General features: G+C 32.0%; 3 protein-coding genes and 2 long non-coding RNA genes across 6 annotated transcripts; 3 read left to right on the plus strand and 2 right to left on the minus strand.

Annotated features, from left to right (window-relative positions):
* Positions 1-14,833: 14,833 nt before the first annotated feature.
* Positions 14,834-19,599, minus strand: LOC144844606 (uncharacterized). The gene is made up of 6 exons (XR_013612445.1): positions 19,309-19,599; positions 18,527-18,636; positions 17,994-18,064; positions 17,075-17,216; positions 16,189-16,223; positions 14,834-15,807 (listed from the first exon to the last, which is right to left on the minus strand). It is a non-coding gene; the product is annotated as an uncharacterized LOC144844606 (long non-coding RNA).
* LOC144844605 (uncharacterized) lies at positions 17,124-18,545 on the plus strand. Of its 2 annotated transcripts, XM_078701588.1 has the most exons (5): positions 17,124-17,447; positions 17,536-17,679; positions 17,767-17,974; positions 18,083-18,379; positions 18,469-18,545. In XM_078701588.1, the coding sequence occupies exons 1-5, from the start codon at positions 17,172-17,174 to the stop codon at positions 18,480-18,482; spliced, it is 939 nt and encodes a 312-aa protein (XP_078557714.1). In that variant the 5' UTR covers positions 17,124-17,171; the 3' UTR covers positions 18,483-18,545. The 2 variants fall into 2 exon arrangements, with proteins under 2 accessions (XP_078557714.1, XP_078557713.1); XM_078701587.1 differs by lacking the exon at positions 18,469-18,545 and having other exon boundaries at positions 18,083-18,449.
* Positions 19,600-19,684: 85 nt separating the features above from the next.
* LOC144845637 (uncharacterized) lies at positions 19,685-22,021 on the plus strand. The gene is made up of 6 exons (XM_078703071.1): positions 19,685-19,777; positions 19,879-20,208; positions 20,297-20,440; positions 20,528-20,735; positions 20,844-21,140; positions 21,230-22,021. Exons 1-6 carry the CDS (start codon positions 19,685-19,687, stop codon positions 21,241-21,243), a joined length of 1,086 nt encoding a protein of 361 aa, XP_078559197.1. The 3' UTR covers positions 21,244-22,021.
* A 352-nt stretch (positions 22,022-22,373) lies between these two features.
* On the minus strand, positions 22,374-24,332 carry LOC144845638 (uncharacterized). The gene has a single exon (XM_078703072.1). The coding sequence runs from the start codon at positions 24,330-24,332 to the stop codon at positions 22,374-22,376; it is 1,959 nt and encodes a 652-aa protein (XP_078559198.1).
* Positions 24,333-50,037: 25,705 nt separating this feature from the next.
* Positions 50,038-50,767, plus strand: LOC144844819 (uncharacterized). Its single transcript, XR_013612468.1, has 3 exons — positions 50,038-50,141; positions 50,334-50,386; positions 50,696-50,767. It is a non-coding gene; the product is annotated as an uncharacterized LOC144844819 (long non-coding RNA).
* Positions 50,768-72,089: the final 21,322 nt, after the last annotated feature.

The raw sequence follows: 72,089 nt of genomic DNA on the forward strand, positions 1-72,089 counted from the left end.
CGATATTAAGCTATTTTGTGCTCTTTGATGTTTTTGTGTGAAAAGTTTTATCGAATTGCTCAAAATGGTCTAAAACGGTTTCTAATGAGATTTAAAGCACTTTGATGTTTTTCTGTAACCAAGTTTTTTCGAAAATCACAAAATGGTCTAAAACGTCTCCAAATGCGATTTGAAGCTATTCTGCACACTTTGATGTTTTGTGTGAAAAATTTTTGTCGAAATGCTCAAAATGGTCAAAAACGTTTTTAAATACGATATTAAGCTATTTTGTGCTCTTTGATGTTTTTGTGTGAAAAGTTTTATCGAATTGCTCAAACTGGTCTAAAACGGTTTCTAATGAGATTTTAAGCACTTTGATGTTTTTCTGTAACCAAGTTTTTTCGAAAATCACAAAATAGTCTAAAACGTCTCCAAATGCGATTTGAAGCTATTCTAAGCACTTTGGTGTTTTTATGTTAACAAGTTTTTTCGAAAATAACAAAATGGTCTAAAATGTCTCCAAATGCGATTTGAAGCTATTCTTAGCACTTTGGTGTTTTTATGTTAACAAGTTTTTTCGAAAATCACAAAATGGTCTAAAACGTCTCCAAATGCGATTTGAAGCTATTCTGCACACTTTGATGTTTTGTGTGAAAAATTTTTGTCGAAATGCTCAAAATGGTCTAAAACGTTTTTAAATACGATATTAAGCTATTTTGTGCTCTTTGATGTTTTTGTGTGAAAAGTTTTATCGAATTGCTCAAAATGGTCTAAAACGGTTTATAATGAGATTTTAAGCACTTTGATGTTTTTGTGTAACCAAGTTTTTTCGAAAATCACAAAATGGTCTAAAACGTCTCCAAATGCGATTTGAAGCTATTCTAAGCACTTTGGTGTTTTTATGTTAACAAGTTCTTTCGAAAATCACAAAATGGTCTAAAACGTTTTTAAATACGATATTAAGCTATTTTGTGCTCTTTGATGTTTTTGTGTGAAAAGTTTTATCGAATTGCTCAAAATGGTCTAAAACGGTTTATAATGAGATTTTAAGCACTTTGATGTTTTTGTGTAACCAAGTTTTTTCGAAAATCACAAAATGGTCTAAAACGTCTCCAAATGCGATTTGAAGCTATTCTAAGCACTTTGGTGTTTTTATGATAACAAGTTTTTTCGAAAATCACAAAATGGTCTAAAACGTCTCCAAATGCGATTTGAAGCTATTCTAAGCACTTTGGTGTTTTTATGTTAACAAGTTTTTTTGAAAATCACAAAATGGTCTAAAACGTTTTTAAATACGATATTAAGCTATTTTGTGCTCTTTGATGTTTTTGTGTGAAAAGTTTTATCGAATTGCTCAAAATGGTCTAAAACGGTTTCTAATGAGATTTTAAGCACTTTGATGTTTTTCTGTAACCAAGTTTGTTCGAAAATCACAAAATGGTCTAAAACGTCTCCAAATGCGATTTGAAGCTATTCTAAGCACTTTGGTGTTTTTATGATAACAAGTTTTTTCGAAAATCACAAAATGGTCTAAAACGTCTCCAAATGCGATTTGAAGCTATTCTAAGCACTTTGGTGTTTTTATGTTAACAAGTTTTTTCGAAAATCACAAAATGGTCTAAAACGTCTCCAAATGCGATTTGAAGCTATTCTAAGCACTTTGGTGTTTTTATGTTAACAAGTTTTTTCGAAAATCACAAAATGGTATAAAACGTCTCCAAATGCGATTTGAAGCTATTCTGTACACTTTGATGGTTTTTGTGAAAAATTTTTGTCGAAATGCTCAAAATGGTCTAAAACGTTTTTAAATACGATATTAAGCTATTTTGTGCTCTTTGATGTTTTGTGTGAACATTTTTTGTCGAAATGCTCAAAATGGTCTAAAACGTTTTTAAATACGATATTAAGCTATTTTGTGCTCTTTGATGTTTTTGTGTGAAAAGTTTTATCGAATTGCTCAAAATGGTCTAAAACGGTTTCTAATGAGATTTTAAGCACTTTGATGTTTTTCTATAACCAAGTTTTTTCGAAAATCACAAAATGGTCTAAAACGTCTCCAAATGCGATTTGAAGCTATTCTAAGCACTTTGGTGTTTTTATGTTAACAAGTTTTTTCGAAAATAACAAAATGGTCTAAAATGTCTCCAAATGCGATTTGAAGCTATTCTTAGCACTTTGGTGTTTTTATGTTAACAAGTTTTTTCGAAAATCACAAAATGGTCTAAAACGTCTCCAAATGCGATTTGAAGCTATTCTGCACACTTTGATGTTTTGTGTGAAAATTTTTTGTCGAAATGCTCAAAATGGTCTAAAACGTTTTTAAATACGATATTAAGTTATTTTGTGCTCTTTGATGTTATTGTGTGAAAAGTTTTATCGAATTGCTCAAAATGGTCTAAAACGGTTTCTAATGAGATTTTAAGCACTTTGATGTTTTTCTGTAACCAAGTTTTTTCGAAAATCACAAAATGGTCTAAAACGTCTCCAAATGCGATTTGAAGCTATTCTAAGCACTTTGGTGTTTTTATGTTAACAAGTTTTATCGAAAATAACAAAATGGTCTAAAATGTCTCTTAATGCGATTTGAAGCTATTCTTAGCACTTTGGTGTTTTTATGTTAACAAGTTTTTTCGAAAATCACAAAATGGTCTAAAACCTCTCCAAATGCGATTTGAAGCTATTCTGCACACTTTGATGTTTTGTGTGAAAAATTTTTGTCGAAATGCTCAAAATGGTCTAAAACGTTTTTAAATACGATATTAAGCTATTTTGTGCTCTTTGATGTTTTTGTGTGAAAAGTTTTATCGAATTGCTCAAAATGGTCTAAAACGGTTTATAATGAGATTTTAAGCACTTTGATGTTTTTGTGTAACCAAGTTTTTTCGAAAATCACAAAATGGTCTAAAACGTCTCCAAATGCGATTTGAAGCTATTCTAAGCACTTTGATGTTTTTTGTGAAATATTTTTGTCGAAATGCTCAAAATGGTCTAAAACGTTTTTAAATACGATATTAAGCTATTTTGTGCTCTTTGATGTTTTTGTGTGAAAAGTTTTATCGAATTGCTCAAAATGGTCTAAAACGGTTTCTAATGAGATTTTAAGCACTTTGATGTTTTTCTGTAACCAAGTTTGTTCGAAAATCACAAAATGGTCTAAAACGTCTCCAAATGCGATTTGAAGCTATTCTAAGCACTTTGGTGTTTCTATGTTAACAAGTTTTTTCGAAAAAACAAAATGGTCTAAAATTTCTCAAAATGCGATTTGAAGCTATTCTTAGCACTTTGGTGTTTTTATGTTAACAAGTTTTTTCGAAAATCACAAAATGGTCTAAAACGTCTCCAAATGCGATTTGAAGCTATTCTGCACACTTTGATGTTTTGTGTGAACAATTTTTGTCGAAATGCTCAAAATGGTCTAAAACGTTTTTAAATACGATATAAAGCTATTTTGTGCTCTTTGATGTTTTTGTGTGAAAAGTTTTATCGAATTGCTCAAAATGGTCTAAAACGGTTTCTAATGAGATTTTAAGCACTTTGATGTTTTTCTGTAACCAAGTTTTTTCGAAAATCACAAAATGGTCTAAAACGTCTCCAAATGCGATTTGAAGCTATTCTAAGAACTTTGGTGTTTTTATGTTAACAAGTTTTTTCGAAAATAACAAAATGGTCTAAAATGTCTCCAAATGCGATTTGAAGCTATTCTTAGCACTTTGGTGTTTTTATGTTAACAAGTTTTTTCGAAAATCACAAAATGGTCTAAAACGTCTCCAAATGCGATTTGAAGCTATTCTGCACACTTTGATGTTTTGTGTGAAAAATTTTTGTCGAAATGCTCAAAATGGTCTAAAACGTTTTTAAATACGATATTAAGCTATTTTGTGCTCTTTGATGTTTTTGTGTGAAAAGTTTTATCGAATTGCTCAAAATGGTCTAAAACGGTTTATAATGAGATTTTAAGCACTTTGATGTTTTTGTGTAACCAAGTTTTTTCGAAAATCACAAAATGGTCTAAAACGTCTCCAAATGCGATTTGAAGCTATTCTAAGCACTTTGGTGTTTTTATGTTAACAAGTTCTTTCGAAAATCACAAAATGGTCTAAAACGTTTTTAAATACGATATTAAGCTATTTTGTGCTCTTTGATGTTTTTGTGTGAAAAGTTTTATCGAATTGCTCAAAATGGTCTAAAACGGTTTATAATGAGATTTTAAGCACTTTGATGTTTTTGTGTAACCAAGTTTTTTCGAAAATCAACAAATGGTCTAAAACGTCTCCAAATGCGATTTGAAGCTATTCTAAGAACTTTGGTGTTTTTATGTTAGCAAGTTTTTTCGAAAATCACAAAATGGTCTAAAACGTTTTTAAATACGATATTAAGCTATTTTGTGCTCTTTGATGTTTTTGTGTGAAATGTTTAACATGGTGATTTTCGAAAAAACTTGTCAACATAAAAACACCAAAGTGCTTAGAATAGCTTCAAATCGCATTTGGAGACGTTTTAGACCATTTTGTGATTTTCGAAAAAACTTGTTAACATAAAAACATCAAAGTGAACAGAATAGCTTTAAATCACATTTGGAGACGTTTTAGACCATTTTGTGATTTTCGAAAAAACTTGTTAACATAAAAACACCAAAGTGATGAGAATAGCATCAAATCGAATTTGGAGACGCTTTAGACCATTTTGTGATTTTCGAAAAAACTTGTTAACATAAAAACATCAAAGTGTGCAGAATAGCTTCAAATCGCATTTGGAGACGTTTTAGACCATTGTGTGATTTTCGAAAAAACTTGTCAACATAAAAACACCAAAGTGCTTAGAATAGCTTCAAATCGCATTTGGAGACGTTTTAGACCATTTTGTGATTTTCGAAAAAACTTGTCAACATAAAAACACCAAAGTGCTTAGAATAGCTTTAAATCGCATTTGGAGACGTTTTAGACCATTTTGTGATTTTCGAAAAAACTTGGTTACAGAAAAACATCAAAGTGCTTAAAATCTCATTAGAAACCGTTTTAGACCATTTTGAGCAATTTGATAAAACTTTTCACACAAAAACATCAAAGAGCACAAAATAGCTTAATATCGTATTTAAAAACGTTTTAGACCATTTTGAGCATTTCGACAAACAATTTTCACACAAAACATCAAAGTGTGCAGAATAGCTTCAAATCGCATTTGGAGACGTTTTAGACCATTTTGTGATTTTCGAAAAAACTTGTTAACATAAAAACACAAAAGTGCTTAGAATAGCTTCAAATCGCATTTGGAGACGTTTTAGACCATTTTGTGATTTTCGAAAAAACTTGGTTACAGAAAAACATCAAAGTGCTTAAAATCTCATTAGAAACCGTTTTAGACCATTTTGAGCAATTCGATAAAACTTTTCACACAAAAACATCAAAGAGCACAAAATAGCTTAATATCGTATTTAAAATCGTTTTAGACCATTTTGAGCATTTCGATAAAAAATTTTCACAAAAAACATCAAAGTGTACAGAATAGCTTCAAATCGCATTTGGAGACGTTTTAGACCATTTTGTGATTTTCGAAAAAAACTTGTTAACATAAAAACACCAAAGTGCTTAGAATAGCTTCAAATCGCATTTGGAGACGTTTTAAACCATTTTGTGATTTTCGAAAAAACTTGGTTACACAAAAACATCAAAGTGCTTAAAATCTCATTATAAACCGTTTTAGACCATTTTGAGCAATTCGATAAAACTTTTCACACAAAAACATCAAAGAGCACAAAATAGCTTAATGTCGTATTTAAAAACGTTTTAGACCATTTTGAGCATTTCGACAAAAATTTTTCACACAAAACATCAAAGTGTACAGAATAGCTTCAAATCGCATTTGGAAACGTTTTAGACCATTTTGTGATTTTCGAAAAAACTTGTTAACATAAAAACACCAAAGTGCTTAGAATAGCTTCAAATCGCATTTGGAGACGTTTTAGACCATTTTGTGATTTTCGAAAAAACTTGGTTACACAAAAACATCAAAGTGCTTAAAATCTCATTATAAACCGTTTTAGACCATTTTGAGCAATTCGATAAAACTTTTCACACAAAAACATCAAAGAGCACAAAATAGCTTATTATCGTATTTAAAAACGTTTTAGACCATTTTGTGATTTTCGAAAAAACTTGTTAACATAAAAACACCAAAGTGCTTAGAATAGCTTCAAATCTTATTTGGAGACGTTTTAGACTATTTTGTGATTTTCGAAAAAATTTGGTTACACAAAAACATCAAAGTGCTTAAAATCACATTATAAACCGTTTTAGACCATTTTGAGGATTTCGATAAAACTTTTCTCACAAAAACATCAAAGTGCACAAAATAGCTTAATATCGTATTTAAAAACGTTTTAGACCATTTTTAGCATTTCGACAAAAATTTTTCACACAAAACATCAAAGTGTACAGAATAGCTTCAAATCGCATTTGGAGACGTTTTAGACCATTGTGTGATTTTCGAAAAAACTTGTTAACATAAAAACACCAAAGTGCTAAGAATAATTGAAATCTCATTTAGAGACGTTATAGACCATTTTGTGATTTTCGAAAAAACTTGTCAACATAAAAACACCAAAGTGCTTAGAATAGCTTTAAATCGCATTTGGAGACGTTTTAGACCATTTTGTGATTTTCGAAAAAACTTGGGTTACACAAAAACATCAAAGTGCTTAAAATCTCTTTAGAAACCGTTTTAGACCATTTTGAAAATTGCGATAAAACTTTACACACAAAAACATGAAAGAGCACAAAATAGCTTAATATCGTATTTAAAAACGTTTTAGACCATTTTGAGCATTTCGACAAAAATTTTTCACACAAAACATTTAAGTGTACAGAATAGTTTCAAATCGCATTTGGAGACGTTATAGACCATTGTGTGATTTTCTAAAAAACTTGTTAACATAAAAACACCAAAGTGCTAAGAATAACTTCAAATCTCATTTAGAGACGTTATAGACCATTTTGTAATTTTCGAAAAAACTTGTTAACATAAAAACACCAAAGTGCTTAGAATGGCTTCAAATCGCATTTGGAGACGTTTTAGACAATTTTGTGATTTTCCAAAAAACTTGTTAACATAAAAACATCAAAGTGTACAGAATAGCTTCAAATCGCATTTGGAGACGTTTTAGACCATTTTATGATTTTCGAAAAAACTTGTTAACATAAAAACACCAAAGTGCTTAGAATAGCTTCAAATCGCATTTGGAGACGTTTTAGACCATTTTGTGATTTTCGAAAAAATTTGGTTACACAAAAACATCAAAGTGCTTAAAATCACATTAGAAACCGTTTTAGACCATTTTGAGGATTTTGATAAAACTTTTCTCACAAAAACATCAAAGAGCACAAAATAGCTTAATATCGTATTTAAAAACGTTTTAGACCATTTTGAGCATTTCGACAAAATATTTTCACACAAAACATCAAAGTATACAGAATAGCTTCAAATCGCATTTGGAGACGTTTTAGACCATTGTGTGATTTTCGAAAAAACTTGTTAACATAAAAACACCAAAGTGCTAAGAATAACTTCAAATCTCATTTAGAGACGTTATAGACCATTTTGTGATTTTCGAAAAAACTTGTCAACATAAAAACACCAAAGTGCTTAGAATAGCTTCTAATCGCATTTGGAGACGTTTTAGACCATTTTGTGATTTTCGAAAAAACTTGGTTACACAAAAACATCAAAGTGCTTAAAATCTTATTAGAAACCGTTTTAGACCATTTTGAAAAAATGTTTCACACAAAACATCAAAGTGTGCAGAATAGCTTCAAATCGCATTTGGAGACGTTTTAGACCATTTTGTGATTTTCGAAAAAACTTGGTTACACAAAAACATCAAAGTGCTTAAAATCTTATTAGAAACCGTTTTAGACCATTTTGAAAAAATTTTTCACACAAAACATCAAAGTGTGCAGAATAGCTTCAAATCGCATTTGGAGACGTTTTAGACCATTTTGTGATTTTCGAAAAAACTTGTTAACATAAAAACACCAAAGTGCTTAGAATAGCTTCAAATCGCATTTGGAGACGTTTTAGACCATTTGTGACCCGATCTGGCAAAACCCTACTTTTGTCGGAAATATTCATTTTGTATTTTTTTATATATTTGGATTATTTGAATCATAAGCTTTGTAGTGGTGTTTATTTCATAAAAATTTAGTAAATATTTAAAAAGTTATTACATTTTAAAAACTTACAAATCATTCAATTAGTTTACGAAAAAATCGCGTTTGAAGTTTGCAATGAAATTCTTTTTGATACGCGCTGAAAACTCACTCCGTAGCAACGCGGTATTTTGGTCTAAGGCACAATGACTTCATACCAGGAAGTGTGTGCGATATAATAGCAGCGTGCACATCATAGTCAATTTGACTGATTTCAGACGCCGTTTTAACCTATTTAGTCACTCGAATTAACTATTTTGCACTATTGAAAAGCAGCATTATAACGTCAAGCTTATTTTAACTGGTTTCGGAGGTGTTTACGATATCAAAAGCGAAAAACCAAGCAGGCCTAGGCCTAGCTAGGCCTATTCAGATTTTCGCCGTCATCGCCCACCTACTGTCACTGATGCCATGGGTGTTCATCAGGCCGTGTATGGCAGCGGTGCATCGACATTGGGGCTGGCGTTAGTAGTAAACTAGCCTAGACAAGTTTGGCGCCTTGCAGAGTCACAGCTTGCTAGCTACTAACATTGTATTGACGATTTAATACATTTGTTTTTTTTATAACGTGGAAGATTCGCTGTAATGTTTGGACTCGAATCCAATGAGTTTAAAAAACATTTAAGATGAAAGGACTGGACAATAAATTAAATAAATAATTAAGAGCCGATTGGATATATAAAATGTATAAAGAAAACTATTTATTGACAATAAAGCTAGGCCCAGTAGTAGTAGGCCTACAACCATAATAAAATTAAGGCCTAGGCCTAGGCCTAGCCCAAAAAAATATAGAAAATACAATTGAATTGATGACGTGAATTGTTTTTGACTTGTCTATTTTACTATGGAATAAACAAATACAGGCTACAGCTATTGCAGAACACGCCGAACACTTTGAATATTAAAATCGTTTTTATTCCAATTAATACGACATGCTGTGTGTAAAATGAAAATAACCTCACAAAAATGTAAACAACTTTTTATTTCCGCGCGTAGAGCGTATAACATCTAGCGCGTTGACCAATAACGTTTGTTATTACGATGATGCGCCATAGCAACACACGCAGTTCGCTGTTCCAGAAACTTCGAAGAACCGAATTTTCTGAAATTATGTCATAGTAAATCAACGTTTTCATTGGTTCCTTCTTTAAACTCCGCCCTAAAACTTCCATATTTGGAATGTCAAATGGATGAGCTTTATTTTGATGTGTGACCTTTCAACATTGTGCAGCGAACTGGCGATAAAAATGTCGTCAAACTCGGCAACATTCAACTGAATTTGAATACATGTTTTTAAAACTCTCTTTTTTCATAATTTTAATTAAATTTCGGGAGTTTAAATCAGGTAGACGTATTCTTAAATAGTGAAATATTTCGAAAATGCAAAAACATGTAATCTGCCAGGGTAGTCGATTTGGACGTATTTTGACTGATTACGTGAATTTTGAATTGCCGACAAAGAGAGGGTTTTGCGAGATCGGGTCACATTTTGTGATTTTCGAAAAAACTTGGTTACACAAAAACATCAAAGTGCTTAAAATCTCATTAGAAACCGTTTTAGACCATTTTGAGCAATTCGATAAAACTTTTCACACAAAAACATCAAAGAGCACAAAATAGCTTAATATCGTATTTAAAATCGTTTTAGACCATTTTGAGCATTTCGATAAAAAATTTTCACAAAAAACATCAAAGTGTACAGAATAGCTTCAAATCGCATTTGGAGACGTTTTAGACCATTTTGTGATTTTCGAAAAAAACTTGTTAACATAAAAACACCAAAGTGCTTAGAATAGCTTCAAATCGCATTTGGAGACGTTTTAAACCATTTTGTGATTTTCGAAAAAACTTGGTTACACAAAAACATCAAAGTGCTTAAAATCTCATTATAAACCGTTTTAGACCATTTTGAGCAATTCGATAAAACTTTTCACACAAAAACATCAAAGAGCACAAAATAGCTTAATGTCGTTGTCACACAGCCGCAATTACGGCTCTTTCGGACATGTAATTGCTGGTAACCAACGGTGAACAACGGTAAATAGCCACAACTGTACACATATAAATGTAAAAAGTAAAATTTAATAATAATCTTCGACAACCAATTCTTTCTTTTATAATTCAAACCCCCAAAAAAAAACCCACAAAAAAAACCCAACCAATTCTCAAACAATGATACAGTATTCTATTCCCCACACACTTTATGCAATTCCCCAAATTTCCCAATCCTTCCAAACAAAATATCAACAATCTTCTTATTTTTAAATAAATGCCCGAAACCCCCCCTTTCAAATACAATAATATCACAAGATGGATAATTAAACAATAATAAATGTCCACAATATCGTTCCTTCTTGCCTTCTCTCCTACGCTGACACAAAACAAATTAGAAAGATAAAAGTTAAAACGATTCTGCAAATAAACAACTCCCACGCCTCTGCTCCCGTTCTGCTTGTATTATCAATTATAATTCTTCCTATTTTCTGACATATAAATAAATCAAATATAAAGTTAAAATGTTTCTTGATGTCGTTCTGCCCTGCAATCCGCTCCCCGACCAATTATTTCTTTCTCCTTTTCCACGTAAAATAATATCAGTATCAATCCAGTTACTCTTCAATATTTCCAAACAATTCTTTCCATGCAACAACTTCTGCTGTTTCCAACAGTTATTTCTTCCGTCAATTTACATACACAATTTCAATTAATCCTCAGTAATCTCAACAATTAACAGTTCTACATTTAAGTACAGCCTTATAGTATTACTTCCAACTCACAATTTATTAACTTCATGTATATCACTTTATTTCCTTTCTGCTTCAGCTCTATATCACCATAATTATCTCCAACTCACAATTTATTAACTTCATGTATATCTCTTTATTTCCTTTCTGCTTCAGCTCTATTTCACCATAATTCAATTACTTCTTCTCCTGCACGTCTTAGTTTCTCATATCAATATTCACCTATCCCTTTCTGGCTTAACATAACATAGCCCTCCTTCTCTGTCTCCTCTCAATTTCCATCTACCTCAAAATTCCCTCAATTTTCCACATATCACCACCTTATCCTTCTCCACCAATCAGCAACTCACACACTAACTTAACTCTTATACCTCTCCTCCAATCAGCAAACACCACACAATCCTTCTCTGCAACACAAAAACTCTGCTCCACTGGCTTCACACAATAGCTTCCTAAAACAAAAGAAAGGTTCAAATAGTGAAAACAAAAGGAAAAGTAAGAATGACTTGCAAAATATATACACAACTTTATGTCACTTGTGACATTTACTCCCCTCTAAAAGAATAATGTATCAACATTTTCTCCATACCGTGACGGGTCCTATTTACACTCGACTTAAATAATCAGCTCCTACATTTTCACTGCCTTTAATCGCCTCTATTCGGAACTTGTACGGTTGTAGAGCCAGGGCCCATCTCATAATTCGCCCATTGGACAATTTCGCTCTGTGCATAAACACAAGCGGCTGGTGATCAGTTTCCAACGTGAAGTTTCGTCCATATAAATAAGACTCAAATTTTCGTACACTCCATACAATGGCTAAGCATTCTTTTTCCATCACTGAATATGCTTTTTCTCGAGGAAGCAGTTTCTTGCTAGCGTACGCCACGGGAAACTTCACGTCACCATACTGCTGCATTAGAACCGCTCCCACTCCATATTCGGACGCATCTGTTCTCAAGATAAAATCTTTGTTTAAATTAGGAAGGCATAAAATTGGAGTACTGTTTAATTTTTCCTTAAGTTTAACAAACGCACTTTCCTGGGCCTTCTCCCAACATATTCGGTTAGGTTCCCGATTCTTCGTTTTGTCGGTTAATGGACAAGCAATCACAGAGTAATTAGGAATGAACTTTCTATAGTAGTTGGTCATCCCAAGGAATGACCGGAGTTGTTTCTTTGTTTCTGGTTGTTTGGCTGACAAGATGCTTTGTATCTTCTCCACTCGAGGTTGAACATTTCCTTTCCCTACCACATGGCCAAGAAACTCGATTGTTTCATAACCAATGAAACATTTGCTTGGTCGAGCAGTTAGATTGGCCCTGCGGAGACGTCCAAACAATTCAGACAAACATTTCATATGTTGATCCCAAGAAGCTGTGTGAATTAGAATGTCATCAATATAATTAAGTGTATTATCCATTCCTTTGAGTAATTTTCTCATGATACGACTGAAAGTAGCTGGTGCATTGACTAAGCCGAACGGCATGACATTAAATTGAAACAAACCATCTGGTGTTAGAAAGGCTGTTAAAGGTTTTGACGCTTCATCCATGGGAACTTGCCAATACCCTTTACTTAAATCTATCTTAGTAAAATAATGATCATGGGCCAACTTTGTGAACAGTTCCTCTTGGTCCGGAATCGGTTCGGCGTCAAAAACTGTAACCTGATTAAGTTTTCGAAAGTCCACGCAGAATCGATTTGACCCATCCGGTTTCTTTACCAATACTATTGGAGAGGCAAACGGTGTCCCTGAAGGCTCCACTACACCCAGATTTAACATCATATTTACCTCATCCTTAATGGTACCTCGCAACGCATGTGGAAGTGGATAGGGCTTGGAACGGATTGTATCATCAGTTTCCAGCTTGATTTCATGCTGCCCAAGTGTAGTCTTACCCGGTAAATCCGTCAGTACATCTTTGTAGTTTCCGATAAGTCGGTGCACCTCATGCTTTAGTGTATCATCCAGGCTTTCGTTGATGTGGATGTCGGCTGTTGTTTCTTTTGCTAGTAGAGGGTGGAGCTGTAAAAGATTCTCATTCGATAGATGATAATTTTGGTTATTTGTAAATGTTTCATTAGGTTCGCATTCAATAACAGCGGTGCTAGCTAATTCAAGGATACCAGAAGGCTCGGATACCCCTAAGGCAGCACTAATGTCTGCGGTTCGCTCATAATACTTTTTCAAGAGATTGGCGTGAAATATTTTGAATTTCCCGTTAATGTCAATTTGGTAGTCTAGATACCCAAATTTCTTTACAACCTTAAAAGGACCTTTCCATTGAAGCAATAGTTTGTTTTTGTCTGTGGGTAATAAAAGTAGTACCTTATCCCCAACCTCAAATTCCCGGGACTTACTCTTTTTGTCATAATATTGTTTGTACCTGACCTTAGATTTTTGTAGATTCTTCTGAGCCATCTGACAGGTTTCATGTAGTCGTTCCCGTAAATCCATAACGTACTGGTAGGTGGTTTTTGTTTCTGGTGTTTCGATTTCTTCGGTCCACAATTCCCTTAGGATGGACATGGGTCCTCGTACGGTACGGCCATATAACAGTTCAAAAGGAGAAAACCCTAAACTTTCCTGTGAAGATTCCCTAACCGCAAAAAGTAGTGGGTCAATGTAACGATCCCAATCAGTAGGCCTTTCTGCACACATACGTTTCAGCATTTGTTTGAGTGTTCCATTGAACCGTTCGACCAAACCATTACAAGCTGGGTGATATGGAGATGTCATTACCTGACGTATAGACAACAACTTACTAACTTGCCTCATGACTTCAGATGTAAATTGTGATCCCCTATCGGTAAGCATTTCTTTCGGGATACCAAGTCTAGAGAAAACACCAACCAAGGCCTCAGCAACCCGTTCAGCTTCAATATTTGGTAGAGGCACTGCCTCTGGATAACGAGTAGCAAAATCTATTATTGTGAGTATATAACGATTACGACCTTTAGACATGGGGAAAATGGGACCAACTATATCAACGGCAATCACGGCAGTTTCAAACGCGATATCCGAGACACAAAGTGTTTACAACGCGCTTTTGATTGATACGCCTGGCGCGAGCCTTGAGCAGCTATTTATAGCCCACCAACATCGAGCGAAATGTTTACATTAGCTAGCTATAAACAGAAAGTGTATTATACGAAGTAAATACAGTCTTACAATGACCAATTAATAAAGTTTTCCTCGAATCTTACAGTGTTTGCTTTATTATTGTATTTTGTATTAGGGAAAATGGTCTAGGATTAAAAAATATTATTAAAAAAGCGAAATTTTAACGATGTTTGCGATAGTTTCAAAAGCCGAAAATATACATAAATAGCGCCCTCACGGCGAAAGTTTATCGTCGCGGTAAGTTCAAGCTTTTGATCGTCTGATAGCAAATCTCTGCAATTTTTTCGAGCAACACCGTTAATTCCAAGTGAAAGCGGAGACTTTATTCTTTATTTAGCTCAAAATTCAGGCTGACGTCTACTTTCAAATTGATTTGAGCTAAATTTGAAATTGACTTATTTCTGTTCAAAATTCCAGTGATTTTATAGGTAAAAATAGGCCTAGAGCAAAGTTAATTATATATTATTTTAAAGAATTGTGTATTGGTTTTGCATTGACTGTATGTGGTATGTTACTGTTATTTATTGTCTTGTGAAATGGAGTACCATACATATGCATTGAGTAATTTATGTCGTGTATGTGGTGTCAAGTTAACACGAAATCAGCGAAAATTTGAAGTAACTAAACTAAAAGATAGCGTCCTGACATTTTTAAATATCGATTTAACTCATGAAAACAAAGATGTACATCCACCATTCATTTGCAAGAACTGTCAATTTTCAAGCTATAACAAGAAGGTTAGCACAACTCAAAGGTACATCTGGAGACAACACACACAACAATCATGTTTCACATGTTATTTATTATCAGAACAGTCAAAACCAGGTAAAAGACTAAAACAAATAAAACTCAACACATTATTTTCTGAAACAGAATGCGACATTATTCCATCAAAATTTACAATCAATGACAAAATCAATTCTGAACCTTTCATTTGCCAAATATGCAACTCGATTTTGTCTTTCAACAGTCTTGAGTCAAACTGTTCACATCACTATTGTTCTAGTTGTCTGTATAATTTGTTTAGTACCCTCCATGTTAACGTATGTTCATGTCTTGTGTGCGCAAAGCCAATGCACATGCTGGAATTTAAACCCGCCTCCCAAATTGTAATAGAGTCTCTAAAATCGCTAGAATTACAATGCTCGTGCAATAAGTTCATAAAATACTCTGAACATCAGAGACATATTTGTGAACACCAGACAACTAAAGAAGTGGTGTATCATAATGTTTCAAAAGCTGTATCGGTGTTAGAGAAATCACTAGAAGATAGTCATGTCTCCCAAACAATACAAACGTTTGCAGAAAAAGTTGTTTACAATCAACTTAAGAAAAGTAAGGAAATGCTGATTGCAACAAATGGTCGGGTGAGTACTTTAAAACAAATTCTGTAATTATCATATTGCATGTTATAAAAAGTAGATTAATATTATTATGACAGAATTGTTAGCATAAAACATATAAATACAATTCTTATCTACAGCCAGCAAAGATTGCTATCATACCAAACACCAAAGTCCCAAGTGATAAGGCCAGTTCTCGAACTGTTTCAAGACGAGCAAATAGCATAAGCAGCATCATAAAATCAGTTGGCAATAGTGAGGCTGGTGATTTCCATCAGAAAGTGTACTCAGCCAAACATATGAGTCAAGCGGTCTTAAAAGCAGCCAACATAGCATCAACTTCGTCTATAGATATAGATAAGGCTCTGGCAATGGTGTCAGACTGCCACCTGGCATGGAACCAGCTACGAAAGCTAAGAAGGTAAACAAACAATTATGTGATTAAATAAAACCATGCATGAATACAAGCATTTTAGACACAGTCAAGTATGTCTAGTAATAAAGTGAGACTACATTATTAATCCTTTTTATGTACTAGATATGTGGAGAAAGGGAAAATACCATCAGAGAAAAGGATGCGGCAGCGGCAAAATGATCTCATTGGGGATTATTTTGAATCCACAATGGAAATGCTATGTTTTAGGTCTGAGACGTCCTCAGACGGGATAGAATTAAGATCAACGCCTACTGTCAGAATGAAGAACATTAAAAAAGTTGTATTTTCATATCTTGATGAACACTCAAGGTACGCTGAAGTTAAATTTAAATATGTGCTTACAAAGTGTAGAACTTACTTTTTAGGACTTTACTTTTGTTCATATGGATTTTGCTATGGAAATAAAAGTTAAAAGAAATTAATTATAAACTGAATTAATATTTACTATTTTTTTATTTTTTTACAGACTGAACAACCTATCTCCCAATAATAACGAGATTTGGATAAAGTTTGGCGGGGATAAGGGAGGTGGAAGTACCAAATTTGAGGTACAGATTTGTAGCCTCGCCAAACCAAATTCAATTAACAACATCATCGTCATACTAATATTTGATGCCCCTGACATGATGTTTAATATTAACCGGACTCTTCCGGAAGTGGCCCACCAAGTTGTTGCTTTGAACGGGGAAAAATGGCGGTAAGAATACAACTAGTATATCAACTTAACAATTATGTGGATGCGTATATAAGTAATAAAATAAAAATATATGTATAATTTCTTTCAGCAATTACACACTGAGAGTTTTCTGTTTTGGGGACTATGAGTATTTAACAAAACTCTATGGATTAAATGGACCAAATGGTAAACTATTAAATTATTTTATCATCATTTAATTTATACAAAATCTTTCTAAGCCAATTTTATTTATACTGTATTACTGCATATTTTAGCATTTTTAAACATTGTGAAAAAATTTGAATACTTTTAGCTCGATACTGCTGTCTCTTTTGTGAAAAACCAAAAGCAGAAATGCAATTAAAGGCACCACCCGCCAAACAGCGCTCATTGGCTTCAATCAGAGCCAACTACAGAATGTTTATGGAAGATGGCGGAATTGAAAGCCGATCTAAGGATGTTTCCATGAGCGTTGTTAATAATCCCTTAGTATCAATTGAGGTAAATCATGTAAGTACATCAGTTTTGTTTTTAATTATCTTTATATTAGAGAAACAAATGTACTTACTTCATTATATGGCACTGTTGGTATTAAAATTTATATCTTTTAGGTGTCTGTTCCTAGCCTGCACTTGTCATTGGGCATATTCAAGAAGCTCTTTGATATGCTAGAGACGGAGGCGCACAGCATAGATTGCCTCATATATTCCCTAAGGAAAAATGGAGAACTTGATGACACTTCTGAATCAAAGTTTGATAAAATAATTCAACATCAGATCCAAACACAAATTGATATCAAAGAAAAGATTGAAGAAAAGAAATTAAAGTTGACTGAGATGGAGGATGCAATGCCATTAATCTATCTTAAAGGAAGTGTTGATGGTAGCATAATTACCAATGTGGGAAAGATAGTCAAATTGAGAGAAGAGATTGAGTCACTGGTAAGTTACTCAAACAATAAATGACATAGATGCGTCTTGCCAGACACATACTGTAAAGACAAAACTTGTATTATATTTTATTTTACAGACAAAATGCATGGAAAATGGGCTTCCATTTGGAACGGGTCCAATTGTCACATCACTGGAACGTGTGCTACAAAAAAATCGCATCCAACGGCAAGCCTATCATGGTAAATCATTTATTGGTAACCATGTTCATAAATGTTGTCAGGTAAATTAACTATTCTTTTAATTGATATTGTTTCAACTGTTAATTATTAAAATTGTAGTTTTTAAAATGTATATTTGTTTTTAATAGGACCATGTTAGGAATGAACTAGTGAATGCTCCACTACATGAAATGAAAATTCAAGAAGCTGAGATTCCTATCGGAAAAATTCAGCTAATTGACAAAAGAGTAAAAGAATTGGTCACCAAGTACGATGCACTCCTTTCAAAATTTTCTAGGGTTCACAACAACTTGAATCATTCAAAACCTGTCACAGATGTTGATATTCAAGAAAATGGTAATGTAATTATGCTTACCTTTCAAGGTATTCCGTAGACATGCCATTGTTTCTTTTCCTACAACACACTGTAACTGTTTCTTTTCTCTTCTACAAAAAAAAATTCAGATGAAGCCATAAAAGACTTTATGGAGGAATATCGAAAAACCAACAAAAGTATATCTCCAAAATTACATATGCTCGAGGAACATGTCATTCCCCAATTAAAGGCTTGGAGATTTGGTCTGGGACTGGTTAGCGAGCAAGGTGGGGAGTCTATTCACGCCGCGCTTAATAAAAGGAAAAGAACAGTTGCTGGGATGCATGACAGACTTGGACAGTTAACATCCATGATGCGGTCACATGCAATTACCACTCAGCCATGCATAATAGAAGAAATAGTTGAACCCAAAAGAAGAAAAATTGGTAACAATTTACACTTTATTGATTACACTATTTGTGCATTTTAGCTCCCTGCTCACCAAAAATTAAATAAACCTGTTTATATTTTTCAGAAAAAGAAGAATAAAGTACACGACAAAGAATACGAAATAAAAGAAAATATAGGCTTACTGATAAATCTGACGGAGTGCCATCTTCTTCTTTATTATGTATTCTCTTATGAACCACACTTGCATCAATAAAGTAGTCGTACTTGTTTGTGTTGGTGGTATTTTTGGAACCTGTAATACAATTTTTGAATTATAAATATTTATCATCAATATTTAAAAAAATGGTGGACTAGCGATTGAAATACATGATGAAATATTATATTATTATTAGGACTATACTGTCAAAATTAAAATCAAAATTTTATTTTTTATTCTACAAATGCAATGCTGTTGCTGCCATAGTTTAGTAATATTCAAGCCATAGGAAGATAGACTATGATATTTTCACATTTTCTACTGTAGAATAACTTAGGCCCTCATGAAAGCTAGTTAGTAAGTATACCTATTCTCCTAGGCCTACCTATGTCTTGATGGTACCATATTAAAAAATTAGGCCTAGCCTAGTCTAGATAGAGCTGTTACTAAGCCTGGCCCTGCTGATTTCCCCTCTTAACGACATATACTTGGGCTAGGCCTACTAAGAGTATATTATTCTAGGCCAATATTTATTTTTCGTGGCTTAAACCTAGTACGTAGTGACAAACCTTTGTTAGGCCTAGGCCTTTAGCAGCACACCCACGTGTGCAAAACAGGCAAATGGGCCCCGACTTTCTGTGCATATAATTATTAAACTGGATTAGACGTCAGCGAGATTTTTTAAATATTGTTTATCAAGTTTTTGAATTTTCACATCGACTAGGCGCCGATGTTTATGTAAATTGCAAACAAAAAATATAACCTCACCATTACCCTGTAATTAAACTGCTATTTTTTACTGTTTTTTGTCGCAAAATAGACGTAAGATTTCAATACTCATATCTCGGGAAGTCTTGAGAAACGGAGTGACCGCTGGCTTCGAATATCAATTACATGCCTTCTTCTTCGAATATAACATGAATATTCATTAAATTTTCAATTATAACACTGTCTATTGGTCAGTTTATTCCCTCTCTTTTACCAGGGTATTAAAAATAGTCTTCCGGGTATTTAAACTAGCGCCCTCTATAACATAAAATAAGAAAAAGCGAGCATCGAAACTATAGAGGGCTCACCACTTTTTGTCTCGCAGGCACCACCCGCCAAACAGCGCTCATTGGCTTCAATCAGAGCCAACTACAGAATGTTTATGGAAGATGGCGGAATTGAAAGCCGATCTAAGGATGTTTCCATGAGCGTTGTTAATAATCCCTTAGTATCAATTGAGGTAGATCATGTAAGTACATCAGTTTTGTTTTTAATTATCTTTATATTAGAGAAACAAATGTACTTACTTCATTATATGGCACGGTTGGTATTAAAATTTATATCTTTTAGGTGTCTGTTCCTAGCCTGCACTTGTCATTGGGCATATTCAAGAAGCTCTTTGATATGCTAGAGACGGAGGCGCACAGCATAGATTGCCTCATATATTCACTAAGGAAAAATGGAGAACTTGATGACACTTCTGAATCAAAGTTTGATAAAATAATTCAACATCAGATCCAAACACAAATTGATATCAAAGAAAAGATTGAAGAAAAGAAATTAAAGTTGACTGAGATGGAGGATGCAATGCCATTAATCTATCTTAAAGGAAGTGTTGATGGTAGCATAATTACCAATGTGGGAAAGATAGTCAAATTGAGAGAAGAGATTGAGTCACTGGTAAGTTACTCAAACAATAAATGACATAGATGCGTCTTGCCAGACACATACTGTAAAGACAAAACTTGTATTATATTTTATTTTACAGACAAAATGCATGGAAAATGGGCTTCCATTTGGAACGGGTCCAATTGTCACATCACTGGAACGTGTGCTACAAAAAAATCGCATCCAACGGCAAGCCTATCATGGTAAATCATTTATTGGTAACCATGTTCATAAATGTTGTCAGGTAAATTAACTATTCTTTTAATTGATATTGTTTCAACTGTTAATTATTAAAATTGTAGTTTTTAAAATGTATATTTGTTTTTAATAGGACCATGTTAGGAATGAACTAGTGAATGCTCCACTACATGAAATGAAAATTCAAGAAGCTGAGATTCCTATCGGAAAAATTCAGCTAATTGACAAAAGAGTAAAAGAATTGGTCACCAAGTACGATGCACTCCTTTCAAAATTTTCTAGGGTTCACAACAACTTGAATCATTCAAAACCTGTCACAGATGTTGATATTCAAGAAAATGGTAATGTAATTATGCTTACCTTACAAGGTATTCCGTAGACATGCCATTGTTTCTTTTCCTACAACACACTGTAACTGTTTCTTTTCTCTTCTACAAAAAAAAATTCAGATGAAGCCATAAAAGACTTTATGGAGGAATATCGAAAAACCAACAAAAGTATATCTCCAAAATTACATATGCTCGAGGAACATGTCATTCCCCAATTAAAGGCTTGGAGATTTGGTCTGGGACTGGTTAGCGAGCAAGGTGGGGAGTCTATTCACGCCGCGCTTAATAAAAGGAAAAGAACAGTTGCTGGGATGCATGACAGACTTGGACAGTTAACATCCATGATGCGGTCACATGCAATTACCACTCAGCCATGCATAATAGAAGAAATAGTTGAACCCAAAAGAAGAAAAATTGGTAACAATTTACACTTTATTGATTACACTATTTGTGCATTTTAGCTCCCTGCTCACCAAAAATTAAATAAACCTGTTTATATTTTTCAGAAAAAGAAGAATAAAGTACACGACAAAGAATACGAAATAAAAGAAAATATAGGCTTACTGATAAATCTGACGGAGTGCCATCTTCTTCTTTATTATGTATTCTCTTATGAACCACACTTGCATCAATAAAGTAGTCGTACTTGTTTGTGTTGGTGGTATTTTTGGAACCTGTAATACAATTTTTGAATTATAAATATTTATCATCAATATTTAAAAAAATGGTGGACTAGCGATTGAAATACATGATGAAATATTATATTATTATTAGGACTATACTGTCAAAATTAAAATCAAAATTTTATTTTTTATTCTACAAATGCAATGCTGTTGCTGCCATAGTTTAGTAATATTCAAGCCATAGGAAGATAGACTATGATATTTTCACATTTTCTACTGTAGAATAACTTAGGCCCTCATGAAAGCTAGTTAGTAAGTATACCTATTCTCCTAGGCCTACCTATGTCTTGATGGTACCATATTAAAAAATTAGGCCTAGCCTAGTCTAGATAGAGCTGTTACTAAGCCTGGCCCTGCTGATTTCCCCTCTTAACGACATATACTTGGGCTAGGCCTACTAAGAGTATATTATTCTAGGCCAATATTTATTTTTCGTGGCTTAAACCTAGTACGTAGTGACAAACCTTTGTTAGGCCTAGGCCTTTAGCAGCACACCCACGTGTGCAAAACAGGCAAATGGGCCCCGACTTTCTGTGTATATAATTATTAAACTGGATTAGACGTCAGCGAGATTTTTTAAATATTGTTTATCAAGTTTTTGAATTTTCACATCGACTAGGCGCCGATGTTTATGTAAATTGCAAAAAAAAAATATAACCTTACCATTACCCTGTAATTAAACTGCTATTTTTTACTGTTTTTTGTCGCAAAATAGACGTAAGATTTCAATACTCATATCTCGGGAAGTCTTGAGAAACGGAGTGACCGCTGGCTTCGAATATCAATTACATGCCTTCTTCTTCGAATATAACATGAATATTCATTAAATTTTCAATTATAACACTGTCTATTGGTCAGTTTATTCCCTCTCTTTTACCAGGGTATTAAAAATAGTCTTCCGGGTATTTAAACTAGCGCCCTCTATAACATAAAATAAGAAAAAGCGAGCATCGAAACTATAGAGGGCTCACCACTTTTTGTCTCGCTGGAAACTGCCGTGAATCCGTTCAAACGGCACCTCGATCAAAGGCATGCTTCCTAGAGGCACTTTCGTAACTCTACCTTTTTGTACAGTTCTCTGACAAATGTCACAGGATCGACAATATCGAGTAATATCTGCAGTTACCCCAGGCCACCAAAATGTTGTCAACACTTTATCTGTCGTCTTTTTTACCCCTTGGTGTCCTCCTAATAAGGTTTCATGGGCTTGGCGCATTACCTGGCGTCGATAGTCAGCTGGCACTACTAGTTGGGTAAACTTATCCCCGTGTTCAATATTAGGAGAGGAAAATTGCCTATATAATAGGTCTTTATGATAAATAAACCTAGCCTCGGCTTGTTTGTTACTCACAGTTGTAGTTTGTTTCTCTGCAAGATCCTTGAATTTTGCAAGGCTGATATCTTGTTGCTGGGCGGTTTTCATAATTCCCGCTGTGATGATTTGCTTGTGTATTTCTGTAGTTTTAAGTGTTCTGAATGGTTTATCCATAGTGTTAGCTTGAGACCGGGTAACAACAGAACATCCTTGAAGATTTCGCTCTGTCCATGTGGGATCTGGATTTCCTGGTGCTCGTACTCCTGCAATATTACCTAATATCAAGTCATAAATAGGGTTATTCATACATAGTGCATACGTCTTTCCTGAAAAAAATGGAGTATTAACATGTATTAATGCAACCGGTAAGTTGCGGACCGTGCCATCAATCAGCACACAGGTTTTCTCCTTACCAGTAAGTTGTTCGGCTGATACAAGATCTTTCTTCACAACCACCCCACTACAGCCACTGTCACGAAGAACAGAGACGCAGCGTGACCCAACACAACCTGTATAAACGGGCATTTTACTAATTGAATTATTTAGAGCCGCTGTCATAATTGGAAGACAGTGCCCACATTGAAGAGTGACCTTATCACCATCATTATTGATACAACATTGATTTAAAGACTCTGACATTTTCGTAACCATACTGGCCCCCACATCGGGAATTTCTTCTTTGGCTTTACATTCGTGTTGGTTTGTACATTTCTGGCAATCAGACTCTGTTTGTGGTGAAGTAGACAACCCAGCGCAACTGTTGGCGTCCTGTCTACAATTTCTGGCAATATGTCCTGTTTTTAAGCATCGGTAACATTTTGGAGGAGAGTTTGGCTTATGCATAGTTGAGGCTCTGCAATTTCTAGCTAGGTGACCTACACGATGACATATAAAACAAGTTGGACTACGGAAACTAGAAGGGCTTTGTGATGAGGATGTACTGGGAACATTATTAGAGGAGAGTTGAGGAGAATTTGGCTCTTTTTGTTTAAACTCTATTGGTTTACCAAATAATCCCCCACGAGCTTCCAAATATTGCTCCGCAATTTCAGCCATCGCTTGTATCGTTTTCGGTTGACGTTCCCTTAGGAACAGAGCTAGGTCCTTCCCACACCCATCGGTAAACTGCTCTCGCAGCAATAAATCTTTTAACCCCTGAAAGGTTTTTTCCCCCTCTGCTAGGTCAATCCACCTATCAAGATAATTGCTTATCCTCGCAGCAACTTGCGGGCCGCTTTCTCCGTATTCGGGCTTAGCTGTTCGTAACTTATGTCGAAATCCATCGGCGGTTAACTGAAACCGTTTTAGAAGAGCCAATTTCAACAGTTTGTAATCGTTAGCTTCAGCTGACGACAACCTGGAATAAACCTCGAGAGCCTTCCCAGTTAGTAGGGCACTTAAGTTAACCGGCCACTCAATTTCTTTCCACTCCTGACTAGTCGCATACCGTTCAAACCTTTTCAGATAGGCATCTAGGTCATCTGTTCGATCATGGAAAGGGGGTAATTTAGGTTTACTGGCCTTAACCCGTGACTCAGGATTGGGTAATACTCTACCACCCGGCCGTGCCCGATTCTTTTCTTGTTCTAATTGGATTTCTAACCTTCGCATTTCTATAAGATAGGCCTGATTCTCAGCTTCTTTCGCCCTTTCGTTTTCTCTCTCTTTTTCTTCACTCGCTCTTTTTCTCTCTGCTTCGTCCCTCTCTAGTACCTCTCTTCTCTCTCTCTCTTCCTTCTCTAGTGCCTCTCTTCTCTCTCTCTCTTCCTTCTCTAGTGCCTCTCTTCTCTCTCTCTCTTCCTTCTCTAGTGCCTCTCTTCTCTCTCTCTCTTCCTTCTCTAGTGCCTCTCTTCTCTCTCTCTCTTCCCTGTCTCTGTTTCGCTCCATTTCTTCTCTCTCCCTGTCCCTGTTTCGCTGTTTTTCTTCTCTCTCCCTGTTTCTCTCTTCTCTCTCTAGTGCTCTCTCTTCTCTCTCTCGTGCTCTCTCTTCTCTCTCTCTGGCAGCTTCCTCTCTCTTTTCCACAAACTCGCTTAATTCCACTCCATCTAACCCCAACGCTTTTCCTGCGTCAACAATTTTAGTGAGATCCATTTCTTAAGAAAAAAAAAATATATATATATATAAGTATCCAATATAAGTATACAGTATGCCAATAATATGGCAAATAGACAATCCAAGAATCACGTACAATTGTTTCATCTACCAATGTTCACGCTAGGTTACAAAGTTTCCCGGACGAGCCCCCATAAATGTCACACAGCCGCAATTACGGCTCTTTCGGACATGTAATTGCTGGTAACCAACGGTGAACAACGGTAAATAGCCACAACTGTACACATATAAATGTAAAAAGTAAAATTTAATAATAATCTTCGACAACCAATTCTTTCTTTTATAATTCAAACCCCCAAAAAAAAACCCACAAAAAAAACCCAACCAATTCTCAAACAATGATACAGTATTCTATTCCCCACACACTTTATGCAATTCCCCAAATTTCCCAATCCTTCCAAACAAAATATCAACAATCTTCTTATTTTTAAATAAATCCCCGAAACCCCCCCTTTCAAATACAATAATATCACAAAATGGATAATTAAACAATAATAAATGTCCACAATATCGTTCCTTCTTGCCTTCTCTCCTACGCTGACACAAAACAAATTAGAAAGATAAAAGTTAAAACGATTCTGCAAATAAACAACTCCCACGCCTCAATTATAATTCTTCCTATTTTCTGACATATAAATAAATCAAATATAAAGTTAAAATGTTTCTTGATGTCGTTCTGTCCTGCAATCCGCTCCCCGACCAATTATTTCTTTCTCCTTTTCCACGTAAAATAATATCAGTATCAATCCAGTTACTCTTCAATATTTCCAAACAATTCTTTCCATGCAACAACTTCTGCTGTTTCCAACAGTTATTTCTTCCGTCAATTTACATACACAATTTCAATTAATCCTCAGTAATCTCAACAATTAACAGTTCTACATTTAAGTACAGCCTTATAGTATTACTTCCAACTCACAATTTATTAACTTCATGTATATCACTTTACTTCCTTTCTGCTTCAGCTCTATATCACCATAATTATCTCCAACTCACAATTTATTAACTTCATGTATATCTCTTTATTTCCTTTCTGCTTCAGCTCTATTTCACCATAATTCAATTACTTCTTCTCCTGCACGTCTTAGTTTCTCATATCAATATTCACTTATCCCTTTCTGGCTTAACATAACATAGCCCTCCTTCTCTGTCTCCTCTCAATTTCCATCTACCTCAAAATTCCCTCAATTTTCCACATATCACCACCTTATCCTTCTCCACCAATCAGCAACTCACACACTAACTTAACTCTTATACCTCTCCTCCAATCAGCAAACACCACACAATCCTTCTCTGCAACACAAAAACTCTGCTCCACTGGCTTCACACAATAGCTTCCTAAAACAAAAGAAAGGTTCAAATAGTGAAAACAAAAGGAAAAGTAAGAATGACTTGCAAAATATATACACAACTTTATGTCACTTGTGACAGTCGTATTTAAAAACGTTTTAGACCATTTTGAGCATTTCGACAAAACTTGTTAACATAAAAACATCAAAGTGTACAGAATAGCTTCAAATCGCATTTGGAGACGTTTTAGACCATTTTATGATTTTCGAAAAAACTTGTTAACATAAAAACACCAAAGTGCTTAGAATAGCTTCAAATCGCATTTGGAGACGTTTTAGACCATTTTGTGATTTTCGAAAAAACTTGGTTACACAAAAACATCAAAGTGCTTAAAATCTCATTATAAACCGTTTTAGACCATTTTGAGCAATTCGATAAAACTTTTCAAACAAAAACATCAAAGAGCACAAAATAGCTTAATATCGTATTTAAAAACGTTTTAGACCATTTTGTGATTTTCGAAAAAACTTGTTAACATAAAAACACCAAAGTGCTTAGAATAGCTTCAAATCTTATTTGGAGACGTTTTAGACTATTTTGTGATTTTCGAAAAAATTTGGTTACACAAAAACATCAAAGTGCTTAAAATCACATTAGAAACCGTTTTAGACCATTTTGAGGATTTTGATAAAACTTTTCTCACAAAAACATCAAAGAGCACAAAATAGCTTAATATCGTATTTAAAAACGTTTTAGACCATTTTGAGCATTTCGACAAAAAATTTTCACACAAAACATCAAAGTATACAGAATAGCTTCAAATCGCATTTGGAGACGTTTTAGACCATTGTGTGATTTTCGAAAAAACTTGTTAACATAAAAACACCAAAGTGCTAAGAATAACTTCAAATCTCATTTAGAGACGTTATAGACCATTTTGTGATTTTCGAAAAAACTTGTCAACATAAAAACACCAAAATGCTTAGAATAGCTTCAAATCGCATTTGGAGACGTTTTAGACCATTTTGTGATTTTCGAAAAAACTTGGTTACACAAAAACATCAAAGTGCTTAAAATCTTATTAGAAACCGTTTTAGACCATTTTGAAAAAAATTTTCACACAAAACATCAAAGTGTGCAGAATAGCTTCAAATCGCATTTGGAGACGTTTTAGACCATTTTGTGATTTTCGAAAAAACTTGGTTACACAAAAACATCAAAGTGCTTAAAATCTTATTAGAAACCGTTTTAGACCATTTTGAAAAAAATTTTCACACAAAACATCAAAGTGTGCAGAATAGCTTCAAATCGCATTTGGAGACGTTTTAGACCATTTTGTGATTTTCGAAAAAACTTGTTAACATAAAAACACCAAAGTGCTTAGAATAGCTTCAAATCGCATTTGGAGACGTTTTAGACCATTTTGTGATTTTCGAAAAAACTTGGTTACACAAAAACATCAAAGTGCTTAAAATCTCATTATAAACCGTTTTAGACCATTTTGAGCAATTCGATAAAACTTTTCACACAAAAACATCAAAGAGCACAAAATAGCTTAATATCGTATTTAAAAACGTTTTAGACCATTTTGTGATTTTCGAAAAAACTTGTTAACATAAAAACACCAAAGTGCTTAGAATAGCTTCAAATCTTATTTGGAGACGTTTTAGACTATTTTGTGATTTTCGAAAAAATTTGGTTACACAAAAACATCAAAGTGCTTAAAATCACATTATAAACCGTTTTAGACCATTTTGAGGATTTCGATAAAACTTTTCTCACAAAAACATCAAAGTGCACAAAATAGCTTAATATCGTATTTAAAAACGTTTTAGACCATTTTTAGCATTTCGACAAAAATTTTTCACACAAAACATCAAAGTGTACAGAATAGCTTCAAATCGCATTTGGAGACGTTTTAGACCATTGTGTGATTTTCGAAAAAACTTGTTAACATAAAAACACCAAAGTGCTAAGAATAATTGAAATCTCATTTAGAGGCGTTATAGACCATTTTGTGATTTTCGAAAAAACTTGTCAACATAAAAACACCAAAGTGCTTAGAATAGCTTTAAATCGCATTTGGAGACGTTTTAGACCATTTTGTGATTTTCGAAAAAACTTGGTTACACAAAAACATCAAAGTGCTTAAAAACTCATTAAAAACCGTTTTAGACCATTTTGAAAATTTCGATAAAACTTTACACACAAAAACATCAAAGAGCACAAAATAGCTTAATATCGTATTTAAAAACGTTTTAGACCATTTTGAGCATTTCGACAAAAATTTTTCACACAAAACACCAAAGTGCTAAGAATAACTTCAAATCTCATTTAGAGACGTTATAGACCATTTTGTGAATTTCGAAAAAACTTGTCAACATAAAAACACCAACGTGCTTAGAATAGCTTCAAATCGCATTTGGAGACGTTTTAGACCATTTTGTGATTTTCGAAAAAACTTGTCAACATAAAAACACCAAAGTGCTTAGAATAGCTTTAAATCGCATTTGGAGACGTTTTAGACCATTTTGTGATTTCGAAAAAACTTGTCAACATAAAAACACCAAAGTGCTTAGAATAGCTTTAAATCGCATTTGGAGACGTTTTAGACCATTTTGTGATTTTCGAAAAAACTTGGTTACAGAAAAACATCAAAGTGCTTAAAATCTCATTACAAACCGTTTTAGACCATTTTGAGCATTTCGACAAAAATTTTTCACACAAAACATCAAAGTGTGCAGAATAGCTTCAAATCGCATTTGGAGACGTTTTAGACCATTTTGTGATTTTCGAAAAAACTTGTTAACATAAAAACATCAAAGTGTACAGAATAGCTTCAAATCGCATTTGGAGACGTTTTAGACCATTTTGTGATTTTCGAAAAAATTTGGTTACACAAAAACATCAAAGTGCTTAAAATCACATTAGAAACCGTTTTAGACCATTTTGAGCATTTCGATAAAACTTTTCACACAAAAAAATAAAGAGCACAAAATAGCTTAATATCGTATTTAAAAACGTTTTAGACCATTTTGAGAATTTCGACAAAAATGTTTCACACAAAACATCAAAGTGTGCAGAATAGCTTCAAATCGCATTTGGAGGCGTTTTAGACCATTGTGTGATTTTCGAAAAAACTTGTTAACATAAAAACACCAAAGTGCTAAGAATAACTTCAAATCTCATTTAGAGACGTTATAGACTATTTTGTGATTTTCGAAAAAACTTGTCAACATAAAAACACCAAAGTGCTTAGAATAGCTTTAAATCGCATTTGGAAACGTTTTAGACCATTTTGTGATTTTCGAAAAAACTTGGTTACACAAAAACATCAAAGTGCTTAAAAACTCATTAAAAACCGTTTTAGACCATTTTGAAAATTTCGATAAAACTTTACACACAAAAACATCAAAGAGCACAAAATAGCTTAATATCGTATTTAAAAACGTTTTAGACCATTTTGAGCATTTCGACAAAAATTTTTCACACAAAACATCAAAGTGTACAGAATAGCTTCAAATCGCATTTGGAGACGTTTTAGACCATTGTGTGATTTTCGAAAAAACTTGTTAACATAAAAACACCAAAGTGCTAAGAATAACTTCAAATCTCATTTAGAGACGTTATAGACCATTTTGTGATTTTCGAAAAAACTTGTCAACATAAAAACACAAAAGTGCTTAGAATAGCTTCAAATCGCATTTGGAAACGTTTTAGACCATTTTGTGATTTTCGAAAAAACTTGGTTACACAAAAACATCAAAATGCTTAAAATCTTATTAGAAACCGTTTTAGACCATTTTGAGCATTTCAATAAAACTTTTCACACATAAACATCAAAGAGCACAAAATAGCTTAATATCGTATTTAAAAACGTTTTAGACCATTTTCAGCATTTCGACAAAAATTTTTCACACAAAACATCAAAGTGTGAAGAATAGCTTCAAATCGCATTTGGAGACGTTTTAGACCATTTTGTGATTTTCGAAAAAACTTGTTAACATAAAAACACCAAAGTGCTTAGAATAGCTTCAAATCGCATTTGGAGACGTTTTAGACCATTTTGTGATTTTCGAAAAAACTTGTCAACATAAAAGCACCAAAGTGCTTAGAATAGCTTTAAATCGCATTTGGAGACGTTTTAGACCATTTTGTGATTTTCGAAAAAACTTGTTAACATAAAAACACAAAAGTGTTTAGAATAGCTTCAAATCTTATTTGGAGACGTTTTAGACCATTTTGTGCATTTCGATGAAACTTGGTTACACAAAAACATCAAACTGCTTGTAAAAATCACATTATAAACCGTTTTAGTCCATTTTGAGCATTTCGATAACACTTTTCACACAAAAACATCAAAGAGCACAAAATAGCATAATATCGTATTTAAAAACGTTTTAGAGCATTTTGAGCATTTCGTCAAAAAATTTTCACACAAAACATCAAAGTGCTAAGAATAACTTCAAATCTCATTTAGAGACGTTATAGACCATTTTGTGATTTTCGAAAAAACTTGTCAACATAAAAACACAAAAGTGCTTAGAATAGCTTCAAATCGCATTTGGAGACGTTTTAGACCATTTTGTGATTTTCGAAAAAACTTGGTTACACAAAAACATCAAAGTACTTAAAATTTTATTAGAAACCGTTTTAGACCATTTTGAGCATTTCGATAAAACTTTTCACACAAAAAAATAAAGAGCACAAAATAGCTTAATATCGTATTTAAAAACGTTTTAGACCATTTTGAGAATTTCGACAAAAATGTTTCACACAAAACATCAAAGTGTGCAGAATAGCTTCAAATCGCATTTGGAGACGTTTTAGACCATTTTGTGATTTTCGAAAAAACTTGGTTACACAAAAACATCAAAGTACTTAAAATTTTATTAGAAACCGTTTTAGACCATTTTGAGCATTTCGATAAAACTTTTCACACAAAAAAATAAAGAGCACAAAATAGCTTAATATCGTATTTAAAAACGTTTTAGACCATTTTGAGAATTTCGACAAAAATGTTTCACACAAAACATCAAAGTGTGCAGAATAGCTTCAAATCGCATTTGGAGGCGTTTTAGACCATTGTGTGATTTTCGAAAAAACTTGTTAACATAAAAACACCAAAGTGCTAAGAATAACTTCAAATCTCATTTAGAGACGTTATAGACCATTTTGTGATTTTCGAAAAAACTTGTCAACATAAAAACACAAAAGTGCTTAGAATAGCTTCAAATCGCATTTGGAAATGTTTTAGACCATTTTGTGATTTTCGAAAAAACTTGGTTACACAAAAACATCAAAGTGCTTAAAATCTTATTAGAAACCGTTTTAGACCATTTTGAGCATTTCGATAAAACTTTTCACACGAAAAAATAAAGAGCACAAAATAGCTTAATATCGTATTTAAAAACGTTTTAGACCATTTTGAGAATTTCGACAAAAATGTTTCACACAAAACATCAAAGTGTGCAGAATAGCTTCAAATCGCATTTGGAGACGTTATAGACCATTTTGTGATTTTCGAAAAAACTTGTCAACATAAAAACACCAAAGTGCTTAGAATAGCTTCAAATCGCATTTGGAAACGTTTTAGACCATTTTGTGATTTTCGAAAAAACTTGGTTACACAAAAACATCAAAATGCTTAAAATCTAATTAGAAACCGTTTTAGACCATTTTGAGCATTTCAATAAAACTTTTCACACAAAAACATCAAAGAGCACAAAATAGCTTAATATCGTATTTAAAAACGTTTTAGACCATTTTCAGCATTTCGACAAAAATTTTTCACACAAAACATCAAAGTGTGAAGAATAGCTTCAAATCGCATTTGGAGACGTTTTAGACCATTTTGTGATTTTCGAAAAAACTTGTTAACATAAAAACACCAAAGTGCTTAGAATAGCTTCAAATCGCATTTGGAGACGTTTTAGACCATTTTGTGATTTTCGAAAAAACTTGTCAACATAAAAGCACCAAAGTGCTTAGAATAGCTTTAAATCGCATTTGGAGACGTTTTAGACCATTTTGTGATTTTCGAAAAAACTTGTCAACATAAAAACACCAAAGTGCTTAGAATAGCTTTAAATCGCATTTGGAGACGTTTTAGACCATTTTGTGATTTTCGAAAAAACTTGGTTACAGAAAAACATCAAAGTGCTTAAAATCTCATTAGAAACGGTTTTAGACCATTTTGAGCAATTCGATAATACTTTTCACACAAAAACATCAAAGAGCACAAAATAGCTTAATATCGTATTTAAAAACGTTTTAGACCATTTTGAGCATTTCGACAAAAATTTTTCACACAAAACATTAAAGTGTGCAGAATAGCTTCAAATCGCATTTGGAGACGTTTTAGACCATTTTGTGATTTTCGAAAAAACTTGTTAACATAAAAACACAAAAGTGCTTAGAATAGCTTTAAATCGCATTTGGAGACGTTTTAGACAATTTTGTGATTTTCGAAAAAACTTGTTAACATAAAAACACCAAAGTGTTTAGAATAGCTTCAAATCTTATTTGGAGACGTTTTAGACCACTTTGTGCATTTCGATGAAACTTGGTTACACAAAAACATCAAAGTGCTTGTAAAAATCACATTATAAACCGTTTTAGACCATTTTGAGAATTTCGATAACACTTTTCACACAAAAACATCAAAGAGCACAAAATAGCATAATATCGTATTTAAAAACGTTTTAGAGTATTTTGAGCATTTCGTCAAAAATTTTTCACACAAAACATCAAAGTGTACAGAATACCTTCAAATCGCATTTGGAGACGTTTTAGACCATTTTGTGATTTTCGAAAAAACTTGTTAACATAAAAACACCAAAGTGCTAAGAATAACTTCAAATCTCATTTAGAGACGTTATAGACCATTTTGTGATTTTCGAAAAAACTTGTCAACATAAAAACACAAAAGTGCTTAGAATAGCTTCAAATCGCATTTGGAGACGTTTTAGACCATTTTGTGATTTTCGAAAAAACTTGGTTACACAAAAACATCAAAGTGCTTAAAATCTTATTAGAAACCGTTTTAGACCATTTTGAGCATTTCGATAAAACTTTTCACACAAAAAAATAAAGAGCACAAAATAGCTTAATATCGTATTTAAAAACGTTTTAGACCATTTTGAGAATTTCGACAAAAATGTTTCACACAAAACATCAAAGTCTGCAGAATAGCTTCAAATCCCATTTGGAGACGTTTTAGACCAAGTTTATAATGAGATTTTAAGCACTTTGATGTTTTTGTGTAACCAAGTTTTTTCGAAAATCACAAAATGGTCTAAAACGTCTCCAAATGCGATTTGAAACTATTCTAAGCACTTTGGTGTTTTTATGTTAACAAGTTTTTTCGAAAATCACAAAATGGTCTAAAACGTCTCTAAATGCGATTTGAAGCTATTCTGTACACTTTGATGTTTTGTGTGAAAATTTTTTGTCGAAATGCTCAAAACGGTCTAAAACGTTTTTAAATACGATATTAAGCTATTTTGTGCTCTTTGATGTTTTTGTGTGAAAAGTTTTATCGAATTGCTCAAAATGGTCTAAAACGGTTTCTAATGAGATTTTAAGCACTTTGATGTTTTTGTGTAACCAAGTTTTTTCGAAAATCACAAAATGGTCTAAAACGTCTCCAAATGCGTTTTGAAGCTATTCTAACACTTTGGTGTTTTTATGTTAACAAGTTTTTTCGAAAATCACAAATAGGTCTATAACGTCTCTAAATGAGATTTGAAGTTATTCTTAGCACTTTGGTGTTTTGTGTGAACAATTTTTGTCGAAATGCTCAAAATGGTCTAAAACGTTTTTAAATACGATATTAAGCTATTTTGTGCTCTTTGATGTTTTTGTGTGAAAAGTTTTATCGAAATCCTCAAAATGGTCTAAAACGGTTTATAATGTGATTTTAAGCACTTTGATGTTTTTCTGTAACCAAGTTTTTTCGAAAATCACAAAATGGTCTAAAACGTCTCCAAATTCGATTTGAAGCTATTCTAAGCACTTTGGTATTTTTATATTAACAAGTTTTTTCGAAAATAACAAAATGGTCTAAAATGTCTCCAAATGCGATTTGAAGCTATTCTTAGCACTTTGGTGTTTTTATGTTAACAAGTTTTGTCGAAAATCACAAAATGGTCTAAAACGTCTCCAAATGCGATTTGAAGCTATTCTGTACACTTTGATGTTTTGTGTGAAAATTTTTTGTCGAAATGCTCAAAATGGTCTAAAACGTTTTTAAATACGATATTAAGCTCTTTTGTGCTCTTTGATGTTTTTGTGTGAAAAGTTTTATCGAAATCCTCAAAATGGTCTAAAACGGTTTATAATGTGATTTTAAGCACTTTGATGTTTTTGTGTAACCAAGTTTTTTCGAAAATCACAAAATGGTCTAAAACGTCTCCAAATGCGATTTGAAGCTATTCTAAGCACTTTGGTGTTTTTATGTTAACAAGTTTTTTCGAAAATCACAAAATGGTCTAAAACGTTTTTAAATACGATATTAAGCTATTTTGTGCTCTTTGATGTTTTTGTGTGAAAAGTTTTATCGAATTGCTCAAAATGGTCTAAAACGGTTTCTAATGAGATTTTAAGCACTTTGATGTTTTTCTGTAAACAAGTTTTTTCGAAAATCACAAAATGGTCTAAAACGTCTCCAAATGCGATTTGAAGCTATTCTAAGCACTTTGGTGTTTTTATGTTAACATGTTTTTTCGAAAATAACAAAATGGTCTAAAATGTCTCCAAATGCGATTTGAAGCTATTCTTAGCACTTTGGTGTTTTTATGTTAACATGTTTTTTCGAAAATCACAAAATGGTCTAAAACGTCTCCAAATGCGATTTGAAGCTATTCTGCACACTTTGATGTTTTGTGTGAAAAATTTTTGTCGAAATGCTCAAAATGGTCTAAAACGTTTTTAAATACGATATTAAGCTATTTTGTGCTCTTTGATGTTTTTGTGTGAAAAGTTTTATCGAATTGCTCAAAATGGTCTAAAACGGTTTATAATGAGATTTTAAGCACTTTTATGTTTTTGTGTAACCAAGTTTTTTCGAAAATCACAAAATGGTCTAAAACGTCTCCAAATGCGATTTGAAGCTATTCTAAGCACTTTGGTGTTTTTATGTTAACAAGTTTTTTCGAAAATCACAAAATGGTCTAAAACGTCTCCAAATGCGATTTGAAGCTATTCTGTACACTTTGATGGTTTTTGTGAAAAATTTTTGTCGAAATGCTCAAAATGGTCTAAAACGTTTTTAAATACGATATTAAGCTATTTTGTGCTCTTTGATGTTTTGTGTGAAAATTTTTTGTCGAAATGCTCAAAATGGTCTAAAACGTTTTTAAATACGATATTAAGCTATTTTGTGCTCTTTGATGTTTTTGTGTGAAAAGTTTTATCGAATTGCTCAAAATGGTCTAAAACGTCTCCAAATGCGATTTGAAGCTATTCTAAGCACTTTGGTGTTTTTATGTTAACAAGTTTTTTCGAAAATCACAAAATGGTCTAAAACGTCTCCAAATGCGATTTGAAGCTATTCTATGCACTTTGATGTTTTTTGTGAAATATTTTTGTCGAAATGCTCAAAATGGTCTAAAACGTTTTTAAATACGATATTAAGCTAATTTGTGCTCTTTGATGTTTTTGTGTGAAAAGTTTTATCGAATTGCTCAAAATGGTCTAAAACGGTTTCTAATGAGATTTTAAGCACTTTGATGTTTTTCTGTAACCAAGTTTGTTCGAAAATCACAAAATGGTCTAAAACGTCTCCAAATGCGATTTGAAGCTATTCTAAGCACTTTGGTGTTTTTATGTTAACAAGTTTTTTCGAAAATAACAAAATGGTCGAAAATGTCTCCAAATGCGATTTGAAGCTATTCTTAGCACTTTGGTGTTTTTATGTTAACAAGTTTTTTCGAAAATCACAAAATGGTCTAAAACGTCTCCAAATGCGATTTGAAGCTATTCTGCACACTTTGATGTTTTGTGTGAAAAATTTTTGTCGAAATGCTCAAAATGGTCTAAAACGTTTTTAAATACGATATTAAGCTATTTTGTGCTCTTTGATGTTTTTGTGTGAAAAGTTTTATCGAATTGCTCAAAATGGTCTAAAACGGTTTATAATGAGATTTTAAGCACTTTGATGTTTTTGTGTAAACAAGTTTTTTCGAAAATCACTAAATGGTCTAAAACGTCTCCAAATGCGATTTGAAGCTATTCTGTACACTTTGATGTTTTTTGTGAAAAATTTTTGTCGAAATGCTCAAAATGGTCTAAAACGTTTTTAAATACGATATTAAGCTATTTTGTGCTCTTTGATGTTTTTGTGTGAAAAGTTTTATCGAATTGCTCAAAATGGTCTAAAACGGTTTCTAATGAGATTTTAAGCAGTTTGGTGTTTTTATGTTAACAAGTTTTTTCGAAAATCACAAAATGGTCTAAAACGTCTCCAAATGCGATTTGAAGCTATTCTAAGCACTTTGGTGTTTTTATGTTAACAAGTTTTTTCGAAAATAACAAAATGGTCTAAAATGTCTCCAAATGCGATTTGAAGCTATTCTTAGCACTTTGATGTTTTTCTGTAACCAAGTTTTTTCGAAAATCACAAAATGGTCTAAAACGTCTCCAAATGCGATTTGAAGCTATTCTTAGCACTTTGGTGTTTTTATGTAACCAAGTTTTTTCGAAAATCACAAAATGGTCTAAAACGTCTCCAAATGCGATTTGAAGCTATTCTAAGCACTTTGGAGTTTTTATGTTAACAAGTTTTTTCGAAAATCACAAAATGGTCTAAAACGTTTTTAAATACGATATTAAGCTATTTTGTGCTCTTTGATGTTTTTGTGTGAAAAGTTTTATCGAATTGCTCAAAATGGTCTAAAACGGTTTCTAATTAGATTTTAAGCACTTTGATGTTTTTCTGTAACCAAGTTTTTTCGAAAATCACAAAATGGTCTAAAACGTCTCCAAATGCGATTTGAAGCTATTCTAAGCACTTTGGTGTTTTTATGTTAACATGTTTTTTCGAAAATAACAAAATGGTCTAAAATGTCTCCAAATGCGATTTGAAGCTATTCTTAGCACTTTGGTGTTTTTATGTTAACAAGTTTTTTCGAAAATCACAAAATGGTCTAAAACGCCTCCAAATGCGATTTGAAGCTATTCTGCACACTTTGATGTTTTGTGTGAAAAATTTTTGTCGAAATGCTCAAAATGGTCTAAAACGTTTTTAAATACGATATTAAGCTATTGTGTGCTCTTTGATGTTTTTGTGTGAAAAGTTTTATCGAATTGCTCAAAATGGTCTAAAACGGTTTATAATGAGATTTTAAGCACTTTGATGTTTTTGTGTAAACAAGTTTTTTCGAAAATCACTAAATGGTCTAAAACGTCTCCAAATGCGATTTGAAGCTATTCTGTACACTTTGATGTTTTTTGTGAAAAATTTTTGTCGAAATGCTCAAAATGGTCTAAACACAGCTGTTCCAGAAATATGAATTAAGTGTAGCGCCCCCAACGTTTCATAGCGTTTTATGGAGTAGTGATTCAGAAAACATATTGTATACAAACCACACGAGGAACCCGGAAGCAATCAAGCATAAAAGGACTGTATTTTAATAGCCAATAAAAACAAATAAAGACCGCGAAAGTCAGAAAAATAATGAATATTCATTAGAACAACCCTGGGTGAAGGTGAAAAACATGTTGTCGGCGTTTTATCACGTGGATTTTAAGAGGTAATGTAATTGAAAGTTAACCAAAATTGTACACCCAACGCCAGTTTTTTTCTCAAGTGATACATTTAAAAAGTAGGTATAAATGTTGTTTTCCATATCAGTTTAAAAATAATTTTTTCTGTTGAATTCTTTGATTTAGTTGGATACTTTAGTTATCCTTGAATGTTTTAAGAAGGTTCGTATTCATATAGCCTGGCTGGATTTTTTCCTATGCTAGCTTATAATAGGCTATGCCCAGGCCCCTTTGCGTGGTTAAAACCAGCTGTGTAAGACTAATGGCTGTTTATTTTTAACACGTAAACATGTCTATACGGGGGCCTGAGTGACAGTAGACCTGTTATAAAGCTGATTAATTACTTGTTCCTGGTCCTAATTAAAAATTAGGCCTAAGCTATTTTAATAATCATTCATATTGGGAGGGGAGTACAGAGTAGTCCAGGCTACAGGCCTAGCTAGGCCTATACTATATATAGGCTAGGCTACATCATCAGCAGGTTAAATGCCTAGCAGCCTACCTAGCATGTCTTAGTCAAAGATCTGTAATATATTAATAGAAAGAAGCTATAGAGTACTGTGACATTAGATATTTAATTATAAATGCATATTTCTTTCATATTTGTATTGTATATTATTTATTATTTTGATATGCAATCACAATATAAATCAGTAAATAACATCAATTTCCGTTATCAATCAATAATATATAAACCAAATTAAAATAAAATAACTTCCAAAAAATTCAATTCAATTACAATTCATATACCATTTATTTACAAAATCATTGTTCTAGCAATAACAACAAAAAATACTACTATGCATACAGTATACTGTACATATATGCAATACTGTAACAATTAACTGAGAAATAGCAAACTATTCCTATTTCCTCAAACTTTTCTGCACTTAGTTACCGGCCTAGTTACTTCATGCTGGATCTCAGGTGAAATAAACGTCAAATGTGACTTCATGATTTCCCGCAAAATTCTCTTCCGTGGTACTGCTGTCGAGGAATTTATTTTGTCTAAATACCTCGTCCATTTTTGTACATAGAGTTTCAAATCTCTTGGTTCATAGTAGTTCGCTATATAAAATATATAAAAGAAATATGGCATTTATTTTTATAGTATTGCATGTTTTAGACATAATTTTAAAGGTGTATAATGTAGGACTGACCAAGTCTTTGACCTCTTGTTCTTTTAGATTTATTCTGTGGCCAGTTTCTGCAATCTTACTATGCTGTTTTGTCACAAGTGACACTGAGAGTTAATTTCTTAAATGCTCAAGATTCTCTTCTAAAGACTGGATTTTAATCATTGTAGCATGTCGATGTGCTGCAGCTTCTGATTTTCTCAAAGTCTGCTAGATGATCACCTGAGATTTAACAATATTGGTCAACCAAATAAATTTCAATCTGCATCAAAAATGAGCATCAAAATTATTATATTTAAAAAATGTTCACTATTTCTTGTAGCAGATAATGATAATATATGGATAATTCATAGGAAAATAAGTTCCAGCCAAAGGTTTGCTTTATTATGCATATAAATAGGATAAACAATTTTGAAATTCTATGCTCAAAGGGACAATGTGTATTTAAAGAGCAACTTGACCAATTGAGTTAATATGTAATGTCAATGTAAAGTTGAAACAACATTTGAATTTACCAGTCAAGATGTCGGCATCCTGTCGCGTGTTGAATATTATAACATATTGACACCTGGAAAAATAGTTGATTGAGGAAATATTTAATAAAGAAAAAGAGGTATATTTATAAATTACTGTAACAATTGTTTGTTTTGACAGTTATTTTATACTAACATTGTTCTTTAATATGGAAGTACAAACACACATTTCATTGTTTGGAGTGTGTATTAAACTTTCTAAAGAGGTGGTTATGATTATTTACCTACCCTGTTTTATTCAATGTCTACCAGGTATGGCCTAACAACGCTGTGCGATATTGTTTTGCTTCTTTTTTTTTCACTGCCATGGTCTAAAAAACAATAGATGCAACTGTACTTCCCTTTAAAAATAAATCAATTTTTAAATCTAAAGTACTTCAGTTTTGTGTCCAAACAAATCCAAACAAGAGAGCTAATAGCCAAAATATTAAACCATTATTATACAAATGTATTAATATTAAGGCCTAGCCTAGGCTGTAGGACTGTCACTCAGTCACACCAGCTAGCCTAAAAATGCACCAGGAAAGCAATAATTATTATTATAAACACATGCCATTAATTATTTGGTAACAGTTATAATGATTAAATTTAGGATTAGGGTAATAAAAGGTTTAACTATTACGAATTTTCTATGTTTGGGCCTAGCGTCATTCTAGGCCCACATTACTGTCACGGTCATCGCGGGCGTCAACGCACGTTCTAAGCCTATCGCCAAACCGTTTTCTCGCCGATAACAATAACAATGTATAAAGGGGTTGCAAAATATGCGAGTTTTACTAAAAACTGAACCAGGCTATATTAACAAAACTTGTATTATTTTGTTTATATAATAATGATGGACTATATTCTAGTTCGTTCTTTTTCTAAAAAAATGAATTATATCCAAAAAATAAGTAAAGAATACAATGATATTTTCTACTTACGATTGTTTACTATTTCATTACACAGTTTATCTCGACTTCCTGGTTTATGTGCGGGAGAATATTTCAGTAAAATGGACAATATCGTCGTTTATTTATTAATTTATAGTAAAGAAACAATAAAATATTTATTTTTTAATTGAATATACACTTTTTTTAATCGTTTTGTTTTGTAAAAAATGTTTTTACTACATAAAAACTCACGATAGCGAAATTTAATTTGGCGTTCGCGAAATAATGGTTTGTAAACAAAAATTATATGTTCGCGCGACTCGGGGAGCCTCGTCTGCTAACACTGAGGGCGCTTGACTTTTTCTAATATCTTAACACTAGTTGAAACAGCTGTGTAAAACGTTTTTAAATACGATATTAAGCTATTTTGTGCTCTTTGATGTTTTTGTGTGAAAAGTTTTATCGAATTGCTCAAAATGGTCTAAAACGGTTTATAATGAGATTTTAAGCACTTTGATGTTTTTGTGTAACCAAGTTTTTTCGAAAATCACAAAATGGTCTAAAACGTCTCCAAATGCGATTTGAAGCTATTCTAAGCACTTTGATGTTTTTTGTGAAATATTTTTGTCGAAATGCTCAAAATGGTCTAAAACGTTTTTAAATACGATATTAAGCTATTTTGTGCTTTGTGATGTTTTTGTGTGAAAAGTTTTATCGAATTGCTCAAAATGGTCTAGAACGGTTTCTAATGAGATTTTAAGCACTTTGATGTTTTTCTGTAACCAAGTTTGTTCGAAAATCACAAAATGGTCTAAAACGTCTCCAAATGCGATTTGAAGCTATTCTAAGCACTTTGGTGTTTTTATGTTAACAAGTTTTTTCGAAAATCACAAAATGGTCTAAAACGTTTTTAAATACGATATTAAGCTATTTTGTGCTCTTTGATGTTTTTGTGTGAAAAGTTTTATCGAATTGCTCAAAATGGTCTAAAACGGTTTCTAATGAGATTTTAAGCACTTTGATGTTTTTATGTTAACAAGTTTTTTCGAAAATCACCCAAATGGTCTAAAGCGTCTCCAAATTCGATTTGATGCTATTCTAATCACTTTGGTGTTTTTATGTTAACAAGTTTTTTCGAAAATCACAAAATGGTCTAAAACGTCTCCAAATGCGATTTGAAGCTATTCTAACACTTTGGTGTTTTTATGTTAACAAGTTTTTTCGAAAATCACAAATAGGTCTATAACGTCTCTAAATGAGATTTGAAGTTATTCTTAGCCCTTTGGTGTTTTGTGTGAACAATTTTTGTCGAAATGCTCAAAATGGTCTAAAACGTTTTTAAATACGATATTAAGCTATTTTGTGCTCTTTGATGTTTTTGTGTGAAAAGTTTTATCGAATTGCTCAAAATGGTCTAAAACGGTTTCTAATGAGATTTTAAGCACTTTCATGTTTTTCTGTAACCAAGTTTTTTCGAAAATCACAAAAATGGTCTAAAATGTCTCCAAATGCGATTTGAAGCTATTCTAAGCACTTTGGTGTTTTTATGTTAACAAGTTTTTTCGAAAATAACAAAATGGTCTAAAATGTCTCCAAATGCGATTTGAAGCTATTCTTAGCACTTTGGTGTTTTTATGTTAACAAGTTTTTTCGAAAATCACAAAATGGTCTAAAACGTCTCCAAATGCGATTTGAAGCTATTCTGCACACTTTGATGTTTTGTCTGAAAATTTTTTGTCGAAATGCTCAAAATGGTCTAAAACGTTTTTAAATACGATATTAAGCTATTTTGTGCTCTTTGATGTTTTTGTGTGAAAAGTTTTATCGAAAAGCTCAAAATGGTCTAAAACGGTTTATAATGAGATTTTAAGCACTTTGATGTTTTTGTGTAACCAAGCTTTTTCGAAAATCACAAAATGGTCTAAAACGTCTCCAAATGCGATTTGAAGCTATTCTAAGCACTTTGGTGTTTTTATGTTAACAAGTTCTTTCGAAAATCACAAAATGGTCTAAAACGTTTTTAAATACGATATTAAGCTATTTTGTGCTCTTTGATGTTTTTGTGTGAAAAGTTTTATCGAATTGCTCAAAATGGTCTAAAACGGTTTCTAATGAGATTTTAAGCACTTTCATGTTTTTCTGTAACCAAGTTTTTTCGAAAATCACAAAATGGTCTAAAACGTCTCCAAATGCGATTTGAAGCTATTCTAAGCACTTTGGTGTTTTTATGATAACAAGTTTTTTCGAAAATAACAAAATGGTCTAAAATGTCTCCAAATGCGATTTGAAGCTATTCTTAGCACTTTGGTGTTTTTGTGTAACCAAGTTTTTTCGAAAATCACAAAATGGTCTAAAACGTCTCCAAATGCGATTTGAAGCTATTCTAAGCACTTTGGTGTTTTTATGTTAACAAGTTTTTTCGAAAATCACAAAATGGTCTAAAATGTCTCCAAATGCGATTTGAAGCTATTCTTAGCACTTTGGTGTTTTTATGTTAACAAGTTTTTTCGAAAATCACAAAATGGTCTAAAACGTCTCCAAATGCGATTTGAAGCTATTCTGCACACTTTGATGTTTTGTGTGAAAAATTGTTGTCGAAATGCTCAAAATGGTCTAAAACGTTTTTAAATACGATATTAAGCTATTTTGTGCTCTTTGATGTTTTTGTGTGAAAAGTTTTATCGAATTGCTCAAAATGGTCTAAAACGGTTCATAATGAGATTTTAAGCACTTTGATGTTTTTGTGTAACCAAGTTTTTTCGAAAATCACAAAATGGTCTAAAACGTCTCCAAATGCGATTTGAAGCTATTCTGCACACTTTGATGTTTTGTGTGAAAAATTTTTGTCGAAATGCTCAAAATGGTCTAAAACGTTTTTAAATACGATATTAAGCTATTTTGTGCTCTTTGATGTTTTTGTGTGAAAAGTTTTATCGAATTGCTCAAAATGGTCTAAAACGGTTCATAATGAGATTTTAAGCACTTTGATGTTTTTGTGTAACCAAGTTTTTTCGAAAATCACAAAATGGTCTAAAACGTCTCCAAATGCGATTTGAAGCTATTCTGCACACTTTGATGTTTTGTGTGAAAAATTTTTGTCGAAATGCTCAAAATGGTCTAAAACGTTTTTAAATACGATATTAAGTTATTTTGTGCTCTTTGATGTTTTTGTGTGAAAAGTTTTATCGAATTGCTCAAAATGGTCTAAAACGGTTTCTAATGAGATTTTAAGCACTTTGATGTTTTTATGTTAACAAGTTTTTTCGAAAATCACCCAAATGGTATAAAGCGTCTCCAAATTCGATTTGATGCTATTCTAATCACTTTGGTGTTTTTATGTTAACAAGTTTTTTCGAAAATCGCAAAATGGTTTAAAACGTCTCCAAATGCGATTTGAAGCTATTCTAACACTTTGGTGTTTTTGTGTTAACAAGTTTTTTCGAAAATCACAAATAGGTCTATAACGTCTCTAAATGAGATTTGAAGTTATTCTTAGCACTTTGGTGTTTTGTGTGAACAATTTTTGTCGAGATGCTCAAAATGGTCTAAAACGTTTTTAAATACGATATTAAGCTATTTTGTGCTCTTTGATGTTTTTGTGTGAAAAGTTTTATCGAAATCCTCAAAATGGTCTAAAACGGTTTCTAATGTGATTTTAAGCACTTTGATGTTTTTGTGTAACCAAGTTTTTTCGAAAATCACAAAATGGTCTAAAACGTCTCCAAATGCGATTTGAAGCTATTCTAAGCACTTTGGTGTTTTTATGTTAACAAGTTTTTTCGAAAATCACAAAATGGTCTAAAACGTTTTTAAATACGATATTAAGCTATTTTGTGCTCTTTGATGTTTTTGTGTGAAAAGTTTTATCGAATTGCTCAAAATGGTCTAAAACGGTTTATAATGAGATTTTAAGCACTTTGATGTTTTTGTGTAACCAAGTTTTTTCGAAAATCACAAAATGGTCTAAAATGTCTCCAAATGCGATTTGAAGCTATTCTAAGCACTTTGGTGTTTTTATGTTAACAAGTTTTTTCGAAAATCACAAAATGGTCTAAAACGTCTCCAAATGCGATTTGAAGCTATTCTGCACACATTGATGTTTTGTGTGAAAAATTTTTGTCGAAATGCTCAAAATGGTCTAAAACGTTTTTAAATACGATATTAAGCTATTTTGTGCTCTTTGATGTTTTTGTGTGAAAAGTTTTATCGAATTGCTCAAAATGGTCTAAAACGGTTTATAATGAGATTTTAAGCACTTTGATGTTTTTGTGTAACCAAGTTTTTTCGAAAATCACAAAATGGTCTAAAACGTCTCCAAATGCGATTTGAAGCTATTCTGCACACTTTGATGTTTTGTGTGAAAAATTTTTGTCGAAATGCTCAAAATGGTCTAAAACGTTTTTAAATACGATATTAAGTTATTTTGTGCTCTTTGATGTTTTTGTGTGAAAAGTTTTATCGAATTGCTCAAAATGGTCTAAAACGGTTTCTAATGAGATTTTAAGCACTTTGATGTTTTTATGTTAACAAGTTTTTTCGAAAATCACCAAAATGGTCTAAAGCGTCTCCAAATTCGATTTGATGCTATTCTAATCACTTTGGTGTTTTTATGTTAACAAGTTTTTTCGAAAATCACAAAATGGTCTAAAACGTCTCCAAATGCGATTTGAAGCTATTCTAAGCACTTTGGTGTTTTTATGTTAACAAGTTTTTTCGAAAATCACAAAATGGTCTAAAACGTTTTTAAATACGATATTAAGCTATTTTGTGCTCTTTGATGTTTTTGTGTGAAAAGTTTTATCGAATTGCTCAAAATGTTCAAAAACGGTTTCTAATGAGATTTTAAGCACTTTGATGTTTTTCTGTAACCAAGTTTTTTCGAAAATCACAAAATGGTCTAAAACGTCTCCAAATGCGATTTGAAGCTATTCTAAGCACTTTGGTGTTTTAATGTTAACAAGTTTTTTCGAAAATCACAAAATGGTCTAAAACGTCTCCAAATGCGATTTGAAGCTATTCTGCACACTTTGATGTTTTGTGTGAAAAATTTATGTCGAAATGCTCAAAATGGTCTAAAACGTTTTTAAATACGATATTAAGCTATTTTGTGCTCTTTGATGTTTTTGTGTGAAAAGTTTTATCGAATTGCTCAAAATGGTCTAAAACGGTTTATAATGAGATTTTAAGCACTTTGATGTTTTTGTGTAACCAAGTTTTTTCGAAAATCACAAAATGGTCTAAAACGTCTCCAAATGCGATTTGAAGCTATTCTAAGCACTTTGATGTTTTTTGTGAAATATTTTTGTCGAAATGCTCAAAATGGTCTAAAACGTTTTTAAATACGATATTAAGCTATTTTGTGCTTTGTGATGTTTTTGTGTGAAAAGTTTTATCGAATTGCTCAAAATGGTCTAGAACGGTTTCTAATGAGATTTTAAGCACTTTGATGTTTTTCTGTAACCAAGTTTGTTCGAAAATCACAAAATGGTCTAAAACGTCTCCAAATGCGATTTGAAGCTATTCTAAGCACTTTGGTGTTTTTATGTTAACAAGTTTTTTCGAAAATAACAAAATGGTCGAAAATGTCTCCAAATGCGATTTGAAGCTATTCTTAGCACTTTGGTGTTTTTATGTTAACAAGTTTTTTCGAAAATCACAAAATGGTCTAAAACGTCTCCAAATGCGATTTGAAGCTATTCTGCACACTTTGATGTTTTGTGTGAAAAATTTTTGTCGAAATGCTCAAAATGGTCTAAAACGTTTTTAAATACGATGTTAAGCTATTTTGTGCTCTTTGATGTTTTTGTGTGAAAAGTTTTATCGAATTGCTCAAAATGGTCTAAAACGGATTATAATGAGATTTTAAGCACTTTGATGTTTTTGTGTAAACAAGTTTTTTCGAAAATCACTAAATGGTCTAAAACGTCTCCAAATGCGATTTGAAGCTATTCTGTACACTTTGATGTTTTTGTGAAAAATTTTTGTCGAAATGCTCAAAATGGTCTAAAACGTTTTTAAATACGATATTAAGCTATTTTGTGCTCTTTGATGTTTTTGTGTGAAAAGTTTTAAAGAAAAGTCTAAAACGTCTCCAAATGCGATTTGAAGCTATTCTAAGCACTTTGGTGTTTTTATGTTAACAAGTTTTTTCGAAAATCACAAAATGGTCTAAAATGTCTCCAAATGCGATTTGAAGCTATTCTTAGCACTTTGGTGTTTTTATGTTAACAAGTTTTTTCGAAAATCACAAAATGGTCTAAAACGTCTCCAAATGCGATTTGAAGCTATTCTGCACACTTTGATGTTTTGTGTGAAAAATTGTTGTCGAAATGCTCAAAATGGTCTAAAACGTTTTTAAATACGATATTAAGCTATTTTGTGCTCTTTGATGTTTTTGTGTGAAAAGTTTTATCGAATTGCTCAAAATGGTCTAAAACGGTTCATAATGAGATTTTAAGCACTTTGATGTTTTTGTGTAACCAAGTTTTTTCGAAAATCACAAAATGGTCTAAAACGTCTCCAAATGCGATTTGAAGCTATTCTGCACACTTTGATGTTTTGTGTGAAAAATTTTTGTCGAAATGCTCAAAATGGTCTAAAACGTTTTTAAATACGATATTAAGCTATTTTGTGCTCTTTGATGTTTTTGTGTGAAAAGTTTTATCGAATTGCTCAAAATGGTCTAAAACGGTTCATAATGAGATTTTAAGCACTTTGATGTTTTTGTGTAACCAAGTTTTTTCGAAAATCACAAAATGGTCTAAAACGTCTCCAAATGCGATTTGAAGCTATTCTGCACACTTTGATGTTTTGTGTGAAAAATTTTTGTCGAAATGCTCAAAATGGTCTAAAACGTTTTTAAATACGATATTAAGTTATTTTGTGCTCTTTGATGTTTTTGTGTGAAAAGTTTTATCGAATTGCTCAAAATGGTCTAAAACGGTTTCTAATGAGATTTTAAGCACTTTGATGTTTTTATGTTAACAAGTTTTTTCGAAAATCACCCAAATGGTATAAAGCGTCTCCAAATTCGATTTGATGCTATTCTAATCACTTTGGTGTTTTTATGTTAACAAGTTTTTTCGAAAATCGCAAAATGGTTTAAAACGTCTCCAAATGCGATTTGAAGCTATTCTAACACTTTGGTGTTTTTGTGTTAACAAGTTTTTTCGAAAATCACAAATAGGTCTATAACGTCTCTAAATGAGATTTGAAGTTATTCTTAGCACTTTGGTGTTTTGTGTGAACAATTTTTGTCGAGATGCTCAAAATGGTCTAAAACGTTTTTAAATACGATATTAAGCTATTTTGTGCTCTTTGATGTTTTTGTGTGAAAAGTTTTATCGAAATCCTCAAAATGGTCTAAAACGGTTTCTAATGTGATTTTAAGGACTTTGATGTTTTTGGGTAACCAAGTTTTTTCGAAAATCACAAAATGGTCTAAAACGTCTCCAAATGCGATTTGAAGCTATTCTAAGTACTTTGGTGTTTTTATGTTAACAAGTTTTTTCGAAAATCACAAAATGGTCTAAAACGTCTCTAAATGCGATTTGAAGCTATTCTGTACACTTTGATGTTTTGTGTGAAAATTTTTTGTCGAAATGCTCAAAATGGTCTAAAACGTTTTTAAATACGATATTAAGTTATTTTGTGCTCTTTGATAATTTTTGTGTGAAAAGTTTTATCGAATTGCTCAAAATGGTCTAAAACGGTTTCTAATGAGATTTTAAGCACGTTGATGTTTTTATGTTAACAAGTTTTTTCGAAAATCACCGAAATGGTCTAAAGCGTCTCCAAATTCGATTTGATGCTATTCTAATCACTTTGGTGTTTTTATGTTAACAAGTTTTTTCGAAAATCGCAAAATGGTTTAAAACGTCTCCAAATGCGATTTGAAGCTATTCTAACACTTTGGTGTTTTTATGTTAACAAGTTTTTTCGAAAATCACAAATAGGTCTATAACGTCTCTAAATGAGATTTGAAGTTATTCTTAGCACTTTGGTGTTTTGTGTGAAAAATTTTTGTCGAAATGCTCAAAATGGTCTAAAACGTTTTTAAATACGATATTAAGCTATTTTGTGCTCTTTGATGTTTTTGTGTGAAAAGTTTTATCGAAATCCTCAAAATGGTCTAAAACGGTTTCTAATGTGATTTTAAGGACTTTGATGTTTTTGGGTAACCAAGTTTTTTCGAAAATCACAAAATGGTCTAAAACGTCTCCAAATGCGATTTGAAGCTATTCTAAGTACTTTGGTGTTTTTATGGTAACAAGTTTTTTCGAAAATCACAAAATGGTCTAAAACGTCTCTAAATGCGATTTGAAGCTATTCTGTACACTTTGATGTTTTGTGTGAAAAATTTTTGTCGAAATGCTCAAAATGGTCTAAAACGTTTTAAAATACGATATTAAGCTCTTTTGTGCTCTTTGATGTTTTTGTGTGAAAAGTTTTATCGAAATCCTCAAAATGGTCTAAAACGGTTTCTAATGAGATTTTAAGCAATTTGATGTTTTTGTGTAACCAAGTTTTTTCGAAAATCACAAAATGGTCTAAAACGTCTCCAAATGCGATTTGAAGCTATTCTAAGCACTTTGGTGTTTTTATGTTAACAAGTTTTTTCGAAAATCACAAAATGGTCTAAAACGTCTCCAAATGCGATTTGAAGCTATTCTGCACAGCTGTTTCAACTAGTGTTAGGATATTAGAAAAAGTCAAGCGCCCTCAGTGTTAGCAGACGAGGCTCCCCGAGTCGCGCGAACATATAATTTTTGTTTACAAACCATTATTTCGCGAACGCCAAATTAAATTTCGCTATCGTGAGTTTTTATGTAGTAAAAACATTTTTTACAAAACCAAACGATTAAAAAAAGTGTATGTTCAATTAAAAAATAAATATTTTATTGTTTCTTTACTATAAATTAATAAATAAACGACGATATTGTCCATTTTACTGAAATAATCTCCCGCACATAAACCAGGAAGTCGAGATAAACTGTGTAATGAAATAGTAAACAATCGTAAGTAGAAAATATCATTGTATTCTTTACTTATTTTTTGGATAGAATTCATTTTTTTAGAAAAAGAACGAACTAGAATATAGTCCATCATTATTATATAAACAAAATAATACAAGTTTTGTTAATATAGCCTGGTTCAGTTTTTAGTAAAACTCGCATATTTTGCAACCCCTTTATACATTGTTATTGTTATCGGCGAGAAAACTGTTTGGCGATAGGTTTAGAACGTGCGTTGACGCCCGCGATGACCGTGACAGTAATGTGGGCCTAGAATGAAGCTAGGCCCAAACATAGAAAATTCGTAATAGTTAAACCTTTTATTACCCTAATCCTAAATTTAATCATTATAACTGTTACCAAATAATTAATGGCATGTGTTTATAATAATAATTATTGCTTTCCTGGTGCATTTTTAGGCTAGCTGGTGTGACTGAGTGACAGTCCTACAGCCTAGGCTAGGCCTTAATATTAATACATTTGTATAATAATGGCTATATATTGGCTATTAGCTCTCTTGTTTGGATTTTTTTTGGACACAAAACTGAAGTACTGTAGATTTAAAAATTGATTTATTTTTAAAGGAAAGTACAGTTGCATCTATTGTTTTTTAGACCATGGCAGTGAAAAAAAAAGAAGCAAAACAATATCGCACAGCGTTGTTAGGCCATACCTGGTAGACATTGAATAAAACAGGGTAGGTAAATAATCATAACCACCCTCTTTAGAAAGTTTAATACACACTCCAACAATGAAATGTGTGTTTGTACTTCCATATTAAAGAACAATGTTAGTATAAAATAACTGTCAAAACAAACAATTGTTACAGTAATTTATAAATATACCTCTTTTCTTTATTAAATATTTCCTCAATCAACTATTTTTCCAGGTGTCAATATGTTATAATATTCAACATGCGACAGGATGCTGACATCTTGACTGGTAAATTCAAATGTTGTTTCAACTTTACATTGAAATTACATATTAACTCAATTGGTCAAGTTGCTCTTTAAATACACATTGTCCCTTTGAGCATAGAATTTCAAAATTGTTTATCCTATTTATATGCATAATAAAGCAAACCTTTGGCTGGAACTTATTTTCCTATGAATTATCCATATATTATCAATATCTGCTACAAGAAATAGTTAACTTTTTTTTTTAACTTAATTTTTTAAATATAATAATTTTGATGCTCATTTTTGATGCAGATTGAAATTTATTTGGTTGACCAATATTGTTTAATCTCAGGTGATCATCTAGCAGACTTTGAGAAAATCAGAAGCTGCAGCACATCGACATGCTACAATGATTAAAATCCAGTCTTTAGAAGAGAATCTTGAGCATTTAAGAAATTAACTCTCAGTGTCACTTGTGACAAAACAGCATAGTAAGATTGCAGAGACTGGCCACAGAATAAATCTAAAAGAACAAGAGGTCAAAGACTTTGTCAGTCCTACATTATACACCTTTAAAATTATGTCTAAAACATGCAATACTATAAAAATTAATGCCATATTTCTTTTATATATTTTATATAGCAAACTACTATGAACCAAGAGATTTGAAACTCTATGTACAAAAATGGACGAGGTATTTATAAAAAAATAAATTCCTCGACAGCAGTACCACGGAAAGAGTTTTGTGGGAAATCATGAAGTCACATTTGACGTTTATTTCACCTGAGATCCAGCATGAAGTAACTAGGCCGGTAACTAAGTGCAGAAAAGTTTGAGGAAATAGGAATAGTTTGCTATTTCTCAGTTAATTGTTACAGTATTGCATATATTATGTACAGTATACTGTATGAATAGTAGTGTTTTTTTGTTGTTATTGCTAAAACAATGATTTTGTAAATATTTAACAAATGGTATATGAATTGTAATTGAATTTCATTTTTTGGAAGTTATTTTATTTTAATTTGGTTTATATATTATTGATTGATAACGGAAATTGATGTTATTTACTGATTTAGATTGTGATTGCATATCAAAATAATAAATAATATACAATACAAATATGAAAGAAATATGCATTTATAATTAAATATCTAATGTCACAGTACTCTATAGCTTCTTTCTATTAATATATTACAGATCTTTGACTAAGACATGCTAGGTAGGCTGCTAGGCATTTAACCTGCTGATGATGTAGCCTAGCCTATATATATAGTATTTAGGCCTAGCTAGGCCTGTAGCCTGGACTACTCTGTACTCCCCTCCCAATATGAATGATTATTAAAATAGCTTAGGCCTAGGCTAGGCCTAATTTTTAATTAGGACCAGGAACAAGTAATTAATCAGCTTTATAACAGGTCTACTGTCACTCTGGCCCCCGAATAGACATGTTTACGTGTTAAAAATAAACAGCCATTAGTCTTACACAGCCGGTTTTAACCACGCAAAGGGGCCTGGGCATAGCCTATTATAAGCTAGCATAGGAAAAAATCCAGCCAGGCTATATGAATACGAACCTTCTTAAAACATTCAAGGATAACTAAAGTATCCAACTAAATCAAAGAATTCAACAGAAAAAATTATTTTTAAACTGATATGGAAAACAACGTTTATACCTACTTTTTAAATGTATCACTTGAGAAAAAAACTGGCGTTGGGTGTACAATTTTGGTTAACTTTCAATTACATTACCTCTTAAAATCCACGTGATAAAACGACGACAACATGTTTTTTACCTTCACCCAGGGTTGTTCTAATGAATATTCATTATTTTTCTGACTTTCGCGGTCTTTATTTGTTTTTATTGGCTATTAAAATACAGTCCTTTTATGCTTGATTGCTTCCGGGTTCCTTGTGTGGTTTGTATACAATATGTTTTCGGAATCACTACTCCATAAAACGCTATGAAACGTTGGGGGCGCTACACTTAATTCATATTTCTGGAACAGCTGTGTCTGCACACTTTGATGTTTTGTGTGAAAAATTTTTGTCGAAGTGCTCAAAATGGTCTAAAACGTTTTTAAATAAATTGAGCAATTCGATAAAACTTTTCACACAAAAACATCAAAGAGCACAAAATAGCTAAATATCGTATTTAAAAACGTTTTAGACCATTTTGAGCATTTCGACAAAAATTTTTCACACAAAACATCAAAGTGTGCAGAATAGCTTCAAATCGCATTTGGAGACGTTTTAGACCATTTTGTGATTTTCGAAAAAACTTGTTAACATAAAAACACCAAAGTGCTTAGAATAGCTTCATATCGCATTTGGAGACGTTTTAAACCATTTTGTGATTTTCGAAAAAACTTGGTTACACAAAAACATCAAAGTGCTTAAAATATCATTAGAAACCGTTTTAGACCATTTTGAGCAATTCGATAAAACTTTTCACACAAAAACATCAAAGAGCACAAAATAGCTTAATATCGTATTTAAAAACGTTTTAGACCATTTTGTGATTTTCGAAAGAACTTGTTAACATAAAAACACCAAAGTGCTTAGAATAGCTTCAAATCGCATTTGGAGACGTTTTAGACCATTTTGTGATTTTCGAAAAAACTTGTTAACATAAAAACACCAAAGTGCTTAGAATAGCTTCAAATCGCATTTGGAGACGTTTTAGACCATTTTGTGATTTTCGAAAAAACTTGGTTACACAAAAACATCAAAGTGCTTAAAATCTCATTATAAACCGTTTTAGACCATTTTGAGCAATTCGATAAAACTTTTCACACAAAAACATCAAAGAGCACAAAATAGCTTAATATCGTATTTAAAAACGTTTTAGACCATTTTGTGGCTTTCGAAAAAACTTGTTAACATAAAAACACCAAAGTGCTTAGAATAGCTTCAAATCTTATTTGGAGACGTTTTAGACTATTTTGTGATTTTCGAAAAAATTTGGTTACACAAAAACATCAAAGTGCTTAAAATCACATTATAAACCGTTTTAGACCATTTTGAGGATTTCGATAAAACTTTTCTCACAAAAACATCAAAGTGCACAAAATAGCTTAATATCGTATTTAAAAACGTTTTAGACCATTTTGAGCATTTCGACAAAAAATTTTCACACAAAACATCAAAGTGTACAGAATAGCTTCAAATCGCATTTGGAGACGTTTTAGACCATTGTGTGATTTTCGAAAAAACTTGTTAACATAAAAACACCAAAGTGCTAAGAATAATTGAAATCTCATTTAGAGACGTTATAGACCATTTTGTGATTTTCGAAAAAACTTGTCAACATAAAAACACCAAAGTGCTTAGAATAGCTTTAAATCGCATTTGGAGACGTTTTAGACCATTTTGTGATTTTCGAAAAAACTTGGTTACACAAAAACATCAAAGTGCTTAAAATCTCTTTAGAAACCGTTTTAGACCATTTTGAAAATTTCGATAAAACTTTACACACAAAAACATCAAAGAGCACAAAATAGCTTAATATCGTATTTAAAAACGTTTTAGACCATTTTGAGCATTTCGACAAAAATTTTTCAGACAAAACATTTAAGTGTACAGAATAGTTTCAAATCGCATTTGGAGACGTTATAGACCATTGTGTGATTTTCGAAAAAACTTGTTAACATAAAAACACCAAAGTGCTAAGAATAACTTCAAATCTCATTTGGAGACGTTATAGACCATTTTGTAATTTTCGAAAAAACTTGTTAACATAAAAACACCAAAGTGCTTAGAATAGCTTCAAATCGCATTTGGAGACGTTTTAGACCATTTTGTGATTTTCGAAAAAACTTGTTAACATAAAAACATCAAAGTGAACAGAATAGCTTTAAATCACATTTGGAGACGTTTTAGACCATTTTGTGATTTTCGAAAAAAGTTGTTAACATAAAAACACCAAAGTGATGAGAATAGCATCAAATCGAATTTGGAGACGCTTTAGACCATTTTGTGATTTTCGAAAAAACTTGTTAACATAAAAACATCAAAGTGTACAGAATAGCTTCAAATCGCATTTGGAGACGTTTTAGACCATTTTATGATTTTCGAAAAAACTTGTTAACATAAAAACACCAAAGTGCTTAGAATAGCTTCAAATCGCATTTGGAGACGTTTTAGACCATTTTGTGATTTTCGAAAAAATTTGGTTACACAAAAACATCAAAGTGCTTAAAATCACATTAGAAACCGTTTTAGACCATTTTGAGGATTTCGATAAAACTTTTCTCACAAAAACATCAAAGAGCACAAAATAGCTTAATATCGTATTTAAAAACGTTTTAGACCATTTTGAGCATTTCGACAAAAATTTTTCACACAAAACATCAAAGTATACAGAATAGCTTCAAATCGCATTTGGAGACGTTTTAGACCATTGTGTGATTTTCGAAAAAACTTGTTAACATAAAAACACCAAAGTGCTAAGAATAACTTCAAATCTCATTTAGAGACGTTATAGACCATTTTGTGATTTTCGAAAAAAACTTGTCAACATAAAAACACCAAAGTGCTTAGAATAGCTTCAAATCGCATTTGGAGACGTTTTAGACCATTGTGTGATTTTCGAAAAAACTTGGTTACACAAAAACATCAAAGTGCTTAAAATCTTATTAGAAACCGTTTGAGACCATTTTGAGCATTTCGATAAAACTTTTCACACAAAAAAATAAAGAGCACAAAATAGCTTAATATCGTATTTAAAAACGTTTTAGACCATTTTGAGCATTTCGACAAAAAAATGTTCACACAAAACATCAAAGTGTGCAGAATAGCTTCAAATCGCATTTGGAGACGTTTTAGACCATTGTGTGATTTTCGAAAAAACTTGTCAACATAAAAACACCAAAGTGCTTAGAATAGCTTCAAATCGCATTTGGAGACGTTTTAGACTATTTTGTGATTTTCGAAAAAACTTGTCAACATTAAAACACCAAAGTGCTTAGAATAGCTTTAAATCGCATTTGAAGACGTTTTAGACCATTTTGTGATTTTCGAAAAAACTTGTCAACATAAAAACACCAAAGTGCTTAGAATAGCTTTAAATCGCATTTGGAGACGTTTTAGACCATTTTGTGATTTTTGAAAAAACTTGTCAACATAAAAACACCAAAGTGCTTAGAATAGCTTTAAATCGCATTTGGAGACGTTTTAGACCATTTTGTGATTTTCGAAAAAACTTGGTTACAGAAAAACATCAAAGTGCTTAAAATCTCATTAGAAACCGTTTTAGACCATTTTGAGCAATTCGATAAAACTTTTCACACAAAAACATCAAAGAGCATAAAATAGCTTAATATCGTATTTAAAAACGTTTTAGACCATTTTGAGCATTTCGACAAAAAATGTTCACACTAAACATCAAAGTGTGCAGAATAGCTTCAAATCGCATTTGGAGACGTTTTAGACCATTTTGTGATTTTCGAAAAAACATGATAACATAAAAACACCAAAGTGCTTAGAATAGCTTCAAATCGCATTTGGAGACGTTTTAGACCATTTTGTGATTTTCGAAAAAACTTGTTAACATAAAAACATCAAAGTGTACAGAATAGCTTCAAATCGCATTTGGAGACGTTTTAGACCATTTTATGATTTTCGAAAAAACTTGTTAACATAAAAACACCAAAGTGCTTAGAATAGCTTCAAATCGCATTTGGAGACGTTTTAGACCATTTTGTGATTTTCGAAAAAATTTGGTTACACAAAAACATCAAAGTGCTTAAAATCACATTAGAAACCGTTTTAGACCATTTTGAGGATTTCGATAAAACTTTTCTCACAAAAACATCAAAGAGCACAAAATAGCTTAATATCGTATTTAAAAACGTTTTAGACCATTTTGAGCATTTCGACAAAAATTTTTCACACAAAACATCAAAGTATACAGAATAGCTTCAAATCGCATTTGGAGACGTTTTAGACCATTGTGTGATTTTCGAAAAAACTTGTTAACATAAAAACACCAAAGTGCTAAGAATAACTTCAAATCTCATTTAGAGACGTTATAGACCATTTTGTGATTTTCGAAAAAAACTTGTCAACATAAAAACACCAAAGTGCTTAGAATAGCTTCAAATCGCATTTGGAGACGTTTTAGACCATTGTGTGATTTTCGAAAAAACTTGGTTACACAAAAACATCAAAGTGCTTAAAATCTTATTAGAAACCGTTTGAGACCATTTTGAGCATTTCGATAAAACTTTTCACACAAAAAAATAAAGAGCACAAAATAGCTTAATATCGTATTTAAAAACGTTTTAGACCATTTTGAGCATTTCGACAAAAAAATGTTCACACAAAACATCAAAGTGTGCAGAATAGCTTCAAATCGCATTTGGAGACGTTTTAGACCATTGTGTGATTTTCGAAAAAACTTGTCAACATAAAAACACCAAAGTGCTTAGAATAGCTTCAAATCGCATTTGGAGACGTTTTAGACTATTTTGTGATTTTCGAAAAAACTTGTCAACATTAAAACACCAAAGTGCTTAGAATAGCTTTAAATCGCATTTGAAGACGTTTTAGACCATTTTGTGATTTTCGAAAAAACTTGTCAACATAAAAACACCAAAGTGCTTAGAATAGCTTTAAATCGCATTTGGAGACGTTTTAGACCATTTTGTGATTTTTGAAAAAACTTGTCAACATAAAAACACCAAAGTGCTTAGAATAGCTTTAAATCGCATTTGGAGACGTTTTAGACCATTTTGTGATTTTCGAAAAAACTTGGTTACAGAAAAACATCAAAGTGCTTAAAATCTCATTAGAAACCGTTTTAGACCATTTTGAGCAATTCGATAAAACTTTTCACACAAAAACATCAAAGAGCATAAAATAGCTTAATATCGTATTTAAAAACGTTTTAGACCATTTTGAGCATTTCGACAAAAAATTTTCACACTAAACATCAAAGTGTGCAGAATAGCTTCAAATCGCATTTGGAGACGTTTTAGACCATTTTGTGATTTTCGAAAAAACATGATAACATAAAAACACCAAAGTGCTTAGAATAGCTTCAAATCGCATTTGGAGACGTTTTAGACCATTTTGTGATTTTCGAAAAAACTTGGTTACAGAAAAACATCAAAGTTCTTAAAATCTCATTAGAAACCGTTTTAGACCATTTTGAGCAATTCGATAAAACTTTTCACACAAAAACATCAAAGAGCACAAAATAGCTTAATATCGTATTTAAAAACGTTTTAGACCGTTTTGAGCATTTCGACAAAAATTTTTCACACAAAACATCAAAGTGTACAGGATAGCTTCAAATCGCATTTGGAGACGTTTTAGACCATTTTGTGATTTTCGAAAAAAACTTGTTAACATAAAAACACCAAAGTGCTTAGAATAGCTTCAAATCGCATTTGGAGACGTTTTAAACCATTTTGTGATTTTCGAAAAAACTTGGTTACACAAAAACATCAAAGTGCTTAAAAACTCATTATAAACCGTTTTAGACCATTTTGAGCAATTCGATAAAACTTTTCACACAAAAACATCAAAGAGCACAAAATAGCTTAATATCGTATTTAAAAACGTTTTAGACCATTTTGAGCATTTCGACAAAAATGTTTCACACAAAACATCAAAGTGTGCAGAATAGCTTCAAATCGAATTTGGAGACGTTTTAGACCATTTCGTGATTTTCGAAAAAACTTGAATCGTATTTGGAGACGTTTTAGACCATTTTGTGATTTTCGAAAAAACTTGTTAACATAAAAACACCAAAGTGCTTAGAATAGCTTCAAATCGCATTTGGAGACGTTTTAGACCATTTTGTGATTTTCGAAAAAACTTGGTTACACAAAAACATCAAAGTGCTTAAAATCTCATTATAAACCGTTTTAGACCATTTTGAGCAATTCGATCAAACTTTTCACACAAAAACATCAAAGAGCACAAAATAGCTTAATATCGTATTTAAAAACGTTTTAGACCATTTTGAACATTTCGACAAAAATATTTCACACAAAACATCAAAGTGTGCAGAATAGCTTCAAATCGCATTTGGAGACGTTTTAGACCATTTTGTGATTTTCGAAAAAACTTAACATAAAAACACCAAAGTGCTAAGAATAGCTTCAAATCGCATTTGGAGACATTTTAGACCATTTTGTTATTTTCGAAAAAACATGTTAACATAAAAACACCAAAGTGCTTAGAATAGCTTCAAATCGCGATTGGAGACGTTTTAGACCGTTTTGTGATTTTCGAAAAAACTTGGTTACACAAAAATCACATTAGAAACCATTTTAGACCATTTTGAGCATTTCAATAAAACTTTTCACACAAAAACATCAAAGAGCACAAAATAGCTTAATATCGTATTTAAAAACGTTTTAGACCATTTTCAGCATTTCGACAAAAAATTTTCACACAAAACATCAAAGTGTGAAGAATAGCTTCAAATCGCATTTGGAGACGTTTTAGACCATTTTGTGATTTTCGAAAAAACTTGTTAACATAAAAACACCAAAGTGCTAAGAATAACTTCAAATCTCATTTACTGACGTTATAGACCATTTTGTGATTTTCGAAAAAACTTGTCAACATTAAAACAAAAAAGTGCTTAGAATAGCTTCAAATCGCATTTGGAGACGTTTTAGACCATTTTGTGATTTTCGAAAAAACTTGGTTACACAAAAACATCAAAGTGCTTAAAATCTTATTAGAAACCGTTTTAGACCATTTTGAGCATTTCGATAAAACTTTTCACACAAAAAAATAAAGAGCACAAAATAGCTTAATATCGTATTTAAAAACGTTTTAGACCATTTTGAGAATTTCGACAAAAATGTTTCACACAAAACATCAAAGTGTGCAGAATAGCTTCAAATCCCATTTGGAGACGTTTTAGACCAAGTTTATAATGAGATTTTAAGCACTTTGATGTTTTTGTGTAACCAAGTTTTTTCGAAAATCACAAAATGGTCTAAAACGTCTCCAAATGCGATTTGAAGCTATTCTAAGCACTTTGGTGTTTTTATGTTGACAAGTTTTTTCGAAAATCACAAAATGGTCTAAAACGTCTCTAAATGCGATTTGAAGCTATCCTGTACACTTTGATGTTTTGTGTGAAAAATTTTTGTCGAAATGCTCAAAACGGTCTAAAACGTTTTTAAATACGATATTAAGCTATTTTGTGCTCTTTGATGTTTTTGTGTGAAAAGTTTTATCGAATTGCTCAAAATGGTCTCAAACGGTTTCTAATGAGATTTTAAGCACTTTGATGTTTTTCTGTAACCAAGTTTTTTCGAAAATCACAAAATGGTCTAAAACGTCTCCAAATGCGATTTGAAGGTATTCTGCACACTTTGATGTTTTGTGTGAAAAATTTTTGTCGAAATGCTCAAAATGGTCTAAAACGTTTTTAAATACGATATTAAGCTATTTTGTGCTCTTTGATGTTTTTGTGTGAAAAGTTTTATCGAATTGCTCAAAATGGTCTAAAACGGTTTCTAATGAGATTTTAAGCACTTTGATGTTTTTCTGTAACCAAGTTTTTTCGAAAATCACAAAATGGTCTAAAACGTCTCCAAATGCGTTTTGAAGCTATTCTGTAGACTTTGATGTTTTGTGTAAAAAATTTTTGTCGAAATGCTCAAAATGGTCTAAAACGTTTTTAAATACGATATTAAGCTATTTTGTGCTCTTTGATGTTTTTGTGTGAAAAGTTTTATCGAATTGCTCAAAATGGTCTAAAACGGTTTCTAATGAGATTTTAAGCACTTTGATGTTTTTCTGTAACCAAGTTTTTTCGAAAATCACAAAATGGTCTAAAACGTCTCCAAATGCGATTTGAAGCTATTCTAAGCACTTTGGTGTTTTTATGTTAACAAGTTTTTTCGAAAATCACAAAATGGTCTAAAACGTCTCCAAATGCGATTTGAAGCTATTCTGCACACTTTGATGTTTTGTGTCAAAAATTTTTGTCGAAATGCTCAAAATGGTCTAAAACGTTTTTAAATACGATATTAAGCTATTTTGTGCTCTTTGATGTTTTTGTGTGAAAAGTTTTATCGAAATCCTCAAAATGGTCTAAAACGGTTTCTAATGTGATTTTAAGCACTTTGATGTTTTTGTGTAACCAAGTTTTTTCAAAAATCACAAAATGGTCTAAAACGTCTCCAAATGCGATTTGAAGCTATTCTAAGCACTTTGGTGTTTTTATGTTAACAAGTTTTTTCGAAAATCACAAAATGGTCTAAAACGTCTCCAAATGCGATTTGAAGCTATTCTGTACACTTTGATGTTTTGTGTGAAAAATTTTTGACGAAATGCTGAAAATGCTCTAAAACGTTTTTAAATACGATATTATGCTATTTTGTGCTCTTTGATGTTTTTGTGTGAAAAGTGTTATCGAAATGCTCAAAATGGTCTAAAACGGTTTATAATGTGATTTTTATAAGCACTTTGATGTTTTTGTGTAACCAAGTTTCATCGAAATGCACAAAATGGTCTAAAACGTCTCCAAATAAGATTTGAAGCTATTCTAAACACTTTGGTGTTTTTATGTTAACAAGTTTTTTCGAAAATCACAAAATTGTATAAAACGTCTCCAAATGCGATTTAAAGCTATTCTAAGCACTTTTGTGTTTTTATGTTAACAAGTTTTTTCGAAAATCACAAAATGGTCTAAAACGTCTCTAAATGCGATTTGAAGCTATTCTGTACACTTTGATGTTTTGTGTGAAAAATTTTTGTCGAAATGCTCAAAATGGTCTAAAACGTTTTTAAATACGATATTAAGCTATTTTGTGCTCTTTGATGTTTTTGTGTGAAAAGTTTTATCGAAATCTTCAAAATGGTCTAAAATGGTTTCTAATGTGATTTTAAGCACTTTGATGTTTTTGTGTAACCAAGTTTTTTCGAAAATCACAAAATGGTCTAAAACGTCTCCAAATGCGATTTGAAGCTATTCTAAGCTCTTTGGTGTTTTTATGTTAACAAGTTTTTTCGAAAATCACAAAATGGTCTAAAACGTCTCCAAATGCGATTTGAAGCTATTCTAAGCACTTTGGTATTTTTATGTTAACAAGTTTTTTCGAAAATTACAAAATGGTCTATAACGTCTCTAAATGAGATTTGAAGTTATTCTTAGCACTTTGGTGTTTTTATGTTAACAAGTTTTTTCGAAAATCACACAATGGTCTAAAACGTCTCCAAATGCGATTTGAAACTATTCTGTACACTTTAATGTTTTGTGTGAAAAGTTTTTGTCGAAATGCTCAAAATGGTCTAAAACGTTTTTAAATACGATATGAAGCTATTTTGTGCTCTTTGATGTTTTTGTGTGAAAAGTTTTGTCGAAATCCTCAAAATGGTCTAAAACGGTTTCTAATGTGATTTTAAGCACTTTGATGTTTTTATGTAACCAAGTTTTTTCGAAAATCACAAGTGTACAGAATAGTTTCAAATCGCATTTGGAGACGTTATAGACCATTGTGTGATTTTCTAAAAAACTTGTTGACATAAAAACACCAAAGTGCTAAGAATAACTTCAAATCTCATTTAGAGACGTTATAGACCATTTTGTAATTTTCGAAAAAACTTGTTAACATAAAAATACCAAAGTGCTTAGAATAGCTTCAAATCGCATTTGGAGACGTTTTAGACCATTTTGTGATTTTCGAAAAAACTTGTTAACATAAAAACACCAAAGAGCTTAGAATAGCTTCAAATCGCATTTGGAGACGTTTTAGACCATTTTGTGATTTTCGAAAAAACTTGGTTACAGAAAAACATCAAAGTGCTTAAAATCTCATTAGAAACCGTTTTAGACCATTTTGAGCAATTCGATAAAACTTTTCACACAAAAACATCAAAGAGCACAAAATAGCTTAATATCGTATTTATAAACGTTTTAGACCATTTTGAGCATTTCTACAAAAATTTTTCACAAAAAACACCAAAGTGCTAAGAATAACTTCAAATCTCATTTAGAGACGTTATAGACCATTTTGTAATTTTCGAAAAAACTTGTTAACATAAAAACACCAAAGTGCTTAGAATAGCTTCAAATCGCATTTGGAGACGTTTTAGACCATTTTGTGATTTTCGAAAAAACTTGTCAACATAAAAACACCAAAGTGCTTAGAATAGCTTTAAATCGCATTTGGAGACGTTTTAGACCATTTTGTGATTTTCGAAAAAACTTGGTTACACAAAAACATCAAAGTGCTTATAAAAATCACATTATAAACCGTTTTAGACCATTTTGAGCATTTCGATAACACTTTTCACACAAAAACATCAAAGAGCACAAAATAGAATAATATCGTATTTAAAAACGTTTTAGAGCATTTTCAGCATTTCGTCAAAAATTTTTCACACAAAACACCAAAGTGCTTAGAATAGCTTTAAATCGCATTTGGAGACGTTTTAGACCATTTTGTGATTTTCGAAAAAACTTGTCAACATAAAAACACCAAAGTGCTTAGAATAGCTTTAAATCGCATTTGGAGACGTTTTAGACCATTTTGTGATTTTCGAAAAAACTTGGTTACACAAAAACATCAAAGTGCTTATAAAAATCACATTATAAACCGTTTTAGACCATTTTGAGCATTTCGATAACACTTTTCACACAAAAACATCAAAGAGCACAAAATAGCATAATATCGTATTTAAAAACGTTTTAGAGCATTTTCAGCATTTCGTCAAAAATTTTTCACACAAAACATCAAAGTGTACAGAATAGCTTCAAATCGCATTTGGAGACGTTTTAGACCATTTTGTAATTTTCGAAAAAACTTGTCAACATAAAAACACCAAAGTGCTTAGAATAGCTTCAAATCGCATTTGGAGACGTTTTAGACCATTTTGTGATTTTCGAAAAAACTTGTTAACATAAAAACACCAAAGTGCTTAGAATAGCTTCAAATCGCATTTGGAGACGTTTTAGACTATTTTGTGATTTTCGAAAAAACTTGGTTACACAAAAACATCAAAGTGCTTAAAATCTCATTAGAAACCGTTTTAGACCATTTTGTGATTTTCGAAAAAACTTGTCAACATAAAAACACCAAAGTGCTTAGAATAGCTTTAAATCGCATTTGGAGACGTTTTAGACCATTTTGTGATTTTCGAAAAAACTTGGTTACAGAAAAACATCAAAGTGCTTAAAATCTCATTAGAAACCGTTTTAGGCCATTTTGAGCAATTCGATAAAACTTTTCACACAAAAACATCAAAGAGCACAAAATAGCTTAATATCGTATTTAAAAACGTTTTAGACCATTTTGAGCATTTCGACAAAAATTTTTCACACAAAACATCAAAGTGCTTAGAATAGCTTCAAATCGCATTTGGAGACGTTTTAGACCATTTTGTGATTTTCGAAAAAACTTGTTAACATAAAAACACCAAAGTGCTTAGAATAGCTTAATATCGTATTTAAAAACGTTTTAGACCATTTTGACAAACATTTTTCACACAAAACATCAAAGTGTGCAGAATAGCTTCAAATCGCATTTGGAGACGTTTTAGACCATTTTGTGATTTTCGAAAAAACTTGTCAACATAAAAACACCAAAGTGATTAGAATAGCTTTAAATCGCATTTGGAGACGTTTTAGACCATTTTGTGATTTTCGAAAAAACTTGTCAACATAAAAACACCAAAGTGCTTAGAATAGCTTTAAATCGCATTTGGAAACGTTTTAGACCATTTTGTGATTTTCGAAAAAACTTGGTTACAGAAAAACATCAAAGTGCTTAAAATCTCATTAGAAACCGTTTTAGACCATTTTGAGCAATTCGATAAAACTTTTCACACAAAAACATCAAAGAGCACAAAATAGCTTAATATCGTATTTAAAAACGTTTTAGACCATTTTGAGCATTTCGACAAAAATTGTTCACATAAAACATCAAAGTGTGCAGAATAGCTTCAAATCGCATTTGGAGACGTTTTAGACCATTTTGTGATTTTCGAAAAAACTTGTTAACATAAAAACACCAAAGTGCTAAGAATAGCTTCAAATCGCATTTGGAGACATTTTAGACCATTTTGTTATTTTCGAAAAAACTTGTTAACATAAAAACACTAAAGTGCTTAGAATAGCTTCAAATCGCATTTGGAGACGTTTTAGACCATTTTTGTGATTTTCGAAAAAACTTTTCACACAAAAACATCAAAGAGCACAAAATAGCTTAATATCGTATTTAAAAACGTTTTAGACCATTTTGAGCATTTCGACAAAAATGTTTCACACAAAACATCAAAGTGTGCAGAATAGCTTCAAATCGCATTTGGAGACGTTTTAGACCATTTTGTGATTTTCGAAAAAACTTGGTTACAGAAAAACATCAAAGTGCTTAAAATCTCATTAGAAACCGTTTTAGACCATTTTGAGCAATTCGATAAAACTTTTCACACAAAAACATCAAAGAGCACAAAATAGCTTAATATCGTATTTAAAAACGTTTTAGACCATTTTGAGCATTTCTACAAAAATTTTTCACAAAAAACATCAAAGTGAACAGAATAGCTTCAAATCGCATTTGGAGACGTTTTAGACCATTTTGTGATTTTCGAAAAAACTTGTTAAACATAAAAACACCAAAGTGCTTAGAATAGCTTCAAATCGCAATTGGAGACGTTTTAGACCATTTTGTGATTTTCGAAAAAAACTTGGTTACACAAAAACGTCAAAGTGCTTAAAATCTCATTATAAACCGTTTTAGACAATTTTAAGCATTTCGATAAAACTTTTCACACAAAAAAACATCAAAGAGCACAAAATAGCTTATTATCGTATTTAAAAACGTTCTAGACCATTTTGAGCATTTCGACAAAAATTTTTCACACAAAACATCAAAGTGTGCAGAATAGCTTCAAATCGCAGTTGGAGACGTTTTAGACCATTTTGTGATTTTCGAAAAAACTTGTTAACATAAAAACATCAAAGTGCTTAGAATAGCTTCAAATCGCATTTGGAGACGATTTAGACCATTTTGTGATTTTCGAAAAAACTTGTTAACATAAAAACACCAAAGTGCTTAGAATAGCTTCAAATCGCATTTGGAGACGTTTTAGACCATTTTGTGATTTTCGAAAAAACTTGGTTACAGAAAAACATCAAAGTGCTTAAAATCTCATTAGAAACCGTTTTAGACCATTTTGAGCAATTCGATAAAACTTTTCACACAAAAACAACAAAGAGCACAAAATAGCTTCAAATAGCATTTGGAAACGTTTTAGACCATTTTGTGATTTTCGAAAAAACTTGTTAACATAAAAACACCAAAGTGCTTATAATAGCTTCAAATCGCATTTAGAGACGTTTTAGACCATTTTGTGATTTTCGAAAAAACTTGGTTACACAAAAACATCAAAGTGCTTAAAATCTCATTATAAACCGTTTTAGACCATTTTGAGCAATTCGATAAAACTTTTCACACAAAAACATCAAAGAGCACAAAATAGCTTAATATCGTATTTAAAAACGTTTTAGACCATTTTGAGCATTTCGACAAAAATTTTTCACACAAAACATCAAAGTGTGCAGAATAGCTTCAAATCGCATTTGGAGACGTTTTAGACCATTTTGTGATTTTCGAAAAAACTTGTTAACATAAAAACACCAAAGTGCTAAGAATAGCTTCAAATCGCATTGGGAGACGTTTTAGACCATTTTGTGATTTTCGAAAAAACTTGTCAACATAAAAACACCAAAGTGCTTAGAATAGCTTTAAATCGCATTTGGAGACGTTTTAGACCATTTTGTGATTTTCGAAAAAACTTGTCAACATAAAAACACCAAAGTGCTTAGAATAGCTTTAAATCGCATTTGGAGACGTTTTAGACCATTTTGAGCAATTCGATAAAACTTTTCACACAAAAACATCAAAGAGCACAAAATAGCTTAATATCGTATTTAAAAACGTTTTAGACCATTTTGAGCATTTCGACAAAAATTTTTCACACAAAACATCAAAGTGTGCAGAATAGCTTCAAATCGCATTTGGAGACGTTTTAGACCATTTTGTGATTTTCGAAAAAACGTGTTAACATAAAAACACCAAAGTGCTTAGAATAGCTTCAAATAGCATTTGGAGACGTTTTAGACCATTTTGTGATTTTCGAAAAAACTTGGTTACAGAAAAACATCAAAGTGCTTAAAATCTCCTTAGAAACCGTTTTAGACCATTTTGAGCAATTCGATAAAACTTTTCACACAAAAACATCAAAGAGCACAAAATAGCTTCAAATAGCATTTGGAAACGTTTTAGACCATTTTGTGATTTTCGAAAAAACTTGTTAACATTAAAACACCAAAGTGCTTAGAATAGCTTCAAATCGCATTTGGAGACGTTTTAGACCATTTTGTGATTTTCGAAAAAACTTGGTTACACAAAAACATCAAAGTGCTTAAAATCTCATTATAAACCGTTTTAGACCATTTTGAGCAATTCGATAAAACTTTTCACACAAAAACATCAAAGAGCACAAAATAGCTTAATATCGTATTTAAAAACGTTTTAGACCATTTTGAGCATTTCGACAAAAATTTTTCACAAAAAACATCAAAGTGTACAGAATAGCTTCAAATCGCATTTGGAGACGTTTTTAGACCATTTTGTGATTTTCGAAAAAACTTGTTAACATAAAAACACCAAAGTGCTTAGAATAGCTTCAAATCGCATTTGGAGACGTTTTAGATCATTTTGTGATTTTCGAAAAAACTTGTTAACATAAAAACACCAAAGTGCTAAGAATAGCTTCAAATCGCATTTGGAGACATTTTAGACCATTTTGTTATTTTCGAAAAAACATGTTAACATAAAAACACCAAAGTGCTTAGAATAGCTTCAAATCGCATTTGGAGACGTTTTAGACCATTTTGTGATTTTCGAAAAAACTTGGTTACAGAAAAACATCAAAGTGCTTAAAATCTCATTAGAAACCGTTTTAGACCAGTTTGAGCAATTCGATAAAACTTTTCACACAAAAACATCAAAGAGCACAAAATAGCTTAATATCGTATTTAAAAACGTTTTAGACCATTTGTGACCCGATCTGGCAAAACCCTACTTTTGTCGGAAATATTCATTTTGTATTTTTGTGGTGTTTATTTCATAAAAATTGAGTAAATATTTAAAAAGTTATTACATTTTAAAAACTTACAAATCATTCAATTAGTTTACGAGAAAATCGCGTTTGAAGTTTGCAATGAAATTCTTTTTGATACGCGCTGAAAACTCACTCCGTAGCAACGCGGTATTTTGGTCTAAGGCACAATGACGTCATACCAGGAAGTGTGTGCGATATAATAGCAGCGTGCACATCATAGTCAAGTTGACTGATTTCAGACGCCGTTTTAACCTATTTAGTCACTCGAATTAACTATTTTGCACTATTGAAAAACAGCATTATAACGTCAAGCTTATTTTAACTGGTTTCGGAGGTGTTTACGATATCAACAGCGAAAAACCAAGCAGGCCTAGCTAGGCCTATTCAGATTTTCGCCATCATCGCCTGTAAGACCTACTGATGGGTGTTCATCAGGCCGTGTATGGCAGCGGTGCATCGACATTGGGGCTGGCGTTAGTAGTAAACTAGCCTAGACAAGTTTGGCGCCTTGCAGAGTCACAGCTTGCTAGCTACTTACATTGTATTGACGATTTAATACATTTGTTTGTTTTATAACTTGGAAGATTCGCTGTAATGTTTGGACTTGAATCCAATGAGTTTAAAAAACATTTAAGATGAAAGGACTGGACAATAAATTAAATAAATAATTAAGAGCCGATTGGATATATAAAATGTATAAAGAAAATTATTTATTGACAATAAAGCTAGGCCCAGTAGTAGTAGGCCTACAACCATAATAAAATTAAGGCCTATAGCTCAAAAAAATATAGAAAATACAATTGAATTCATGACGTGAATTGTTTTTGACTTGTCTATTTTACTATGGAATAAACAAATACAGGCTACAGCTATTGCAGAACACTTTACTTTGAATATTAAAATCGTTTTTATTCCAATTTACGACATGCTGTGTGTAAAATGAAAATAACCTCACAAAAATGTAAACAACTTTTTATTTCCGCGCGTAGAGCGTATAACATCTAGCGCGTTGACCAATAACGTTTGTTATTGCGATGATGCGCCATAGCAACACACGCAGTTCGCTGTTCCAGAAACTTCGAAGAACCGAATTTTCTGAAATTATGTCATAGTAAATCAAAGTTTTCATTGGTTCCTTCTTCAAACTCCGCCCTAAAACTTCCATATTTGGAATGTCAAATGGATGAGCTTTATTTTGATGTGTGACCTTTCAACATTGTGCAGCGAACTGGCGATCAAAAAAATGTCGTCAAACTCTGCAACTTTCAACTGAATTTACGCAAAATTTTAGCGTAGATCGTGAATAAATTGTTAGGCTTGAGAAAAATACATGTTTTTAAAACTCTCTTTTTTCATAATTTTAATTAAATTTCGGGAGTTTAAATCAGGTAGACGTATTCTTAAATAGTGAAATATTTCGAAAATGCAAAAACATGTAATCTGCCACGGTAGTCGATTTGGACGTATTTTGACTGATTACGTGAATTTTGAATTGCCGACAAAGAGAGGGTTTTGCGAGATCGGGTCACATTTTGTGATTTTCGAAAAAACTTGTTAACATAAAAACACCAAAGTGCTTAGAATAGCTTCAAATCGCATTTGGAGACGTTTTAGACCATTTTGTGATTTTCGAAAAAACTTGGTTACACAAAAACATCAAAGTGCTTAAAATCTCATTATAAACCGTTTTAGACCATTTTGAGCAATTCGATAAAACTTTTCACACAAAAACATCAAAGAGCACAAAATAGCTTAATATCGTATTTAAAAACGTTTTAGAACATTTTGTGATTTTCGAAAGAACTTGTTAACATAAAAACATCAAAGTGTACAGAATAGCTTCAAATCGCATTTGGAGACGTTTTAGACCATTTTGTGATTTTCGAACAAACTTGTTAACATATAAACACCAAAGTGCTTAGAATAGCTTCAAATCGCATTTGGAGACGTTTTAGACCATTTTGTGATTTTCGAAAAAAACTTGGTTACAGAAAAACTTCAAAGTGCTTAAAATCTCATTAGAAACCGTTTTAGACCATTTTGAGCAATTCGATAAAACTTTTCACACAAAAACATGAAAGAGCACAAAATAGCTTAATATCGTATTTAAAAACGTTTTAGACCATTTTGAGCATTTCGACAAAAATTTTTCACAAAAAACATCAAAGTGTACAGAATAGCTTCAAATCGCATTTGGAGACGTTTTAGACCATTTTGTGATTTTCGAAAAAACTTGTTAACATAAAAACACCAAAGTGCTTAGAATAGCTTCAAATCGCATTTGGAGACGTTTTAGACCATTTTGTGATTTTCGAAAAAACTTGGTTACACAAAAACATCAAAGTGCTTAAAATCACATTATAAACCGTTTTAGACCATTTTGAGGATTTCGATAAAACTTTTCACACAAAAACATCAAAGAGCACAAAAGAGCTTAATATCGTATTTAAAAACGTTTTAGACAAATCGCATTTAAAGACGTTTTAGACCATTTTGTGATTTTCGAAAAAACTTGTTAACATAAAAACACCAAAGTACTTAGAATAGCTTCAAATCGCATTTGGAGACGTTTTAGACCATTTTGTGATTTTCGAAAAAACTTGTTAACATAAAAACACCAAAGTGCTTAGAATAGCTTCAAATCGCATTTGGGGACGTTTTAGACCATTTTGTGATTTTCGAAAAAACTTGGTTACAGAAAAACATCAAAGTGCTTAAAATCTCATTAGAAACCGTTTTAGACCATTTTGAGCAATTCGATAAAACTTTTCACACAAAAACATCAAAGAGCACAAAATAGCTTAATATCGTATTTAAAAACGTTTTAGACCATTTTGTGATTTTCGAAAGAACTTGTTAACATAAAAACACCAAAGTGCTTAGAACAGCTTCAAATCGCATTTGGAGACGTTTTAGACCATTTTGTGATTTTCGCAAAAACTTGGTTACACAAAAACATCAAAGTGCTTAAAATCTCATTATAAACCGTTTTAGACCATTTTGAGCAATTCGATAAAACTTTTCACACAAAAACATCAAAGAGCACAAAATAGCTTAATATCGTATTTAAAAACGTTTTAGACCATTTTGAGCATTTCGACAAAAATTATTCCCACAAAACATAAAAGTGTGCAGAATAGTTTCAAATTGCATTTGGAGACGTTTTAGACCATTTTGTGATTTTCGAAAAAACTTGTTAACATAAAAACACCAAAGTGCTTAGAATAGCTTCAAATCGCATTTGGAGACGTTGTGATTTTCGAAAAAACTTGGTTACAGAAAAACATCAAAGTGCTTAAAATCTCATTAGAAACCGTTTTAGACTATTTTGAGCAATTCGATAAAACTTTTCACACAAAAACATCAAAGAGCACAAAATAGCTTAATATCGTATTTAAAAACGTTTTAGACCATTTTGAGCATTTCGACAAAAAATTTTCACACATAACATCAAAGTGTGCAGAATAGCTTCAAATCGCATTTGGAGACGTTTTAGACCATTTTGTGATTTTCGAAAAAACTTGGTTACACAAAAACATCAAAGTGCTTAAAATCTCATTATAAACCGTTTTAGACCATTTTGAGCAATTCGATAAAACTTTTCACACAAAAACATCAAAGAGCACAAAATAGCTTAATATCGTATTTAAAAACGTTTTAGACCATTTTGAGTATTTCGACAAAAAATTTTCACACAAAACATCAAAGTGTGCAGAATAGCTTCAAATCGCATTTGGAGACGTTTTAGACCATTTTGTGATTTTCGAAAAAACATGTTAACATAAAAACACCAAAGTGCTAAGAATAGCTTCAAATCGCATTTGGAGACATTTTAGACCATTTTGTTATTTTCGAAAAAACATGTTAACATAAAAACACCAAAGTGCTTAGAATAGCTTCAAATCGCATTTGGAGACGTTTTAGACCATTTTGTGATTTTCGAAAAAACTTGGTTACAGAAAAACATCAAAGTGCCTAAAATCTCATTAGAAACCGTTTTAGACCATTTTGAGCAATTCGATAAAACTTTACACACAAAAACATCAAAGAGCACAAAATAGCTTAATATCGTATTTAAAAACGTTTTAGACCATTTTGTGATTTTCGAAAAAACTTGTTAACATAAAAACACCAAAGTGCTTAGAATAGCTTCAAATCGCATTTGGAGACGTTTTAGACCATTTTGTGATTTTCGAAAAAACTTGGTTACACAAAAACATCAAAGTGCTTAAAATCACATTATAAACCGTTTTAGACCATTTTGAGGATTTCGATAAAACTTTTCACACAAAAACATCAAAGAGCACAAAAGAGCTTAATATCGTATTTAAAAACGTTTTAGACAAATCGCATTTAAAGACGTTTTAGACCATTTTGTGATTTTCGAAAAAACTTGTTAACATAAAAACACCAAAGTACTTAGAATAGCTTCAAATCGCATTTGGAGACGTTTTAGACCATTTTGTGATTTTCGAAAAAACTTGTTAACATAAAAACACCAAAGTGCTTAGAATAGCTTCAAATCGCATTTGGGGACGTTTTAGACCATTTTGTGATTTTCGAAAAAACTTGGTTACAGAAAAACATCAAAGTGCTTAAAATCTCATTAGAAACCGTTTTAGACCATTTTGAGCAATTCGATA

This window comes from Antedon bifida, chromosome 6, assembly GCF_963402885.1.
Source record: "Antedon bifida chromosome 6, ecAntBifi1.1, whole genome shotgun sequence".
In the NCBI taxonomy this organism is placed as follows: Eukaryota; Metazoa; Echinodermata; class Crinoidea; order Comatulida; family Antedonidae; genus Antedon; species Antedon bifida.

Excerpts from the sequence above, each read along its gene's own strand:
- LOC144844605 (XM_078701587.1), top strand. The coding sequence starts at position 17,172 with ATGCTAGAGACGGAGGCGCACAGCATAGATTGCCTCATATATTCCCTA. Across the intron at positions 17,680-17,766 it reads ATGTTCATAAATGTTGTCAG|GACCATGTTAGGAATGAACT; the intron begins GTAAATTAACTA and ends TGTTTTTAATAG. Across the intron at positions 17,975-18,082 it reads TGTTGATATTCAAGAAAATG|ATGAAGCCATAAAAGACTTT; the intron begins GTAATGTAATTA and ends AAAAAAATTCAG.
- LOC144845637 (XM_078703071.1), top strand. The coding sequence starts at position 19,685 with ATGTTTATGGAAGATGGCGGAATTGAAAGCCGATCTAAGGATGTTTCC. Across the intron at positions 20,209-20,296 it reads GAGAAGAGATTGAGTCACTG|ACAAAATGCATGGAAAATGG; the intron begins GTAAGTTACTCA and ends TTTATTTTACAG. Across the intron at positions 20,441-20,527 it reads ATGTTCATAAATGTTGTCAG|GACCATGTTAGGAATGAACT; the intron begins GTAAATTAACTA and ends TGTTTTTAATAG.
- LOC144845638 (XM_078703072.1), bottom strand. The coding sequence starts at position 24,332 with ATGCGAAGGTTAGAAATCCAATTAGAACAAGAAAAGAATCGGGCACGG.